The 69,932-nt window shown below is 40.1% G+C and overlaps 7 protein-coding genes and 1 long non-coding RNA gene across 9 annotated transcripts; 5 read left to right on the top strand and 3 right to left on the bottom strand.

Annotated features, from left to right (window-relative positions):
* Positions 1 to 2,160: 2,160 nt before the first annotated feature.
* Positions 2,161 to 9,239, bottom strand: LOC306705341 (sorting nexin-12). 2 transcript variants are annotated; one of them, XM_079172071.1, is made up of 5 exons: positions 8,888 to 9,239; positions 5,095 to 5,190; positions 4,625 to 4,749; positions 4,360 to 4,450; positions 2,161 to 2,997 (listed from the first exon to the last, which is right to left on the bottom strand). In XM_079172071.1, the coding sequence occupies exons 1-5, from the start codon at positions 9,050 to 9,052 to the stop codon at positions 2,719 to 2,721; spliced, it is 756 nt and encodes a 251-aa protein (XP_079028197.1). In that variant the 5' UTR covers positions 9,053 to 9,239; the 3' UTR covers positions 2,161 to 2,718. The 2 variants fall into 2 exon arrangements, with proteins under 2 accessions (XP_079028197.1, XP_079028198.1); XM_079172072.1 differs by having other exon boundaries at positions 2,832 to 3,812.
* A 150-nt stretch (positions 9,240 to 9,389) lies between these two features.
* Positions 9,390 to 15,239, bottom strand: LOC306704776 (cytokine receptor common subunit gamma-like). The gene is made up of 8 exons (XM_079171294.1): positions 15,139 to 15,239; positions 14,489 to 14,579; positions 13,736 to 13,902; positions 13,317 to 13,450; positions 13,036 to 13,201; positions 12,311 to 12,416; positions 11,857 to 11,917; positions 9,390 to 11,660 (listed from the first exon to the last, which is right to left on the bottom strand). Exons 1-8 carry the CDS (start codon positions 15,200 to 15,202, stop codon positions 11,457 to 11,459), a joined length of 993 nt encoding a protein of 330 aa, XP_079027420.1. The 5' UTR covers positions 15,203 to 15,239; the 3' UTR covers positions 9,390 to 11,456.
* A 2,833-nt stretch (positions 15,240 to 18,072) lies between these two features.
* LOC306705057 (sodium/hydrogen exchanger 6-like) lies at positions 18,073 to 28,355 on the top strand. Its single transcript, XM_079171719.1, has 16 exons — positions 18,073 to 18,383; positions 19,120 to 19,319; positions 19,567 to 19,644; positions 19,881 to 19,957; positions 20,098 to 20,210; positions 20,343 to 20,448; positions 22,416 to 22,557; positions 22,926 to 23,031; positions 23,247 to 23,335; positions 23,576 to 23,689; positions 24,092 to 24,203; positions 24,728 to 24,881; positions 24,973 to 25,003; positions 25,128 to 25,216; positions 25,469 to 25,574; positions 25,888 to 28,355. Exons 1-16 carry the CDS (start codon positions 18,107 to 18,109, stop codon positions 26,194 to 26,196), a joined length of 2,103 nt encoding a protein of 700 aa, XP_079027845.1. The 5' UTR covers positions 18,073 to 18,106; the 3' UTR covers positions 26,197 to 28,355.
* Positions 28,356 to 29,046: 691 nt separating this feature from the next.
* On the top strand, positions 29,047 to 40,855 carry LOC306705487 (four and a half LIM domains protein 1-like). Its single transcript, XM_079172258.1, has 6 exons — positions 29,047 to 29,162; positions 38,088 to 38,268; positions 38,357 to 38,531; positions 38,724 to 38,893; positions 39,009 to 39,195; positions 39,710 to 40,855. Exons 2-6 carry the CDS (start codon positions 38,113 to 38,115, stop codon positions 39,859 to 39,861), a joined length of 840 nt encoding a protein of 279 aa, XP_079028384.1. The 5' UTR covers positions 29,047 to 29,162; positions 38,088 to 38,112; the 3' UTR covers positions 39,862 to 40,855.
* Positions 40,856 to 51,211: 10,356 nt separating this feature from the next.
* On the top strand, positions 51,212 to 52,233 carry LOC306705172 (adhesion G-protein coupled receptor G4-like; the record flags this gene model as incomplete). The annotated part of the gene is made up of 4 exons (XM_079171874.1): positions 51,212 to 51,267; positions 51,505 to 51,709; positions 51,790 to 51,955; positions 52,072 to 52,233. Exons 2-4 carry the CDS (start codon positions 51,513 to 51,515, stop codon positions 52,231 to 52,233), a joined length of 525 nt encoding a protein of 174 aa, XP_079028000.1. The 5' UTR covers positions 51,212 to 51,267; positions 51,505 to 51,512.
* Positions 52,234 to 52,375: 142 nt separating this feature from the next.
* Positions 52,376 to 52,788, top strand: LOC306705616. The gene is made up of 3 exons (XR_013767345.1): positions 52,376 to 52,473; positions 52,606 to 52,651; positions 52,727 to 52,788. It is a non-coding gene; the product is annotated as an uncharacterized lncRNA (long non-coding RNA).
* A 32-nt stretch (positions 52,789 to 52,820) lies between these two features.
* LOC306704783 (adhesion G-protein coupled receptor G6-like) lies at positions 52,821 to 56,911 on the top strand. Its single transcript, XM_079171301.1, has 9 exons — positions 52,821 to 52,830; positions 53,432 to 53,553; positions 53,805 to 54,073; positions 54,212 to 54,326; positions 54,772 to 54,850; positions 55,079 to 55,280; positions 55,741 to 55,842; positions 56,027 to 56,191; positions 56,777 to 56,911. Exons 3-9 carry the CDS (start codon positions 53,941 to 53,943, stop codon positions 56,899 to 56,901), a joined length of 921 nt encoding a protein of 306 aa, XP_079027427.1. The 5' UTR covers positions 52,821 to 52,830; positions 53,432 to 53,553; positions 53,805 to 53,940; the 3' UTR covers positions 56,902 to 56,911.
* Positions 56,912 to 58,267: 1,356 nt separating this feature from the next.
* On the bottom strand, positions 58,268 to 64,154 carry adad2 (adenosine deaminase domain containing 2; the record flags this gene model as incomplete). Its single annotated transcript, XM_079171873.1, has 10 exons — positions 58,268 to 58,378; positions 58,527 to 58,659; positions 60,132 to 60,369; positions 61,168 to 61,382; positions 61,548 to 61,718; positions 61,925 to 62,075; positions 62,666 to 62,794; positions 63,368 to 63,497; positions 63,664 to 63,802; positions 64,003 to 64,154. 10 exons carry the CDS (start codon positions 64,152 to 64,154, stop codon positions 58,268 to 58,270), a joined length of 1,569 nt encoding a protein of 522 aa, XP_079027999.1.
* Between the last annotated feature and the right edge of the window lie 5,778 nt (positions 64,155 to 69,932).

Below are 69,932 nucleotides of genomic sequence, written 5' to 3'. Positions count from 1 at the left end.
TACTAACCTATAAATAACAACGCCTCCTAATGTTTCCCTTTCTGAACAACAAACAGACTGCTGTTTACTCAAACCTGTCAAAAATGTATTTATCTTCTCTGCTCTCACTTGTCTTTGCAAGTTCTTGTATTTTCCGCTATGATGAGTTTAGTGGCGCCGGATATTATATTCCTTGAAAACTGAAAGGTGAACACGCCAAGCACACTGCTATTTACCTCCACCGTTGGCTGCTGCATGAACAGTAATCTAAGCTTGACAGTGTTGTGTTACGTAGCCTGTACGTAAATAGGTGGTATATATAACAGCGTATAGGGCCTGACACTCTAATTAGGACAGTGTGACCCTTAGTGGATGTGTAGTTAAACCTGACTTTCCCCATTTTTTCTGTGTAGTTTAGTGCAACACAGGTAACTGAATAAACAGTTTAATGTTCCTTTTTTTTTAATTTTCATTGTGTGCAATGCCTACTTTTGACTACCTGCAGGTCAAGATCTACATTACAAGATCACTATTCTGGGACAACTTTAATCCACCTGTGGGCAGAATTCCTCTTCCCCTGTTAATCCCTTTATTTCCTGAAGGCGAGCTACAACGAGAAAAAGATTAGAGGACTTTACAATCCATGTTTGGTGAAACAAAAAGACCCAGTGTTGCAACTGAAGAGCCTCAATCTGTACTTATGAGGCTTCCTTCCTGCCACATATACTGTATTTCTTTAATTTACTGCACTGAGACTGTGCTCAGGTTATTGATATTTATTAGCCTTCCTTTGCCATATAGTAGGGTTATCTTTATTAGTGATTTATCTGTTGTTTTCAGTTTTGTCTATAAAATAGTAAAAAATGCTTTTTCCAGTCCCAAAGTGTCTTCAAATTAGTGTTACAAATAACTTCATATAGCACCTTATAAAACAGAGTTACACAGTGCTATACAATAGAAACAAAAAAATTAAAGTAAATAAAATCTGTAATATAAGATATAAAATTGTTGTTTTATCTGACCAACAGTCCAAAACCCAAAGTTATTCAGTTTACAATTATTATCAAAATAGTCGCCAATAAAAGTTAACCTATAGTTTCAGCTCTTTATTAGTTACATAAAACCAGTTTCCAGTTGTGTTATGGTGCATTAACAATACACGTTACCAAATGTAGAGTAAAACAGATCTGTCACATTACGGCTTTATTAATGTGAGCTTTGGAGCAGCACATGACAAGATCCATTGAGATATGGTTTAAAACCACTTTTATCGTTGAAAAAAAGTCTGAGGAGCGTATTCCAAAATAAATGAGAAAAACAAACATCACAAAAAAAGTAGATATAAATGGACTGTATGTGTTATGCAACTGTCAGCAATAATGATAAATATAAAATATTCTGCTCACTGCCAGTTATTATGAATCCACATGTAATGTATTCAGGGTCATGTCCTCACTTCAGTTTAGGAGCTTTTGGCGCATTTTGTCTATTTCTTTCTGAATTTAAGGGAACTTGGCTCGCTAACCCGATGGTCGTTGAAGTAATGCATTGTGAATTAAGAAATGGGACTTTTTATTTAAGTGAATTCTTGAGCAAATTTAGATATTGAAATAACCTGTTTTTAAATTACAAAAGAAAGTCTAACCATTTGGTAGAACCTCCGGTTCAGTGGTTGTGAATAGCTGGTTTTCAATACATGTTCAGTACATGTTTTGTAGTGTTGTTTTGTGTGTTGTAGTTTTGCTTTAAGTCAAAGGTAGTGTTTAAAATTAATGAACTAAATATGCTGGGAACGGCCGTGCATTTTTCCAAAGTGAAACATAACCAAATGTCACCACTCCAGTCATTTTCATACAGTCCCTTACTTACCACTCCAAAAGTAAACACTACGGTTTGACAGTTTCAAACAATGAATCTTTATGTACAGGTTGTAACATTTATGCAAGAAAAATCTTGCTCCAATATTTGTGCTCAAGCGTTCTCAACCTCATCATGTTCTTTTTCCATTTCATTGTTAAATGAGGTCATCTGCCAATCTGCGGCCATTCATCCAGCTCCCATGATGCTCTCTGATCCGTCTCACTGCTTCTCAGTTCGACACACTAATCACAAACTGGAAGGTGAGTTTTACTGATTCTATTTCTCCTCTTTCAAACTCAAAGGACACATGTAGACATGAAACAGCAGGCAGCAGGGAATTTAATTGGAGGACAGAATTAACAAGGAAGTTCCTCGTCACCAATGGTGGAACTGCAATGATAACATGTATTAATACACCTCACAATAAAAAAAAAAAAAAGCAGAATAAAGCCTAAATGAAGTAAATGCAGAATAAAGCCTTATTTCAGATCATTAAACCAGATGCTGATTACGCCTTTAAACAATGAAATATTGTTCATATAATGAACCTCTTGTCACAGTGCTTAGATATGGTTATTTACCCAACTTAACATTCCCAATAGCTGATTTGACAACACACAGCCAGAGTGTAGGCATGATGACGTAACAGCTGAGTTAAAACAATTAATCATGAAACAATCCTGTCTATAAGAGCCTGTTCAGAACATAAAACTCTAAATATCGACTGGAACGATGGTCACTGTCTTTCTCATGATGCTACATGTTGCTCGACTTTGGGAAGTTATCATCAAAATCACACCTCCGCTAGCAAAAGAAGACATTTATCAAAGCAGGAAATTACCCTCATTTTAAACTTAATCAAAGCAATTTAAAAGACATTCAGAAAACATAATAATCAACTGTAAAAAAAAAAAAAAATGGAAACATGTTTTGTTTTTCACTGATTACTGAATCAAAAAGAATGTACATACTGTATGTGGAATGACTGAATAAAGACACAACATCAAACAATTTATACATTGGATCTCTTAGTTTTGTCCAGGAGCAATAGCTTTTCCAACACCGTTGATACTTATCAGTTCTGACATTTCCACCAGCTATATAATGACGTGATGTCGAAATAAATGTACATGGGGCAGGTGCAGCAGTCTGTATTGTCTTTGCAATAAGAGAGAGAAAGAGACAGACATGAGAAATAATAATAGAGACATGTTCAAGCTTCTATGGACTTGGTCATTGCTGTGAATCTCAGAATCTACTGATGCACCGACTTAATGTAATGGCACGACATTATAATACTATTCACAGAAAAATAATATCACACTTGTCCGTGTCTGTAGAAACTGAATTAAGAGAATTAAAGATCTGAGTAAACAGACTCAACAATAAGATGGCGATCACAAGCACATAAAAAAATAATAAATTGCGGGTGACACTGAGACAAATATATTGCAAAGAAAGCGTGCAACTTTTGCCATGCAGTCAATGATTAGTGCGGTTGACGATGACATCGTATCAGGATTAGTTTGAGAAATGTTTCCCAAAGAGCTCTAGTCAATGGTGATGTACAGTACTTATAAACAATAGTTCACATAACTCAAAACACTAGTAGTGGCCCGATACTGGTGGAGCAGGAAACTTCTGAAAGCCAGTTTTGAAGAAACAGCTGAATAACTCATTAGTACACTCATTACCAATTAAAAACGTTCAACTGCAAATGAGATTTTACGTTCATTTTCTTGCATGCTTGATAATGAGTGATGCAAAACTGGCTTGCAGAACATTCTCCCCTTTGCAGCACAGAGTGACAGTTTGCAGCCAGACCTCTGTGATCGTTGATATATGGTATTAGAATTCTACTTAAGTATCTGTGAACTATCGCCTTTGGTCTTTACGGTGCCCATGCAGCCACCTTTAACCTCCAGAAAGCTCTTGAGACCGGATCAAATAAAGCAAACTTACTTCATTCATACCTAAAACAAAACAAAACAAAGAACAAAACAGGATCAGAAACTTTCATTTACAGGCTGCATGTATGTTGTACATTAGTATACAATCGTGAACATATGACGCTCATCAGGGAAAGACTGAATGTATCCAACATCACTTTTTAAGCTTGAAAATTGTGATGAAGCGCCAAGTCTTCACAATACAATCCCTAATACTAGGGGGGGGGGGGGGGGGGGGGGGGGCTTTCCTTATGGTGCGCTTATAAAACAAATGCACAGCAGAGACTGTTTGAATCACTATCAACCTGATGTATAGAAGAACATACTCCAACTCCAAGATAAAGTTAATATGACTTATACAATGCAATACGCAGGGTGAGAGAGAGAGAGAGAGAGAGAGAGAGAGAGAGAGAGAGAGAGAGAGAGAGAGAGAGAGAGAGAGAGAGAGAGAGAGAGAGAGAGAGAGAGAGAGAGAGAGAGAGAGAGAGAGACAGATAAAGCAGAAAGACAGAAAGGAGAGATTATAAGATCTTTAACCCCCACCTCCCCCTTAGTAACCCTAGTGTCATACTTTTCCAGGAATGTAGTGACGGTCAATGCCTTCATCTTGCAGAAACATGTGAAGACAGCGCTCGTTCTGGGCCAAGGGATGACCGGCAATTCTACAGAAATATACACACAAAATGTACTTGTTTTAAGTGCTTTTCATGGAGACTGGTGAGATACAATGGTGGATTAGTTTGTTGACGCCCGAACACGGATTAGGTTAAATCTTGTGTTGGGCAATGACTGACTCTACTAATAATGACATGTGGCTTTCAGTTGAACTCACTGACCTGTTGATGAACTGCTCCAGGCCCGATCGCCGCTCCTCAACGAAGGACTCGTCGAAAAGGCCCCCATCGCCGCGGAATGGCAACTGTCTCTTCAGGGCTTTGCCCGGCAGAGATGGTACTACAATCTGAAGGTGTCGGGGATCAGCACAAATAATAGGAACGATGACAAATGTGCACCGAAAAAATACGAAATTCAAAGTCCACACTCGCTGTAATGTAAAGTCACAATTGCAGACAGTTACGTCGATATATTTCCAGCTAAGTGATAAACTTATTTGGGATGGCAATGCCGAGGCATGCAAACAAATATAAACTACATCCTAATCCTACTCTTTACTTTAATCTATATAGGGAGTCTATTTTCCCACCTGCAACATCAACATTGTCAGTTATTACATCATTGTAACCATCAGTTTGCAACAGCCAGCCTGCTTAAATGATTAGACTGCAACACATAATTGCTCACTCACCTTACTGTCTCTTTCCAGCTCAATCTTTAACCACTCAAAGTCACTGTATCTTCTTCTCACACAGGATTCCTTCAGTTTGAAAATGGGAAGGTTTGTCTGCACAGAGAAGTAGAATTAGAAAAAAACAACAACCTTTGATTTATTAACTTAAATTATTTGGACAATGTCTGCAACTATCATGAGTGCTGGGAGGCATTAACACCATCATTTGACTTAATCAATGGCTTGAAAGCAAACGAGACTAGTTCGCTAGTTTGACGTGACAAAGCAGTTCATCCTCTATGTATACCACAGTTATATCTGGTGCTGCAACATACGTTTATTATCATTATAGAGTACTTTATGGGCTATTGATAAAACATTTAGTTAACCAAATGTGAGCAAATAGGGAGAAATGTCAAATTCAGAGCGCAAACTGTTACTTTTACCCCAAAGTCGGTTGTGGTTTCCATGTTATTGTTTTCCCGAGAAACTGTTCCTGTTTCAAACTACCCTTCTGAGAAACAGAGTATCATGAACTTGTCTTCATAGGGAAAACAGGTCTTCATCTGCTGACATCTGTGTCTTGCAGGTCCTGTTTTTACTTCTCTATTATACTAAGATGTCACACTATGTTCTTTAAAAACTTTCCATGATGCTAATACATGGGTCATTGACAAATAAGGCTTCTAAAAAGGTCATTATTAAATTACAGTTCAATATCTATCTATACACCGTAGGCACAGCTATGGGAGCAATTTGGGGTTAAGGGTCTTGCTCAAGGACACATTGACATGTGACTAGCGGAGCCAGAGCCGGGGCCGCCGATCCTCTGGTTGAAGTACGGCCCTGCTCTCCACTTAGTCACGGTCACCCCCAATGTGGTGAAACAAGTCTAAGTTGTGAACCAACTTTTCAGTGTTTTAAATAGTTTTTTAAAGTATTTTTTTACTTCACAGGCTAAAAGATGTCAGGTGGCGCAACCACATATTTATAAACAATATATATATTTTCCTAATATTTATTCAAACTGAAATTGTTGACAAGTGTCCCTTAGAGTGTCTACTGTGTCTAACACATCATATGTTGTGGTTGTATTTTATATATATACACAATAATTTATCATAATTGCGTTCTCTTGGTCAGGTATTTAGTATATTTAACATTTGATTTTACATTTAAACATAATAATACAAATATACAAATGAATACATTCAATACAATAGTTCTTCACATCATATTAAGCAAAACAATTTTTCACTTTAACCTATTATTTATTGCTTTAAATTAATATTGTACCTGGTTGCACCACCATGACATTTATCAGTTGTACCACCTGACAATATTAGTAATCACAGGAAATATGCAGAAAATTTGCATTTTTATTTTAAATACAACAACATTTTTTAGTCAACCGTCTCTTTTTAAGTAAAAGTAGTAAATATTTCATAGTAATCATGTTTAGCACATAACTTGTATAAGCAAAATCACAGTCGCTTCCGCCCGAGCTTCTACCTCATTGTAGCAGCGTTTTGCACACACTCCACACACGACTTGTTGTCTGCTCCCTGTGTCGTGCTGATTTTGCTTTACTTGACAGTGGCATCCTTAATAGTTAAAAAATATTCATTCATATCATGAAAATAGTTTGTAAGTGTATAATGTCGTTAACTTAACACTGTTAAACCTTTGACATGTTTTTATATAATGTTAGAGCTTTAAATATAATATCATAAAGTGACATTCTTTGCAGTTATTTCAAATTAAACAGGCATCTACTAGGACACTAGTATTAGCTTGTGTTCTTGCTAACAACTTCATACATATACATTTTAAATAGAATAAAGACATTTATGATAAAATAACATTTTTCTAGTTTTACATTGGTTGTACCACCCATGGGAAGTGAACCACTCTACCTATAAGTTGAAAGTAGCTGTTTTTATCAATATTCAAAAGAGATATAAAAACATTTTCACTCTGCTATAAAGGTCAGTTGAGGTCCTCTTGATGATGCAATATCCTGTTTACTGTTTTGCACTTTAATTCCATAGTAAAAGTCCCATATTTACAGTTGTGCCACCCTGACATTTGAGAGCATTGAAATTGCTGGACAAAAGTTTTTAAATTATTGCAACAGCTTAAAACTATTGGTAAATTTGGTTTATTTGAATCGTTTCAACAATAAAAGCATGCCATACTATTTTATTTTGAATTTATTATCATTTAAATACCTTTTTTAATAGTTTTCTTAGTCCGTTCATCTGCTAGGACAGGTGCACCGCCTGACATTTTCAGGGTTTGAGGTGCCAAAACATAAAATAATATATATTATTTGATTGTACTGAAAATGTATCAAAACTGGGTAGGTTTTATAGAATGAAATGATATATGTCATGAATTGATACAATTATTTTAAAAGGAAATAGTGGACTCGGACACAAAAATATGCACGTCATGTCATTGACCCACATATTTTTACCATTACAGTACTCAGTGGGAATTTCAAATGAATGGCTTGTGCACAAAAAGTTAAGGTGAATTTTAACCTTGTTTCATGTGTTTATTTGAAATATAATTAAAGATGCCCGCCAAGCAAACCTGTTTCACTAAAACGCGGAAAGGTTTACAGTTCGATTGAAAAGGCAGATTGTGTGTGCAATTCATCCATTTACAGTATGTCTCAATACTTCCGTGGTAATAGAATAAGTAAATATGTTGCATGACTCACATGATTCACTGCTGTAGACAGTCCGTTGTCTGAGTGGAGTTTGATTAAACAATGCTTTGTCTGTTGTATTTGAACAGACTGGTCTGTTTTGTTTAAGTTTGTTTAAGTTTGTCTGTTGTATTTGGATATGCGAGTTAATAAAAGATTACGTTGAACTAGTTAACCCCACCTCTGTCACATGGGGCAATAAACCTGCTTACATACTGTATATGAATTAAAAAAACATTCAAATGAAGAATTACAAGAGACAAATTCTACTAAGAGTCAGCAACATTTGAAATTGTAGTAAAGACAAGTAAGTCACAATGATGGCACGTTAAGCATCTGCTTCTTGAAAAGGTTTTCTTTTCAATTTAGCAGTGTCAGCGATTTTGTACAAATCTCAACTGCCAATCTCAACTGCCTGTTTACTTTGGGAAGGAGTTCAATTTACTATCATTACTCCTCTTACTATAACTAATAACTACTGTTAGTATTCGCATAATAATAATAATAATAACGCCCAATAAATTCAACGTGTTTTGAGAAACAAACTTCACCGCATGTCATTTCTCCCGTTTCCATTACACTGCCGACATTTTCCAGCATTAGTAACGTTTTCTTACGTGTCAACGGTTAACGTCAACGGTTAACGTTACCCTTATCATACTTTCAGACAGTAGTAACGTCTGTTTAAAGTATGCTTGTTAATGTTGTCGTCGACAAACATACTTGGCGTAAGACACCTAACCTTCTTATATACCGCCTATGCGTCTCACGTTAGGCAGGCAGACGGTATTATAATAGTCCTGGGTGTGTTCACGAAACTTCTACAACCCAGCCTTGCTAACTTAAGTTACACCTCAAACGGCTCTCGCAGGCCACTGACAATCCCCGGTCCTTGATTTTTTTACTGGAGCGCCATCTTGACCTACTCCAGGAGCCCACCGTCAACGTCACAGCCCAGTCGCTGTGTTGACTCCAGAGCACAGCGGCTAAACATGCTAACTAGCTCACAACAGCACTGTAATTACCAGTTAGCTTAGCAAATAAAGGCTAACGCCTCAACAATGTGTTTATGGCTCGTGATTTTGGACCACCTACCCGCATGCGAACTTCGTAATTTGTGTAACGGTTCCGTCCAACTCCGACGGTTTGTGGATCACTAACGTCTATTTCCAGGTAGTTGCTGGGGGGGCCGTACGCATCCGTCAGGTCCTGGGGCTTTGAATTCAACCGGCGAGTGTCGGCCACCGCAGGATCTGTCATTTTGTCGGGTTGTAATTTTTGGACGACCAACGGCGAATCAAACCAACTAAATGCACGGTGATGTCTTAAATCTCATCTGAAGACATCAATTGATTGCGATAGCTGATGGGTTCAGCTAGGGAAGTAGCGTTAGCTGACTTGTATCGCTCTCTTCTTGCGGGGGCCAGCTGCCCTGCGCCCTAACCGTCATGAATCTGAAAAATGCGTAGACTCGGTTCCTTACTCTGGGACACTCTCCTCACTCCCTCTAATGGACAGCGAGGTAACTGTACAGGGCCGACTAGGTGGCTCTAACATCAGTCATTGCAGCAGTGCAACATACATTTACACGTAAATAGACAATAGTAACGTTTTATTTATTAAACAAAGACAGGTCATGAGCCTACTGGATGTAGGACACAAACTCTAAAATACAAACGTTAGGTTACAAAAAAATGTCCAATCACACTCAAAAAGTACATTCAAAGATATGTAACATACACATGTATAGGAATATAAAAAAGATGATGCTAGATTGAAACTATTGTTATCCAAGCCCACTATGCGACCATACCATCTTGTTATTGTAATGTCGTGGTGCCACTTTCTATTGAGCCATCGTTTATTACAGGGTTTAACTACTGTAGTGACTTTACTATTGCATAATGAATGATTTACTTATGTTGTATAGACCAATTTCAAGGCCTTAATAACAACACATTTTGTGAAGACTCACTTTGGCTGGCATTTATCCTTCAATTTGGTAATAATGTGGTTATAAATATATGTATCCATTAATAGATGCTAAAGGGTTCTCACTTTCTAACAACCCATCAAGTCTGCATTTATAAATGTTAATCAGTCATTAAAAAGGGGTATTTACGATATAACATCCAGTATTTAAATTGTAAACAGATTTTCTGTTGTATTTTAGGAATTCTAAGATTCCAAACATGACAACCCCAATTTACAGAAAGCATTAGTAAGAGATGATTTATAACCATTAATAAAGCCAATAGTTCATAAGCTACAGCTTATAAACCCTTTATAAAGGATACCTTATTAGAAAGTGGCCGAATGAGTGAACAATGAATGCTGCCTTCTTGGCCTTTTACATCTTGTGTTTTTGTGTCAGTACGTAAATAAATTGTGAATATTGGGATAGATGTTATTAATGTAAAACACCTCTGAAACCAACACCCAGTTTACTATTACTTTTATAAATGTTACTAAACACACAATACATATTGAGCAAGCTATTTGAGTTATAAGTTGAAATTAACTGTCAATATGCTATTGAGATATTTTGCTGTAATAGTCAAACAGAAGAGAGTCAAGGTCACATGAGAGTAACAATATTTAAAACTTGGTCAGTTCCAGAGTCTATAACGCTGGTATCACATTCCTAGTGAAGTACCCTGTATAAACTAATCTATTTTGTGATTTAGGCATATGGATTTGTTTCATTACATAACATCTCATTAAAGGTTGGATATATGATAAAATATACACATATCAATGCACGTCAAACTCATATTGCTAAGCTCAATTTAGGCAAAATATAAAAACTTAAAAATGGCAGATAAAGAAAAAATACCAGACTGAAGCAAAATGTGGATTGAAGTCAGTGATTTTACTATTTTATCATCCTGTAAGTGTCGCCAGGAATGAAGTCCTGCTTTGCTGATACAGACGCTCATTTAATGATTTTTAGTGTGGCTTTCCCTCCTCCTCCGCTGAAGTTACATTCATGTTATCGTCAGTGTAGCTGGGCTTTTGGATTGATAACAGTTTTTAAGAAACATGGTACAAAAATGACTAAATTACGAAGTGAAATATTTATCTCTAATAATAAAGCTTATGTTTTAGGAATAACTGTGACTTTTTATCGACTTTTACTGATGTTAACTGACAGTTATGCTTAAATCAGGGATCATAAGGGATTAGAGGAAGTGGAAGTTCAAAATGCCCTTTTTTCTTCTGTGTGAGGGGAACTTCAGTTTGTTCCCCTCTGAGGTGAAATATACAGACCACTAATGAAGAAAGAGAAAGCTCTGCTGTAAATGTTGCCGCCTCAAAGTGGTTGACAAGTACTTGATATATTTATACCCTGAAGCATGTTTTCAAGAGGAACTTTTGAACTACGTGTCACTAATGAAAAGTGATATATAAATGAAATGGTTCAGAGTTTTTTTATTTGTGGTAAAATAAACTAATAGGATTAGGCATTTTAAGGATTTGTTTAACCTACAACTGCTGCATTAGGTTGTTGGTATTCAGAAACATTAATAGCTTTAATTTAATCACTTGCTTAAGTTCCTCAAACAAATATCTGGTTTCTTCTCATAAGGGGAACAAAACCGTTCTGATCTTTGCAGTCATGCAGGAGATCTGCATTGTAATTTCTTTTTGCCTGAGATGCCTCCTAAACAGAAACCATCTCCTCCTCAGTTGAGACTGTGGAGGTGGAAGAGGAGCAGGAGGTGGACAGGTCCGATTCGTTCCCAGGGATGAAGACAGAGCCGGCCTCGCTGTCGGACTGGGAGACATGGCAGTACTCACGGACAAGACAGGGATGCTCGTTGTAGTTAAAACTCTCTTTCAGGCCTTTGGGGAATTGAAACCAATCCTTCAAAAAAAGAGAAACATCTATGACTTGTTTTGCTGTCGCCTCACATTAAGGTACATGTCTGTCTTGCACATGTCTTTCAATGACCGCAGTGTTTTGGTCTATAGTTATATTAACTTCTGAATAAAAAAAAAAGATTAGGTTTGAAAACAGATCTTTGGTGTGATGGCAGCACAGAGCTCTGGATGCTACTAACCTCGATGTTGTGAAGGTCCGAGGATGGCTTGGGGACCACAGGGATGAAGATGATTCTGATTCTGTACGGGAGGGAGGCACATTTTCACTCTCACATGTTCAGAGATCATTACATTACTTTTGTTTCCCCCGGCTCTTCGCCACTGTTGAGCGAGATTAAAGGAATACTCTGGACTGTGAAGACACTGAATACAAATGCTCCTACGTGTCAAATGATTGAAAGTGCATTACCAAATGTGAATCTGATTCCCGTTATCACTTTATATGTACTGCTATTTTAAACAAGTAACCTTTTTACGGCACAATAACAATTGATAACCGGTTGATTCGGTAAACATTGTAGATACTAACAAAAAAAGATGAAAAACTGAGGAAATAAGTATGCACACTGCTGGTACTCTGTAGTACACTATAATCCTATAACTACCATCATTTATACATTACAAGTGACCCACCTTTCATGGTGCAGCAACATCATGACCAGTAGGATGAGGATGAAAGCGCCCACCACGTACAGCACTGTGGTCCACACAGACATCGACTTGTTCATTGGATTGGCGTCTGTGAAGGGCAGAGAGATGTGGATTGTTCTTGTTTCATAATCTTGTACCTTTGCTGTGTTGTGCACCAGCGTATGCTCACACAGCGGTTTGATATTGTGTGCTCATGCAGAGCAGCATCTAAAACCCATGTTTTATCATCTTTGCTTCGTCAAATGACCCTGTACTGATTTAAGGAGAAATAAGTCAGGTTTTTACTGTCACATTGGCCGTCATGTACTGAAAATCAGATGATTTTTATGGCCGTGCATAACGATTACTGGCTCCCCAATTACTATTCTGGCCTTGAAAACTCGTTTACCAACCTTGGACAAACAAATAAGAGAGCATACCTCTACAATCACTTACGCATCATTTTCAAAATGTCAATTCCTCATGTTGGAATTAAAGGGTAACTTTGTTATTTTTCACCCTAGACCTTATTTTTGTGTCTAAGTGACTAATGGGCACAACAATTGTTGGAATTGGTCTCGTAGTAACGCTGTAGACGGCAGTCCACTAAACAAGCTGCACTTAACTATCCTGATGGCTTTTTTGATTACGTCATTCCTTCAGCTACAAACTACTGTGAGCTACTTTATATTGACCTTTTCCACAGCAGACACTTTTTGCATTTTTACCTGTGCTGTTGTTGGATCCCCAGAATACAGGCTGACTCCAGTCACTCCAGAAATCAGAATCTCCACAGCCGTACCCCACTTTGCTCCTCACTTGCAGCTCATATAGGGAACTGCTGGAGGGCAAGTTGACGCAGTAATGCTGCACCTCAGTAGGGACTTGATTATGCTGTGGACAGTAAGATGGAGTGGAGAAAGGAGATGGGTGCAAACTACAGACTATATCACGACACAAAGAATGAAAAAGAAGGATGAGAGACTTTTTGATCCTTCAAATTGCCTACCTCCCACTTCCTGTCGTTGACCCTGTAGCGAACCGCACTCTCCACACACTTAAAATCAATCTGGGTCCATTTGAGCCACAAGTTGGAGTCGGATTCTCTCTGGACAGTCACGTTAGTTGGTGGATTTAACTTGACTGGAGACGACACAGACCATTGAAAGATACAGAATACATAATGTGATGACAAGGTGCTATAGGGCAGCCAATATATTTTCACCCTTTTAATTGCCTTAATTTCCTTCTTATTTTTAATTGTTTCTAAATAACAGCATTGTTTTCCTTTTCTAAAAGAAGATTATACATGTATGTTACAGTAGTGCTGCATCCCTCCCATCAAATATAACTTTCTCTTCTTCATTGATTGATTTACTATTTTGAATACCTCACAATGTTGTGTTGCACCCGAGTGAATAAGCATACCTTTTGTTTTAAGGTTAAGCTCCTTCTCAGAAATCTGTTTGCCATGTACCAGTTTGGTGTGAAATGAGCTGAACCTCTGTTGTCGCTGGTAGGGCTGTTTACATCCAGTGTTTGTATTGTTCTCTCGTAGATAGTCGGTGCATTCTTTGCTAGGGTCATTGTAAAACCTGTGGAGAAATCACAATTTAGAAATTGACATACAAAGCAAAGTGTAGTGGTTGTGTTTCTTGAAGTCATTTTCTACTTTTGGATACCACAAATTGTATTTATCAAACTTTCAAAATTGTGCTATATGTGTGATTTTGATTAAAAAAAATATATATATAATAATAATTTGTTTGACATCTCTAATGTCACCAATATTAACATCAATGTAATGGATACATAATTTATTAACAGGGATAAATAATAGGAAACTGGCTGAAATGGAAACAAATACAAATACTAAACTGTAGCAGTTGTTGGCAGTTATCAGAGAACTGATATTAGGAGAATTGAGTTCCACACTTCAGAATATAGACCATGATCGTGTATGGAAAGTGATCGCACCCCAGATAAATGCACAAAAGGAACAAGTGGTATAACATCCTTTCAGAAGTTCATATCACGTGAAAAAAACACTCTATTTTGAAGAATTACTTTTACTTTTATCTTTCACGTAAGTCCAACATTTCACTCTTTGCAGTTTGATCAATTCAGATGACGTAACAAAATGTTTGGGTTTTTTTAGGGTTGATGTGAGTAATTACGAACCGGCTGTAGAAGGTGTAATTGACTTCTGGAGTCCCCTGCTTATTCCAGGAACAGTGAATATATTTCAGATGCACCACCAAACAGTCTACATCTGTCAGAGACACAAGAAGGTTGAGACAGAATAGTTAATGATGAACAGAAACCCAAAATCATAGGGATACACACTTATAACTTACGCAAACAGTAATAGACTAATGGCAGTCCAATCACAATGAGAAAATGGCAGCACAATGACGTCAAAGGGAATTTACACAAAATGTGCTTCACCAAGGAAGTAAGGCTTTACCATAAACTGACATTTTAATTCAACAATAGAAGTTGATTATTTACTAAATTGATGCCAAATCATAATCCCTATTCATATTGTGCTGTTCCCACCGTTCTTGTTTACATTTTATTTTTAGTAATGCTATAAAAAATATATATATTTTTTATTATCATTGATTATTAATAAATACTAGATATACATTTTAAACAAGAAAAGCAGCTTCACATTATGTTTGTTAGATGTTAAACAATTTGATTATGCCAGAAGCCCTTAAGCAAATTCAATAACTGCTCAGATCCATCCAAATAGGCTAAAAACAGTCATTATTAATATCACAATTCACCTATAGTTACAATTTTTTCATTTTAAGAAATGTTCTTACCAGGTGGTTCTCTGGCAAACACAAGTCCTGTCAGACAGAAAAGCAGAAGCAGTCGAGTAGGCATCGTGACACACAGAAACAGGATGTTCTCTGCGTCCGTCTGCTTCTACATCTCAGTATCGATGTGTTTGCTGCTCTTGACTTCCGTGTGTTGTCGTTTTTGTCAGCGGAAAAGCTGTGTACTGTTGTGGAACCATCTGTAGGGAAAGAGCTCTATCCATTCAGCTGAATTGTTATTAGTGTCTGTTAAATAAATATGTTTTTATATTTTAAGGGTTTTCTCATCTCGATGATTTCTCACCGGGAGGTTAAAAAGATTATTTTCCACCACATTTACTTATTTGGTTATAGATCAAGATGACACTCTTGCAGCTATAGGCCTTCTGCTGTATGGCTGTAATGTAAAGTAACACAGAGGCAATTAAAATAAATGTAATATCGGGCAACTACAGACTACAATATTCCCAATAAAAGTTGTTTCAACAGTTGTAAAAGCAGTTTTTAAATTTAAAAAAAAAGTGTTTAGTTAAGTGGTAAGAAGACAGATTCATACAAAGAACATTTATAACTTAATTTCACATCATTTTTAGTTTATTACCAGTAATACAATTTTTCAAAAGCAGCTAAAAAAGTGTCTCCAATACACATTAGACACACAATACATTAAATAAACTGTTCTGTGTAACTGGCCAAACATTATTTTCTGAGTTTCTGATCTTCAGTTACTAAATGTGCTAAATATGTGTTAAAAAGGAAACCTGCTGCTTCAGACTGGAAGAAGGGGAGCAGGTGGTAGAAAGATGGTGGAGGCAGAAACCTTAGAGATTAATATCTCAAAATGATGATGTGGTAGTAGGGCAGCAATTACTGGCATTAAACCAGTGGAACTACAATAATGATTTAAAACTATGGCAAATATGTGGTAGGCCAATTATAAATGATTATATATAATCTATTATTGAAAATAATAAAGGGAGAATATGCTACTGCCACACTTTTATAAGGTTACAAGGTTTTTGTCACCTGTCAAAAAGTAAATGCACTTTTTAGGTCAATTTCATTTTAAACCATTAACCATCTTAACTTCTCAGCAAAAGAAAGACAAAGTAGAGAGAAAGTCAAATCCACATCATGCTTTTCTTATGTTTGTGATAATATACTGAGTTTCTGATGACATTTTTCTGTTTTGTATCATGTGTATGTTGTTTATGACAGAATTAAAATCAAAATGTGCACAAAAAAGTCTATAATTCATGTCTGCCTTTTTAACAAGAGCGATTAGGAACTAAAACGCACTTTGTGCATGACAAAGTCATGTGATACCAGATGATGGGTTTTTTTGTGTGTGCTGTTCCAAAGTTGAGTTGTGTGGGTTTCGTTTCCTGTCAGAGGAAACTGTTAGATAAAATAAAGATTGAGAAGTTAAACCTACATCTGAAGTGTGTACAACAACACTCATACAAACTGCTAAATCACCTTTATTTATTTAATAATTAAAGCCATGTGGACTTCCTTTATTTGAGATACAAACACATTTACAAATTGGTATATTTTGGATGTATTATGTGTATGCATGAAGCACTCAACCCCCACATCTGTGATTCACTTTTTGGAAAGAAGATTTTCTCAGCTAATTTCCAACGAATTGAACAGGGGTTTTTTCTGCGTGGCTGTGGTTTTCTTGGTCTTTTCTTCATTTTCTTTACAAAGAAAATGTAAAGGTCATATCTTCAAGTTGTACTCTCGGTGCAGTCATTCATCAGTTGTAAAGAATTACATGGTCAAATGAAATACTGGAAATAAAAACGTATATATTATTGACATTATATCAAAGGTCATGAAAAGAATATACTGTATATACTGTACTTCTGCAGCATAATCAAGACCATCCCAGCTGCATCCAAGTTATAAATATGAGAAATTACGCTAAAATGAATGCAATGACCATGTGGGTGGGCAAGTATTAAAGGAGTAGTAGACAAATATTAATATATTTGAGTAAGAGTTGGCAGTATAGTTCTCTAGTCCTCGTCAATGCAAATTTCTTTTGATTTTTTCTTGTTATATACAGTACACTGAAAGCAAAGGAGTCACTATTCCTGAAATGTGTCCTGTGGTCTCATTTACTTGCCAGTTGAGTAAAAGCATCAACTTTCGAAAGCAGGAAATTCGGAACAAAACAAAAAATTAGACCTAGGAAGATACTAAGCAGCTTTGCAATCTTTTTTGTGCTTTACTGTGAATGTGATTCTTTCTGTGTGTGTATGAAGGAGTGCGTGTGTGATGATTAGGCGATTAGACCGATAAGCAAGCTTCCTTCCGTGAATTAATTTCATTACTTTTTCCTGCAGATGTTACGTGCATGGAAACTTTAATGATCAATTGTGGAAGCTTGTTGATGCAGACTTTAAACACGTGAAAATGAAATGTTTCATTTAAGGTTGTCATGATGGACAACCGCCTTGTATTATACACACCATAAAGTTCACCACTGCACTCAGTATGAGTAACAATTACATAGTGTATATTAAAGATACACAAGATATAGGTCTATTATAAATAATTTCACCAAAATCAATTTCAGTTTGTCTTTAATTGTCATTATACTGGTCACATTATTTATTTATTTAATTTGTACCTATTTTGATGCAGTTTAATTATTATTAGTTGTATTGTTTGTCAGTTTGTTTGAGTTCATTTTTTTTATTAATTGTTTCTACTGCATTTCATTGTGCAACGTTAGTCTACCGTGTAATGATAACCAACGTCAAACTGTAAAGAGTGGAAGAGGTCACTGTTTTGTGTCATTAGCTGACTTTTATTTTGAAGAACCGGATGTTACAATGTTTTGATAACGGCTGCGGAAGAAGCTGTCAGTTGGCCGTTTCTCGTCTAAGCAGTAGCTAGTTTCCCATCAACACCCGATACTAATTCAACGGCAAATGTAACCGTTTCACAGAAAGCCACAATGGGATTCACACCGAGAAGCTTTCTTGGTGTCAAACCGTCGAAAGCGCTTCTGTTGTTGCCTTTTCTGTTGACATTAATGCTCGTCGGGAGTCAAGGCGAGAGCAATGCGATGGACAACGTCGCAACAGAGAGGCTGGCTGAGGAGAGCCACCGACAGGACAGTGCCAACCTACTCATATTCATAATGCTCTTAACCCTCACCATCTTAACTATATGGTTGTTCAAACACCGGCGATTTAGGTTCCTGCACGAGACAGGACTCGCCATGATCTATGGTAAGACCTCTGACGTTTATTTCTATCTATCCATAAACGTTAGGTTAGCTAAGTCAGTGTAGCGTCGATGCTAGCTGGCTTTGGTGCCGTTAGCTCCTCAAACTTAACCAGTAAGCTCATTTGACAGCATATTGTTATATTACAAGATACATGGGAGAAGATACCTGGTAAATATGATGTATAAGCACACTGTTGGTGTCGGTTAGCATTTAAGAGGAATATTTTTTGTCCAGTATGTACAGTCCACAACAGTTACACAACTTAAACCATATGAGGATTGTGGAATTGACATTTTGTTGTCTTTTTGTTCGACTTGGTGGTCTGTCACCTCTCTAATTAACTAATTGCTAACGACTACAATTGTTGGGTAATATAAGAGAAGATCCATCCCTTTGCCCAATTAGACATCTGTCATTTTCATCAGGCAGTGAAAAGCTGACTTGGCTGAATAGATACCCTCTTCTTTTCGCAATTAACCAATAATAACCAATAATTACCTTGTGTTATTGTTTGTTTATTGTAAGACCCCGATTCTAATTCAAGTGTTTGGCACAGCCAAATAATTAAAACCTTGTGTTTTTAAATATAACAAGGAATCACACAAGCAACCCCAGTGTCCTCCTGCAAGCAACATTGTAAATACTCCTGTATATAAATAAAGGACATTATTGCTATTGTCATCCTTGGCTAACTGCTTTGCTTCCACTCCCTCTCTCTCTCCTCTTCCTCCCTGAAGGTGTGTTGGTGGGTGTGATCCTGCGTTTTGGCGTCCATGTGCCCCAGAGCATGAGTGACGTGGTCCTCAGTTGTGCTGTCAACGCCAGTCCCGCTACTCTGCTGGTCAACGTCAGCGGGCGATTTTACGAGTACAATCTGAGGGGGGAAGTCAGCCGTGGCAAAGGTCACCAAGTGCAGGACGATGAGATGCTTAGAAAGGCAAGGGGGTGAACAGATGGGAGATTTAGCGGAGGGTGCAAGTGCGAGTTTTTTGTGTGCCCCTCTGGTATGAAAGTACCAGCTGGCAGGTGCCAAATGGGAAAAAAATATGTCTCATAGTGTGTTAAAACAGCCTCTGCAAACTTTGACGTATATCTAAACATAATCTCTGTCTATGAAAATCTTAATTTACTAGTTTGCATACACAAACAGATGAGATTGATTGACAACTTACTCCTGTCTTCAGGTGACTTTTGACCCCGAAGTGTTTTTCAACATTTTGCTGCCTCCCATCATCTTCCACGCCGGTTACAGTCTGAAAAGGGTAAGAGGGTTTGGACTTATGACGCACTAATTATGTAATTTAAAGATTCAGGTTTTTCACAAATTAGATCTTTAGAAGATAAGGTTCATTTTTAATTAATAGGCCTTAATGCACGCTTGCAAACATATTGAGATCCTTTTTTATGATCATTGTGATATTTGTCTGTATGGCCCCAGCCTAACTACTGGTACTGGACAGCCTCTGTTTTAATAAATCGGTGACCTTGTCTGTCCCAGAGACATTTCTTCAGAAACATCGGCTCCATCCTGGCCTATGCTTTCATGGGAACAGTTATCTCCTGCTTTGTTATTGGGTAATGCATTTGTTTATCTCTGAAATACATACATTCAGAGTGACAGATTGAAGATTTTGTCTAATTCTTCTTGAATCGGTTTGTTGAATGGGCAAGCGGAGCCAGTGTCTTGACTTGTACACTTTCTTCTCTCCTCCTAGGCTGATCATGTATGGCGTTGTGTCCTTCATGAAAGTCGTGGGCCAGCTTGGGGGCGATTTTTTCTTTACTGACTGCCTCTTCTTTGGGGCCATCGTTTCAGCAACAGACCCAGGTAGGTAGGGCCGTGTTAGCTTTCGGCTGCGAGGTAGTCTTTCTGTTCGAGGCCTTTCTTGCGCTCCTGTCCTGCTGTACAGTATTTGCGTGTCTTATACTCTGAAGTGTATTTTTCTCCTTTGTGCCTCAGTGACGGTGCTGGCTATCTTCAATGAGCTACAAGTAGATGTGGACCTGTATGCTTTACTTTTTGGCGAGAGTGTCCTCAATGATGCTGTGGCCATCGTACTCTCTTCGTAAGCATTCATTAATTACACACTGCAGATATATATATATACACACACAGCCCACGCAGAAACAACAGAATTGTCCACTTCTATTTCATCAAAGCAACAGTGGTTTCACATGTAAAGATAGTTTGACATTTTTGTAAGTCTCTCTCAAAACGATATGTATATTTCAAGAGTTATTAGTCGCCTGTAAACAAAGTAAAAGACTGGAACTCTGGAGGATATTTATACAGTTTGTTTTGTCTGTCTAGCTTCAGATGAACTTTAAAATGAATTTTTACACAAAACAATGGCTGTAAAATTTGAATTGTGATTTAAAGAAATATTGTCATGGCGAGTATGGACAGGGTCAGTAAATTAGCATCAGCATGTAAGTATTGCTTTGAGATGGACTTAAATGTGAACCTATCCTTTCAATGTCTAGTTCTGTGTTAATGACCTGCACTGTGAGTCTAACTTAGAGGCGACTTCAGCTTTTTGTGTTGTACATTGCATATGAATGGACACTTATCATACTAACATCAGTCCCTGTCATTTCACTGCTTGCCTTCCTTCACCTGTCCGTGTCATTCTCCGCCTACCTGTACGTATGTATGCAGTGTTCTCCTCCGCTGGGAGAAGCAGAGTAGACGGGAGGCTGGAGCTGTGCGCTCCCCAGGTGACGATGGCCCAGTCTGGCCAGAGAGGGAGGAGGAATGGCTGGGAGAAAACCAGACATTCACTCCCCGGTGGGTGGGTGGGTGGGTGGGGGGCTGTTTGAGTGATTGAGTTATAGGGTTAGAACCTGATCATTTCAACTCAGTCGCTGTGATGCATATTTTTTACCTAGAATGTAGCCTTGAACCACCAACCATTAGAATGATCACTGTTCTCCCCTGCTACCCTTTCATATCCATTCTTTGTCTGATTTTTTTATTTTTCTCCTATGCTCTATAGACCCTGCAAATAACCAGACATTTCTTATTTTTTTAAATCAAAGGTTTGGTAAATCAGTGTATAACATGCTTATTACTGGTGAATATTAGTGCCAGTGAGTTACGTTGTTGGTCTTGATGTCATTTGTGCACCACTAGCACCTTAATACACTGTTTGCCAACCCTTTCTATGATGCCTGTGTCTGTTATGCATTAGGAAGATAGTTATAATGCTTTATAATCTGCTTATAGCACTGTATAATTATAGTTATAAGCACTCAAACATATTCATAATGCTTTATAACAATAATCATAACACATTAAAGAGCATTTTATAATGACTTATAAGGTCAGGTATCATAATACTTCTGACACATTTGTAATTGTTATTGTTGTAATACATTATTATCTTTTTATCATACATTGTGATCACTGTTATAATGTCTTCATAAGTTACTCTCAGTGGTCATTGTTTGCTTTATGTAATGTAAACGCTTTGTGTCGTTCTTGAATAGATTTAATGATTCATTTTTTAAAACTTTACTTCACACAAACAATGACCCCTTGAAATGACTTACAATCACATTATAATGCATTATAAGTATGATTATAATGTATTATAAAACGATTAAAGTGAATTCCAACAATAGCGTTTGTTATTAATACTCTTTTTGGATATCAATTGGATATTGGAATGGTCTCGAGAGATCCAAGATCCAGTTTTAATTTAAGCATGCAAGATCCTAACTTCCTCCCATTTTGTGACTGTAAAACCCAACTCCATATGTTTAAAGTCTTTTGTTACCTTTGTTTAAGGGGAAACCAAAATCTCCTAAATTTATGCAAAAATCAGATGAACACCATGCTGTTGATATCAGCCATTATTGGATTTGGGTTGCTGCAGGTTTGATTTAATGCCTGACTTAGTTTGTTTCCTTATGAGAGCATGTGATTAACATGGAACCTGCAGTTCCCCTTTCTGGATTCTTAGTAAGTGCCTATTTCCCTTTTCCACAAAAATGTTTTTATTTGCTTGCACTCTGTCTATCTGCACTCCAGCTCTATCGTGGCGTACCAGCCTGCAGGGGACAACAGCCACAGCTTTGAAGCCATGGCCATGTTGAAATCCTTCGGCGTCTTCCTTGGCGTCTTTAGTGGCTCCTTTGCTCTTGGGGTGGCCACTGGATTCATGACGGCTCTCATATCCTTTCACCTGTTGCTCACCATTACATAATTTATATACACTGGTATGCATGGGCAGATAGGCAGCAACAGAATAACACTAGAGGGTTTAAAACAGAGGTCCTCTTACTCATTTCAGTTGCTGCTGTTTAATCATTATTTGGGCATCTTCAAGTCTTTTTTGACCTGGAACCAGACAAGCTGTTGTGTTTGTCCCAAGAGGAGTAGCCTGAATTGTGTCCTTGCACAAAAAGAGAGAACAATGCTGTCTTACTGATACAGTTTACACGGCACCTTTCTTACCTCATTTCCATTTGTACACTGCAGGTCGACTGTGTAATATGTGCTACCTCTTGTTTTGCTCCTTGACGTTCAGTGTTGCGTCACGTGACCAAGTTCACTAAGCTGAGGGACTTCCCCTTGCTGGAGACGGCGCTCTTCTTCCTCATGTCCTGGAGCACCTTCCTATTGGCGGAAGCCTGCGGGTTCACAGGTACACCCGTGTACACGACACGCGTGCATGCAATTTTAAACTGTGCATTTTGGCATCTTGGAATACATCTCACCATAACCTTTGTTGCTCTGTAGATCCACATTTCATGAAAGTTATGCTGCTCTAAAATGCTTTTGCCTCCCTCCAGTGAAGTATAATTCAATGTCTTCTGAGTCATACTGAAGTGACACCTGTGTATGTTTGTTTTTATTCAGGCGTAGTGGCTGTGCTGTTCTGTGGCATCACTCAGGCTCACTACACCTTCAACAATCTCTCCCCGGACTCTCAGGACAGAACCAAACAGGTGATGTACAATCGCATATCTCTGGTCGCTTTTAATCAATTTATTTAGATGCAAGTCTTCCCTCAATTCTGCTTCCTTCTCGGTTTTTAGTCCTATCATTAAGGATGCTTTCATGCTGCTATTTTTGAGTTTCCCATCTAAAGTAGTAACTCCAAAGTGACGTGAAAGCAATGTGAACGTCTCAGTTTCAGGTATCCGGCAGTTTGTTTGAAATGATCGTTTTTCTCTTCCCCCCATCAGTTGTTTGAGCTGCTGAACTTCCTGGCAGAGAACTTCATCTTCTCCTACATGGGTCTGACTCTCTTCTCCTTCCAGTCACACGTCTTCAACCCTATGTTCATCGTCGGAGCCTTTGTATCCTTTTCTCTGATTGGTGTTAATGCTCCAGAGGCGATTGGTTATCTGGAGATGACTGTTGTTGCACATAACCACTCCCGTAAATGTTTTGACGATGCCATAGTTCTTGTTGTTAAGGATCAGTCACAGAATGTTGTTTCTTACTTTTTTTTATCAAAAATAGACTATTGTAAGCTGGTCCTGTCTGCATCATAATAATAATAATAATAATAGAGTATTCATACAGTATATGTATTTTAAAGAATGATTCAGTGATTGGAGGAGCCCGAGAACAACAGCAACATTTAAAAGACTGATGAGTCAGTTGAAACTGCCATCGACCCACGATTATATTCCATCCCAGCTTGCCCCATCTCTATTACTTTGCAGTGTGTTGTGTCCTTGACCCTCCATGTGAAGGTGGCGGTGTTTCTGGGCAGGGCTGCAAACATCTACCCTTTGTCCTTCCTGCTCAACCTGGGCCGCAAGAACAAAATTGGATCCAACGTTCAGCATGTCATGATGTTTGCAGGTACGGAGCTGTGACAGTAACGTCTCTGATGTCAGCTAAGCAATCATTTTACGTTTCTCAGGCTTGGACCAACATTAATAAACTACTTCACAGCTGGGACCCTGGTTCCATTAAATCAGTGGAAAGGATGATTAAACCCTGTGTGCCTAGATATTGGTGTGTGAAGACAGTCTCGTTCTAGACCAACAACACTCCGACTAGAAGTCCCCTACATGTCTGTGCACATAATTGTTTCCAACACCTGCATCAACATAACTGCGTGGGTGGATCTTGCCAACTGATGTGCAGTAGTTAGGAAATAATGAACCAAAGAACAGCAACATTAAGTTAAATATATGTTGTGGCTTTTCTTGAGTTAATGATAAATGAAAATATTGCTCAACGTCTCTCCCACGCTGTCTTTTTAGTGACACACACACACACACACACACACACACACACACACACACACACACACACACACACACACACACACACAGAGAGTTTCTCGACCTCACACTGTCTTTGTCATCCGTCCCCTCCAGGACTGCGCGGGGCGATGACCTTTGCTCTTTCAATCAGAGACACGGCGACTTACGCCCGCCAGATGATGTTTTCAACTACCCTCCTAATTGTCTTCTTCACTGTCTGGATCTGTGGAGGAGGCACCACGCCCATGCTGTCCGTCATGAGCATACCGTAAGGCTGTGCAGCTGTTTGTATGCATCTGTCTCTCTGTGTGTTTCAACCCATCTATCGAACGTCATTGTGGCTATCTTTTCTCTTTCAGGGTGGGTGTGGACTCTGATCAAGACCACTCTGTAAGTAATTAGAACAGATTAAAGTCTCTTGTTTTTGAAAATATTTATTTTTTTGGTTGCTTTGTCAAGTTGATATCCCTAAATATAAGTCGAAATGTTTAAAACTAAATATTTTTCTGAACAGAATTCAGCGGTGTTGGATGGGTCCCAGCGGAGGAACACCAAACATGAGAGCGCCTGGCCCTTCAGGATCTGGTACAACTTTGACCACAAGTATCCTTTCAGCCATGGATCACCTGTGTAAGGTCCTCCCTTCAGAAATGTGGATGCTCGATTCAGCTTAGAACACCAGAGGGTGCTCTTTCCAAACTGTAAGAAATATACACCAGCAACTTCTTTCCGGACAGGAGGGGGTTCACAGATAAGGCGCTCATGATGGTTAGATTGTTGGCCAATTAAATAGTTTAATTGAAAGTAAGTGTTGTAAAAACTGTTAATAATCCTTGACAAAAGTTTGTTCTCCAGCTACCTGAAGCCCCTCCTGACCCATAGCGGCCCTCCTCTCACTGCTACGCTGCCTGCTTGTTGTGGACCGCTGGCACGATGCCTCACCAGCCCACAGGCCTATGAGGTGTGGACACACAGCATAATGTAGTACAGTTAAGGTGGCTCTAGTTCAAATACGTGGATATTTACTGATTTAATAGTGTCATTTGACTTTTGGTTTCTTCATTAATTGTAAAGAAAACACAAAAGAATGAACTTTGAAACACAGTTATTAGTCTGTCCGTGTATTTAAAGACGAGTGTATCGCTGTAGTTTGAAGTTGCAGTTTTTCAAGGTCTTCTCTCCTACTCCTGTGATTGTATTCATCCTCTTCTTTCTACTCCCTCGCTTTTCTCGCGTTACAAACATTTTTTCCATTCCCCTTTTACAATCTCCAGAACGAAGGCCAGCTCTTCGACGATGACTCCGACTTCATCCTGAATGATGCCAGCGTGAGCTCCATGTACGCCGACATCACCGTCAGCATGGACGCATCCGGCCGCACCATCAACCGCTCGTCCGGCGCAAGGGGCGGCCCGTCTGACGATGGTCTGGACCACGAGCTGGCCTTTGCGGAACACGAAGTGGCCATCAGGGGCACCCGCCTGGTCCTGCCCATGGATGACCCAGTGGAGCCCCCGACCACTGTCACCCTGCCCCCGCCTCCCTCCCCGCCACGCTCCGAAACTCGCAGGCACAGACTGTAAGACGGTTTACCCCATCAGGATGCAGCTTGTTGTTTTCAGCTTTGTGACTAACTTGAGGAGCGCTTGATTTCATTAATTTTGGCGGATTACTGTACCGGTAATCTTGAACGTGAATGCACTACATGTAAGATACTGTTTATCAAGTGCACCTCAAGTCTAAAGGTTACTTAAAAGAAATAGGGCTGTTGTATTTGCTCCTACGTTTGTACTACTTTGGTGATATGCCAGTGCTTTTATGCTCTATAAGAGCCCCAACTCCCTTTGACTTTATGGGGAGACCCCTAAATGTTACATATGCAGTTTACCCTTTTCTTTGTGGTGAAGTTGCTCCAGACAACAGGACCCGTGCGTGTCTCGCTTCCTACAAGTATTTGTAAGATGACCTAGAGTCTCATTTAGCACATTTTACCGGCACTCTAAAACTCTGCTCTAGTACCACTTACTAACATTCAGTGGTGTCGAAGAATATTTACACTACAGCCTCATTACTAATGCTTCTCATCTATCCACAGACTGATTAGTATCCGGTGAGTTTGTCTCCCTCTCAAAGTTCATATGTGGAGAAGGTTCAGAGGTGGAACTGGGGATTGTGGGTAGCCGAGGTGGGAGCTTCTAGACGACGACAATGACGTCTGTGATGGAAGCAGAATTAGCAGTTTTTAATTTTTTTACATTTTTTTTATATGTGCTACAAGATTGTAAGAAGATACCATTCGGCTCTTAAATCTTAAATTTGAGCACTGCCTGCGTCTTTTCTTTTTGATCAGTCTTTTCACTTATTCATTTATTTATTTAACAACCAATTATTTATTTATATAATGATTTATTTATTATTTATTTATTGTTTTGTGACATTAATGATTATCTTGCCCTGTTCGAAAATAGGGCTGCTCGTTGGGGAAAGGCTGTTTTTTTCCCCTTTTTCCTAACAAAGCACTACAACTCTTCCCACTCACGGTACATTGTTCAGTAGGGAAGTCATGAGGGAGGTGGAGATTCATCCCAGGAGTGTGTTCTTTACCATGTGTGTCCATGTTAAACCATCTCCTTCCTGTTCTGTAGCAGACCCTTCTACTTTATTTGAAACTAGAGCTTCCCTGCGTGTGTATTTTCATCAGTTTGTGTGTGGCTGATGTCAGAATGAAATCAAATCTACTAATGTGGTAATCAGGGCTAATGTCCGTTTCTGGGTTTTCTGTCTTCATCTGATTTCATCTTCTTTAAAAAAAAAACAAGGTAACTGACGTTTTCTTTGAGATGTCGTATAATCAAAGATGACTGAGTGCTGGATGAACTGTTTTAACTTAAAGTGCCTATTCAGAAATTCAATTACTTCATGTAAATTTGTACATATTTTGATTTGCTGATGTGCAGTAATATTATCTTTCTTGGTTTTTATATGACACAAACCCCTTTGACTGATGTTGAATATTGTGCTCCCAGTATAATTAGGCAATTAGGTGAAGAGTGCACACTAAAACATTGTACTTTTATTAATGGGAAATACGTATCACTAATATTTATTGAATAGAACAATTCTGTGAAATGTGTAGTAAATATCACATTTACTTAATCAAAAAGTGAAACTATTGGGGGATGTATTTGAATGCAACCAGAAGCCTCATGTTCTAAGGTCAGGGGAAAGACAGGAGGACACCGGTGACTTTTTCCCAATGCAGTATTGGTCTTTATATTCTGTTCCCACCTCAGTGAGGGATATTTTGCACTGAGGCATAGTTAACCCTTGTTTGTGCTGTTTTCTGCTGAGTGATTTTAATGACTGAAGTAGGAATTAATACCTGATAAAAATCCCATTTTCAATTGTTCAAATGTGCGTTTTACTGTGTCAGGCTGCACATGAGTTGTCTTTTTGATCTAAATGTTATTCTTAATAAGATTCTGCATAATTATCCAGAGGACGAGGGAATTTACATTATTTCTATTAGTAAGGTACCTTTTGATTTGTTGTTTTAAATGTTATTGAACCATAAAAACATACTATGTTTATATGGTAATTTTAAACCACACCTATAATTAAAAATCTGAAAATGTTTACGTTTCAACTGTCTGTAGAAATGGTTAAAGACAGTCGTATTTGTGAAAAGTACACCTGCAAAGTCTAAACGTGAATGTTTTTTTTAAATGTGAACCTTTGGGGGGGGGGGGGGGGGGGGGTTAATCTTTGATTGAAAAGATTGTTCCCTGTGTATTCCTGATTAAATAACAGTGTCTCAGTCTAACATCTGCAAGTGTAGCCTACCTGAAGATAATAAAAACGATTCTTGCAAATGTCAACTCTCTGCTCCTTCAGATTATGCAGTAGGTTGTACCCTGCAGGATGTTGTTCTATATCATGAGGCTATTAAGGCTTAAATTATCTCACTTTTTACATCTCTTCAATCATTCAGTCTTTAAAAAAAATACTTTTCGTATTGATACTCAAGTACAATGTTCTCCTTTGATTCATTAATGAAGAGCCGTAATGACAATTGAGCAAACGTCATCCGCTGATGAAGACTGAGATGCAATTAAAGCCCCGGAAAGAAAAGTTAGTAAGGGGACATTGAGTTAATTTTTTTTTTGCAGGCATATTTCCAAGGCCAAAGGCTTTACCTCAAATTATGCTGGCAACATATATTAACTAAATTGCTGGTAACCCTGACATTATTACACACTAATGTAACGAGGCTACTGCCTTTTCAGCGCGTTTGTTCGTTTTCTCAAAAAGCTGGTGTGTGAACGTCACATTGACTTTTATTTTGATGACTCGAGCAGATACTCTTAATTTGAAGGTACAACATACCATTTCCCGTCTTGGTTTGTTCTCCGTCCAGCTTGACGCAGCCGCAGATGGCAGTACTTATTCGCGTGAGGAGGGTCTTGGGTTAAAGCAGACACCCGCTGCCTCCACACGGGTCCGAGAGACGCCGCTCCTCCACGCCGCCGCAGACGTCACCCTGAACCCGGTAAGCTGACTGACGAGCAGCGCAGTTTATTTACTCTCTTCTGAAACTTGTTCTCAGATAAACCAGTTAGTCTGCTGCAGCGCTGCTTTGCATTTTGCACTTTCAGCATGTAGGTGATGGAGTTGTTGCCAACACGCGAGCCGCACTTCCACTGCCCTTTATTAGTACATTGTTAATATGTGACCGTTATGAAGTTATTGATGTTAATGTCTGATCACATTTACAGTATGTCCCGCTAACAAAAGTACAGTATTCTGGCGTGTAACTCTCTTCATCTCTCACACATTTCTATGATTTCGTACACATTTCAATTGCAGCATTTTTTATGTCCAGAGAGGAAACAAGACCCTGAAGTCTGTCTGGGGCGTTGGCTGTCTGTCTGTCTCTGTACATGTGTGTGCGCGCGTGTGTGTGTGTCTCTGTGTGAGGGAAAGACAGCTACGGTTACATGCTGACTTGTGAAAGCGTGGGCTGCTCCTGAAATCTGTTTCCAGTTAAGAAGTCTCCTTTTTTCGCTCAGTGTGATGGAACCGCTGAGGCTAAAAAAAATGCATCAAAGAGGTCAATTAAAATTCCTATAGGCTACTGCTATTTTTCATTGTCCTGTGTGTGTGTGTGTGTGTGTGTGTGTGTGTGTGTGTGTGTGTGTTTGTGTGCGTTTATATCCATGCAAGTGATGCATTTGGCTTCAGTGATGGCTCTACCAGATACTCTGCAAGTAAAGTAAATTCAGGATCCATACGTGAGACAGAACTATTTTCTCGTTCACGTACAGATCACTACAGCAGATTGTGTGACTGTACATTTATTGTAAAAAAAGGAAGATAATTTGTCTCTTAAATGACCCCAAACGAACAAGACTGAAAGAGGAAGGAGACGTTTTCCAGTAAGATTGCAGAAGGAAACTTCATGTCACAGATGTTGCAACTGGGGTAAACGTTTGGATATATAGGCTAAATGTTGCTGATTTTTACAGTCATATGGAAGTACTTGCAGTGTTACAGTAATTTCCAACAGCATGCACTGTCACGCATGCATAAACTCACAGACAGTAAGTAAACCAAGACCCATATGTGTGGCTGACCCTTCGCTGCCTGACACACGCACACACACACACACACACACACACACCGGAGTTTTTCTTCAGTGTGTCTTAAAGCCGGTGCCTGCATGTTTAAGAAATTACCATGAGCTCAGTCCCATAAAATACATCACAGGGCTCGTAAAGCTTTATGCAATATGTCTGACTTCATGTCATGGTAACTCCCTGTTGTGTTTTTCCTGTAGTGACTTAAGTAGGATAGAATGTAAATGGGATGCAGACGCTACGTCTTTCTTCACATTTATCCCCGATGGTAAACACCGTGTTTTTAATAGAGGCTTTTTAATGGAGTTCAGCGGTTTTAGTGCTCCGACAGCTTGAAGGTTAAATAGGTTTTCACTGGTTATCTTGACAGGGTGTTATCTTTTACCTGCGGCCACTAAAGCCCGTTGTCACGTGTTTGATATATATCAGTGTTTGCCAAACTGACAGGAAAAAAAGCTTTTTGTGCTATTTTGTGGAAGAAGGCAAAGCTTTCGATACCGAAGGCGCCAAGGACGACTACGAGAAAACGGGCAGCAGCTGCCCGACCAATTAAATGGGTCACGATATGTTAAGATATTTGGAAAATGGTTTGTTGTTTTGGGAGATAAAAACGATTATTTTAGTTATTTGAGAGGATTGATGCCACTCTTATATCTGCCCTAATACGTGAGATATCTTATAAATCTATTTCATCCGTACAGAAGTGTAGAAATGTCTTTTTCTTGGCCTGGAGCAGTGACTTCCTGTATCGTGCCAGGCAACCAGCGGCGACCGGTAAAACCACAACCTTTACACTTTAGTTTTTGTACGGATTGAGCAAACAAGATATAACATGTTTATGAGCTTTAGAGCTGGCACTGTAGGCACATGTTGTTACCTTTCGACTGTTCCGTTTCAATGCTAAGCTAAGCTAATGGCTTGAGGACGGTATCCATCTTGTCATCTTAACTCTCGACAAGAAACATATTTCCTGCCATAACACACTGTGTACTCGTATGAATAGCGACAGATGGGGGAGCATTTTAAAGGAGTGGAGAAGCTTAAACACAGATGTTTCCTAATCTTGAATGTTTTGGGGTTCAGTCACCAGATCTCAAGCTGAACATCTATGGGAGACTTTGGAGCTACACGTTAAGACACCACTCTCCTCCACCGTCATCGAAACACCGAATGAGTGAATATCTTCTGTGAGAAGGCAGTCTATAGTTGTAGAGTTGAGGCTTGTAAAAGCAGAAATATTGACGTTGTACTGAGACACTCGACTACGTTGGTCTTTCCTTTACTCTGGCACCCGTCTGTGAGTCCGTTCAGCCTCGTGGTTTAACGGTTAAATTGATGGTACATGATCTAATGCTGGGTCTCCCGAATGAACGTGTGTGTATATTATTTCTAAATCGTCGTGTTTGGCTTTCGTTGAGTTCAAGTAAGGGTTTCGTGTGGTCTCTGATTTTTAGGGTTAGAATCTGGGAGGATGGTTAGAAACTGAGATTTGCAGGGATTTTATTGGTTGGAGATTTATTGAAGGGAGACTTTGGAAGCATGAACAAGCCTTCAAGACAGCACCGAGGGCTCAAATGTCCCATTAGATCATTTTAGCATTAAATGTAGCATTCAATTTAGCTTTGGACCTTCAGTATTGCTCCAACAGGACTGATGAGGAGCCAATGTGGGGAGCGGTCCCTCACACACACACACACACACACACACACACACACACACACACACACACACACGTACACAGAAAATGTCATAGATATTATTGGAAATGGAAATTGGTCATACATTGCTGCTGCTGAGGGGTCCTGTTTTGTCAGCTGCTCTGTTCTGAAAGACGTCTCAGTTACTGAATCAAGGCAAGAGCAGAATGTGAGCGCAGAAACAGACGGAGTGTTTAACTCCGATGAAGAGAGATTGAAGTACAGACCAGCAGCTTCTGGTGAAACCATCCTGTGTCCGTCCCGTTCGTAGTGGGACATGCTGCTGCGTTTCTTCAGGTCCCAGATCTGTTGTATTGGCTGTATTCCACTGTCTGGAATGTGCCTCACCGGAGCCAAAGAAAACGATTATCTTCCTTTGTAGGCTGATGGGGAGTACAAATGTTTATCTGAACTCGCTGCTCAGTTTCAAATACTGATATTGTGTGTTTATTTTTGAGATGGCACGACTGGAACAGAGGGTGGGAATGCTCCTCGTGTGATGCCGGGCCATAATGGGAGATGCGGTGGTCTTTAAAGCTGCTCTTATCAATAAACTTGTTTTATTACTTATTGAATTATTACTCCACCTGTGCATTTCCTTCACTTTGATCTCTTCCTGTTCTACAATCGATACATTTTTGTAAGATAGTTAAACATTGCTGCAGATTTCTGACTCATTCTGAAAGACAAACAAGTAAAATGTGTATTTATAGCTGCAGCAATAATGCACTAAAGGTATAAAGTGGCCCCAATTCAGTTTTTATTTGGCTTGCTTTGTGAGACAAAAACAAATAGCCTAATAGTGCGTTCACTGTTCACTGCTAATGTTTTGGTTCTCTTTAAGTGTAAGCTCTTAAAGCAACAGGATTTCTCAAGGTAATAATTTAAGACAGTGTTAAGTTACAACCACAAACAAATGTATAATTTCTTTCACAACAGGACATTTAAAAATGAGTGACCCTTTTTGAACCAACGTGTTTTATTTATTCCTAATTTAGAATCTACATTACAGTTATAATATAAGGAAATGTAAATAAAGAGAAGACAAGTTGACGAGACAAGAGATTTTCTACCGACTGCCACACAAGTCAGAGATCACCTGCAGCACACAATGAATGTAACATAAGTTCAGACGGATGTGAATCTGTAGGCATTAATGAGATGTTAATGTGAACAGCCAGTACATTAGAGACGTGTGTGTGTGTGTGTGTGTGTGTGGGGCTGGATTGTGCCAACTTCACCGTTCTGTTGGAGACTTCCTGTTTCTCAGTTTTCCGCTACATTCTTCAGCGATAAGCTCATGCTAACACACACACACACACACACACATACACACTCCAAAAAATACACAGCATTTTATTTTAGTTTGTCTGGTCATGTTTGTCCTGTCTCTCTCTCTCTCTCTCTCTCTCTCTCTCTCTCTCTCTCTGTTACTTTATTTTGACTTCTTTTTGTCTTTGTCTTCCCCGTGTGTGTTATGAACTGCGTGCGAGATTTTCCTGCCGTCCACATGGCATGATGTCACCTCTCTGTGTTTTATTTTTACACCACAGACCTCCAACCGCAGCTCTAACTGAGAGCTTAACGGAGGTGTGACAGAGCGAGCAAAGATGGCAGGAAAAGGAGCAATAAGTGAAGAATTCAAAACTAGATCACTGGTGGTTTTAAAGACTTTTAAATCAAGTAGCGGCAGACTGCATGACTCTACACACACACACACACACACACACACACACATTTAAATTGTCAATCCCACACACACACGTAATATATTTATCCGTGACTGAAAATAGTGTCCAACAAATGCACATAATACTCTTTTTTGAGTTGATTTGACAAAAAGTTAATTATTATACATAACAGCAGTCTTACCCTTTAACCATAATCACTGGAGGCCTCACCTCAACCCTGAAGTGAACCAAAAGCCAAGTCTGAACTATATAAATTAATGTTTAACCTTATGGGATCCAGGTTTCGAGTCCCCATTATGCCACTTTATGTCCCACGATATGATTAATGCAAACACGTGGTCGTCCTTGGCCTTCCACTGCGTGACACGGCTTGGTTTCCCGTGTTTCTTTTGGCGATTAAACAGAGAGTTTTGTATTGGCAGCTCGGATACTAGAAAATGATGTATACGTTCCTTCATGCCATGACACAGCGAGAACATTTATTGCAGGAAAAACAAAGCAAAGACATGCAGAGACACCGTCCTCGGAGGCGTCTGACGTCAGTGAAACCTGAGTTCTTTTAGTGTGTGTGGATACTGGCTCGCTTCCTGTCGGCCATTGTTCGCCTCCCATCAGATAACATTTTCATGATGCTGGTAGCCAAGTGGTATTATTGCCTTCTCCACAGCCTCTGAGAGCCACGTAGTACGGCATAGCTGTGGGCTACTCACGCTGTGTCACACACCAAGTTTTCCAGTGCATTTTGGAGGAAGAATAAGAAGGCGAGGGAGAGAAAATGACACATTAATTCATTGTTATCAGTTTAAGGTGAGGCAGGAAGTGAAGATAACAGGTGAGTACTACACCTTAGCTGTGGCTGGCTGGACTTGCTGTGGAGATGGATGAGTAGCCTCTCCCAGTCAACAAATAAAGCAGCCGCTGGTTTTCTATTAATAAGTAATGAAGTAACAGCTCACTGAAAGGAAGATTTATGTCCACTCAGCATGATGTCCGTGTCAGTTTGTAGCTTTATTGTCTGTTGAGGAGACAAGACCACAAAAGAAGTTATTTAATCAACTTCTTTAACGGGAGCACCTTTGACCTCACATAGCTCTGTCAGACAGTGTCTGGGTCACACAATCACGTATGTTGTGCCATCTGTCACTGGGAGGAAGTTGTTACCTCCCTGACCGCATGCATGCGTATACGTTTTTTGTTTTTTCTTTGCATATTTCTTTGATTCAGTCATTTGATTGGGCTGGAGAATTTAAGTCTCATGTGATGCTGTAAGTTATCTTTTAGAGGATTTTACAACACCAACCCGTAGAAACCCACATGTTCTTTTTTTTTGGGGGGGGGGGGGGTCCTAACAGTATATGCTTATAAGTTTATATCATCTGAAAGTTTGGAACCGGAAAATTAATTTGAGATGCAGCTCCGCAGCGTGTGTCAAGGTGTTGTAGTCATAAACATAAACTGTAAGAAGGTCATAAATCAGAATACCACATTAAGATGAGGAATGCTGTTAGACATTTGGAGATTTCTGCAAGAATTACATTTATCGACGATTCAAACCCTCTTATTGTCAATACATGTAGTCCAGCCGTACACCCTCTAGATGTCCCAGGTCTCTAGTTTGTGGTTGTGAAGTTTCATGTGGCTGAGATTTTCCTTGAGGTCACAACAGGTCGTTTTATACAGCGATGTCATCGGTAAAGTCATCTGATGAGGAAGGGTCAGCATGTGCCAGGCCTAATAGTCAGTGAAGAGAAAAATGGGAAGAAAACCTTGTGAGTCTCAGCACTAACTAATTAAAAAAACACATAGTTTAACTACAGAAATTCTATTTTTAGCCACGCTAGCTGCGTGGCTCTAGAAATGACAATGTCTGCCGGTCCTACACTTCCAGACTCAAATATCTCAACTATTGATTGCCATGAAATGTTGCTCCATTTACTGGTTGTACTGCCATGAAGTCTGGTAGACACATCAACGTCCTCCTCAGGATGAATTGTAACAGCTTTAACTGATCCACTGACTTTTCATTTATCATCTGGTCAACATTTAAACGTGTCCAGTACTTTCAGTACTTTGATTAATATTCACAGAGCTGCAAAACCGACGACGTTTCTTACCCTCAGCGAAAGCTAACAGGCTCAACGTGATCATGCTCAGTTTCAGCATGTTAGTATTGTTTTCCTTTGTTGACGTTAGCGTTCTGCTAAAAGCAACGCCAAGTGCCGCCACACAGAGCCAGCATGGACTGGCTTGGTCTTGTTGTAAATAAGATTGATGTTTCTCATCTGGGTTTATTGCAAAACCAATTTGCAGTATTTCTTCTTGATTTAAAAACTACAGGAAAACAGCCCTTAAGACATTGGATATTGGCTGAGCAGACAGTGTGTTGGATAACAGCTGTTCAGAGTCCAAAAAAAGGAGAGACTGCTGGGACAAATATAAAAAGGTCATGACTCTAATTTCAGTAACCCGCCATCATCATCTTTACTCAGACTTCTCCTCAAAAAACAAAGCTATTTTTAACCTAAAACCTTTACATAACAAATTATAGTTTTTAAAATAAGACGTTTCAGTGGTGGGATGTTAAAACACGAGCAACTTGTAGGACAAGTCCTTGACCTATAGATCATGTTGGACTCTATCCACCCGTGACTGATCAAGACCACCAGAATGAGCATCGCCATCAACTCGCCCATATCTGTCGGCCCTCAGCTACAGAAAGGAATCGTGCATCTGTGACTTTCTGCTGAGAGTTTAAGTGAAGTCACAGGAAAAGGGAGGATTTGAGTGGATGTGTACGCAGCCTATAAACTCGTGGTAACATCGGTCTTGTGCCAAAACCAGAACTTCCTCATGAATCTGTGCTGACATGCCGCTCCAACCGGGAGGGTGAACGTTATAGTTTGTGGTTTTGTTGGTCTACAAGGGAGTGGTCCGCGAAAAAAGTGTGTGTGTGTGTGTAAATTGTCAAAGAGTTGTCAACGTTCCACATCTTGCCACATTAGTCATACCAGGCATTCCTTCATGTGTTCACCTCTCTCACACACACACACACACACACACAGTTTTTTGCAGCAGTTTAGGAGAATTCCTCGCGGTCAGCCAGCATGAACTTGATGTGGGAAATAATTGAGTGAACCGTCTTCAGCCATCTCTTCCTCCACATTCTGTGCGTTTGTGTTGCTGTGATTTTGCCGTCGTGTTACCATCAGAAATCCAGACCCTGTAATCAGAGCGCTTTTGGTGATCAACGTGGTGATTTTGGTTCTATGTTTAGGAAGTTTATGAGTGTTTTATTTTAGGGAGAGTGGCTTTTGGAATATATCGTGTGAGACAAATCAGTTGGACAACGATGCTGAAGACGTGCTGTAGTTAGAATGTAGTAATCAGGTGCAGTTCAGTTTTGGAACTTAATTTGATTTGAAGGTGGAAAACAATGAGCATTCAGAGCCTTTGCTTCAGTAAAACTACCAACAACACAGTAGAAATATGCTCCATTACAAGTTACAAGTCATATAAGCAACATGTACCAAAGGTACCGTACTCATTATACAGAAAAATGTCCAATGTGATATTATTGTCTATTATATTGTTGAAACAATATTGATACATTTATTTGTAAGCAGTATTTTAATGTGGTAGTTTGTTGAGGTGAAGGTAATTACAGAAACTTTATACACTGTTAGGTAGTTTAATTTAGAACAACGCAACATATTGAATGAGTTTATCATTTGTTTTTATAAAAAACTTAAATCTGAAACTGAATAAAGTAAAATGTGCAATTTATGTAAATGTGCAGGTTATGGGAAATAGCGTACAATAAAAGTAGTAGTTGTATGTGATAGTTGTCATTTTTTTTTAAATGCAAAACATAACGCTCATAATCAGACATTCAGGACTTTCACTTGCAGACGTGAGGTTTGGTAACTCGGCCCTTTAACGAGTCAACTTGCAGCACTGAGAGCAAACGAGTTACTTTGAGTTTGTGAAATGACAGAATCTGAAGTAAGATTTGAAATGACATCATCAGATTACAGGATTCAAACTTGTGTTGTTTGCCCGCTTCTCAAATCCGCCATTGAGCTTTGTTGTCCAAGTTATCAGTTATGATTAGTTTTTTTTCAAATCATTGATGAGATGTATGAGTGAGGAGGATCACATCACACAAACACACACAGGTGGACACACAGAAACACAGATATGTACGCCTGGTTGCTTTGCTTTTACACAAAACAAATATTTCAATGGCACAGTTCAGTGTGTCAGAATGGGGAATGAAAAGCATCTAATCAGCAAAATGCAGCAGTAAATATCAAGCGTTAATGGATCAACAGCGCCTCTCTGTGGTGGTGTTAAGTAGCCTTCTTAAAATGCTTTGTTGTGGGAAAGATGTGAAACTTTTTGGATTTGGTTGGACAATCTAATAAAGATTGCCTTGCTTTATTTGTTATAGCTGCGAGTCTCCCTTCAGAGTGACGATGGCTGAGAGCCCGCAGTGTTTCTACTGCCGAGAGGACCTCGGGGGGAAGAGGTTCGTCCGCAACGAAGGCAGACCAGTGTGCGTCCGCTGCCACACCAAGTTCTGCGCCAACTCCTGCGCCGAGTGCCATCGACCCATCCCTGTGGAGTCAAAGGTGTGTGTGTGTGTGTGTGTGTGTGTGTGTTATCAGCTTTATTTCCCCCTTTATTTCTCCCTCTCATTAAACTTCCTTCCTCCATCAGGAGCTCAGTCATAAGGGCCGGTACTGGCATGAGGAGTGTTTCCGTTGCACAAAGTGTTACAAGCCTCTGGCCAAGGAGCCCTTCAGCACCAAAGACGACCGTATCATGTGTGGGAAGTGCTGCTCCAGGGAGGATGCTCCACGCTGCCACGGCTGCTACAAAGCCATACCGGCTGGTAAGACCGATGCTCTGCAAACCTTGATTTTTGTACCGTTAGCAGAACAAGCACTGTGCTGGAGGAGTTTTGAGGAAGCTGGCCAATTGGAAAAGTAACTTTTTCTTCCAACAAACAACAAAGACGCAGATTGTACTCGCTCACTGCCTGTTTGTCTGCAGTAGCATCAACTCCTTCTCTCATGTTCTGCAGGTACAGAGAGTGTGGAGTACAAAGGGAACTCGTGGCACGACGAATGCTTCACCTGTTTCAACTGTAAACGACCAATAGGATCGCTGAGTTTCCTCTCCAAAGGAAGTGACGTTTACTGCAGCCCCTGCCATGACAAGAAGTTCGCCAAACACTGCGTCTGCTGCAAAAAGGTCATTCTTCTCAAACAGGAAACAGACCTTCATGGTTCTTCCTAAAAGCAACAGGAACAACAACAATATTAATCACTATTCATACGTTTAGCTCCTCTCTTCCATCTGTCTCCAGGCTATAACCTCTGGAGGAGTGAACTACCAGGACGAGCCGTGGCACAGCCACTGTTTTGTGTGCAGCTCCTGCTCGAAACCTCTGGCAGGGTCCAGTTTCACCAAGCACGAGGACCAGGTCTTCTGTGTCGACTGCTACAAGACCTCCGTGGCAAAGAAATGCAGCGGCTGCCAAAACCCCATCACAGGTCAATTTCAAATTTAAATTTAACTGAAGATTCTGTTCACAAAAAAAGTGCAGATGAAAGCCGTCATGAGGCAAAATACAGCGGCTTTGATCTGCAGATTTTGTGAACTTTTTGTGATCTTTATTTACTGAGGCAGGTCAGAGACTTTTTTCATGAATTTATCTGTGCACTGTCTCTAAATTGTAGCCCATAAAAAATGTGTGAGACTACAATTCCAATAGATTTTTAGTTTAGGGTCATATGTTCACGTGGCTTAAGTGTTTTGCACAAAGACTTAATGATATGATGTGAGACAGTCCAGCCTCACAGAGTCTGGAACGAATTTGGAAAGTCTTTGTCATGGTGAATACATTCGTTTAACTTCCATTAACAAGTAAGGCACAATCAGAGATGGACATGTTCATATCAGGATAGGTGCACCTGAATAAAAAGACCCATCCCTCAAATATTATATCGGATAGAATCAAATTAAATGGGTGGAATACGTTCAAACTGTCCTCTTCTCTCCTCTCAGGGTTTGGTAAAGGAGTGAACGTGGTGAAATACGAGGGCAGCTCCTGGCATGAATACTGCTTCAACTGTAAGAAATGCTCCCTCAGTCTGTCCAACAAGCGTTTCGTAGCCAAGGGAAAAGACATCCTCTGCTCCGACTGTGGCAACAAGTAGAGCTGGAGAGCTTGGTCATTTTTTAAACAGTGGTTTATATCATCATTATGTTTTTTGTTTCTTTTTTTTTACATCAAGGTCAGAGTCTTCATTTCAATGTTATCTTAATTACTAAAGGGACTTTTTTGGGGAGATTACCCACAAAGTGATAAAAACATTGTGTCCAAAATGTTATTTGTGTCCACAGTTGATCATTTGCTTTGATGCTAACACTAAAACATACACGGTGATGGTAATGACCAGCTTTGTCCTAATAGTACTCAAAGGATAAAAAGTATGTAGCTAAGTGTGGTGTCCTGTTGGATGCTTGTATTACATACAATATAATACTAAAAAACACATATAAAAACAAAGCATAAACAAGATGTTTTGAACTGCTAGGAACACATTTTCTTCTTTAGAGGGGAAGTGAACAAGATCAGCCACCTACAGCTAAAATGAATGAGCAGCAGATGAATGCATTGCATACCTGAAATACTAAACGTATGTAATGATGCTGCATATGAGTCTGAAAGTCAAATGAAACATTTTTATTTTGAAAAGGTCACGTTTTCCTTCGCAACACAGATTTATTTTATGAGCTGACCGTTGTGAGAGTCAACGCTGTCATTCCACACAGTGTATGCTAATGTGTTAGCATAAAGCAAGAATCATGTGTTTTTAAAAGTCATTCAATTGTATTTGTTCATCTTTTAGCTATAAAACAGCTTATGTTAATGGCCTGATGTCTACTTGTTTTTTTCTGTTTGAAGGGTGATACTTTCTTATGACCAAATACGATAAATGGTGTTTGCTTTTTTAGTAATCAAAATAATATTATATTTTTAATTGCTCAGTCATTTCGCTTAATGTATGTTTTGAGTAAATAAAGTTGTTTGCACTTTTTTAAACCATTCTCCCTTCAAGAAAAGGGGAAATTTAAATATGAGATTGGAATATATTCAATATACACCTTGATGTGTTGCCAAAATGAAATAAACATTATAGAAACTGAGTATTGCATTTGTTTTTATTGATTTAAAATGTACTTTAAGGGTATGTGTTGACATGCAACACATTGCTAAATGCTTTGCGCATTATTTGTTAGTTAGAATTATATAAGATATAATTCTAAAACCATTATATAAGATATATTATATTATATAAGATATCATTCTAAATGGGACAAGACCATTTATATGAAGCTGTATATATGAAATGGGAACTGGCAACTCGGTCTGTGTATGTTTTGATAGTTTGTTTTATCGTTAGGGTTTTATAAATAAACTGCATTAAATACATCTGTATCAATAGCCGAGATAATTGACAAAGACAAATGTAAATATAACTAAATCTATGGTTTAACCACTGCCTCTCCTTATAGTCTGTGCTCTGCATTCACTCAAGCAACAGTAAGCAATACGGTGAGAAAATACACATCAGTGCTAACAGCAACAACTCTACGCACACACAAATGACATTAAACTAGGCTTATTTTCTTGCTGTGTAAATGGATAAATAAATATTAAACCGCCTCAACTACTGCACTAACATACTCCCATCAGCCCAGGTTTATTTATTTATATTCATTAATGTATTGTCTTCTAATGTTACCCTGGTATGTACGTATGCACGTGCTTGGATCAGACTGTATATTAGAATTTCTTGATTTCGCTCATTCTACTGCCTTGACATTTATTTTGAAATAATCTTACTTCCGGGTTACCTGTATTACTTTACGTCTATCTTCAAAAGAAAAAAACAAAAGAGAGATTTACAAGAACTCCAATGTGCTCGTTATTTGAGTTTGGTTCTCTCGTTTTTGGATTCCAGACAACAACGTGTGTGGTTTAAAACTGGAAATGAAAGAAGGATGGACTTCGTTGGGTCGGAGTACGGGCACATCTTCATCTGCAACGCACGTTTCACTGAACACTGTTTCACAAAAAATGCAACGTCAGTGGAAACGGTGAGTTGAGCTCTGTGACATTTGCTCTAAATTATTTAAGGCTCGAGACTCTGTTGGACTTGTCACACAGGTTCTGACTAGATATGTGTGATTCCAGTGATTATCAAATAATACAAATATAGGCAATTCTTTATTGCAAAGGCTTAATTCTTAAAAAATAAACTTCTGTGTTTAAAACAACATTTTCTTATCAACAATATGCATCCAGTGTGTAACTCCCTGGGTGTAATCAAAATGTCCTATTTTCATTTAATTGTGTGCTCATTGAGTGTCATGTGAGACTGAACCTCAACCCCCATTTGTACTACTCCACAGATGATTCCAGCTTTAGTGCTGCAGCACTTTGATTTTACTTTTGTCTTAAACATTTTTATTATTATCCTAAGTTTGATTTCATCAGGCTGGGGTTGATCGCCCATGCCTCGCATGTCAGTGTGTTTAGAGGAGCACAGCTGAAAGTAATACTGAGTGAGCCTACCCTGGGTAAATAATCCTGTACAAAAATAGTGTTGTGATCTTGGATGTTCCACTTCTCCACAATAAAGTGAGCTACAGGATAGATTGATTTAATGTTCCCATCTCCTGTAAATAAAGTTTATGTGACTGTCCTCTGTTGCAGCTCATGAATGCATTGAAGGTCCTCTTCCTTTTGGAGTCAGACCTTTCTTATCCACCAGAATGCTCGTCTTCTGCCCACCAGCTGCTAGAAATGCAGTGGATTTGAGTGAAGACATGAGAGCCGGCAGTCCAGGTAGGTCTTGTTTCAATTACAATCCAACCACAATAGCAAATTACAAACATTTATGTGGTGAATATCTACTTTACAGGCCACTATTGCACACTGATGGATCTTCAGTGGCAACAGCAGCTGCACAATAACTTGTATGCTGTATCAAAAACATTTATTAAATGTACAGTGTCTTCTCTTATAACTTCTCTGCTTGTGTTTTTCAGCTTGCAGCTCATTAATACTTTTGACATTTCAGCTAAGAGGCCAAACCAATGGCGCCCCCCCCTGGTAGTGGATAGGAACAACATATGGATGCATTTAACAAATGGGTCAATGCTGATTTGAAAATTGCATTGAGACTATTATTGAGTTAACTGAAACCAAGCTACAGACTGCACATCTGCAAGTCTGCACGCACACCTACAAATCTCTGCACTCAAATATTCAGTTACATTTGCAAAACTCAATACACGCAAACAACTGGTAACACATTTGTAAATCTCAGGAAACATGTAAAGATAAGGTATTTATTTTTGTGATGTACAGTTATAGATTATTACTTTGATTTTATGAAGCTAAATCCTTGTAATATGATACCAGGACATGGACCTCTAGTTGGCCACGAGGCAACAGTGCTGTGCTGTGACAGTGGCATGCATTGCGTACCTAGAATGCTTAAAGTAGATCTAATGATCCTCGTATAGAGCAACACCGTGCATGTTCATGTGTTAGCATTAAGCGGTTGTTATGTGAGCTTTATAAAGTGATTTAGCTTGACATGTGCAGGAGTGTTTCCAGGAAGCAGTTTGTGTTTGTCAAAGCTATGATGTCTTTATGAGAGTCAATTACTTTTTTTTTAATCTTTAACTGACTGTTAAGATGATATTCAACATGTACATACCCCCCCCCCCCTCCCTCTCTCACTCTCACCAATCACAGCAAGAAAACACCTTTCTCTGCTCAACGCTCGGTTCTACCCTCCATGTTTGCAGAGACAGGTTTGTGGTTCATCTCATGCTCTGTCCACTTTGAAGTTGTTTGCAGTATTGCTGGTATTGAAAGTCTGCTCCAGGTTTGACCTCTTTAGAGATCTCCTTTTGGAATATTTCATTCATGCAGGTAAGCACTTACTCGAGTCTTTCAAGGCATTAACAGAACTTGGACTTTAAGATCAGCGTTAGCAAATTCTCAGGGGATTAAAACTTGAAATCATCATTCTTAAAGAATCAATTCATTTATTAATGAGAATGTTGTATTACATGTCTATAGTTTATTTTACATAATATTTACTGTAGAACTTGCTTTATTCAGTTAACGCCCCAAAAATAAAATGAATTAAACTTACTCCGTTTCAGAGTTGTGATGATTTGTCTTCAAAATATCCTGCACGTGTTGATCCCTCTGTCTCTGTTGAGCAGTCCAACCACCATGGAGCGAGGTACGTAAAGTCACAATGAATTCCATAATTCATAGTCATGGTTAGACAAGAATAAGACAATAATGATGGAAGCCGATTTCTCATCCTCCGCTCAGGGTTTATCTTTTAGACTACAACACGTGCATCTGTGAGAAAGTCACTGTTCAGTGTAAATATGTCAGGAATACCTAAAACAAACACAGTTTACAATAGTTAAACACTACACGGCTATGCACTTACATATATGATCTCTCTTAGTTATAGATGATCGGTCTAAAGCTTGAAGCCCATAGAAGTTCAAGCAAATATCAAACATTTGTTGTTTACTGTTTGATAATTGTATATTAAATATCTGTGCATGATGTATATAGTTTATATGATCAGACAAAACAAGCAATTGGAAGATGTCAGTGGGCTCTGTAAAATGTGGGTTTTCTGATACAAGCTAAATGAGAATAACTGGTTATTAAAATAATCGTTAGTTGCAGCCCTATTTTGATTAAAGTTTTTTTTACATGCAGCTGTTACGGACTTTAAACTTCAGGGTTTTCTATCCAAGTCAGCTGTGTACATATCAACAGTAACGTAAGAAGAAACGATCTTCCTCATTCGACACGTTCTCCCGTATTAAAATCTGGCTCCAACTGCCAACAGTTGAGTTGGAGATATGCAAAAAGCAGAGACTCCCGTGTGCTGTGCCGTATGTTAATGATTGCCTGTATGTTGTCTGTGTCTGTCAGCCCCTGGGCTCAGTCTGTGGGGGGAGGTCGCCGACTTCACCTTCTCCAGTTGCAACCAGTGGAGGCTCAAGCCTCAGGTGTCCATCCCCGCCCTGCAGGAGCTCACGGTCTGCTTCAGCATGAAGTTCAAGGTATCGATGATAAACCGCACAAGTCATTCCCACAAGGACTGCGAGTCTTTCTGAATCATGTATAATATTTCATCAACCATATCTAGACCATGGAGGACCCCGCGCCGTGGACCGCCTTCATGTACACTCATCCTGAGGTTCAGTGTACTGAGCTGGGCTTGGGCGGAGAGAGGGATCGTTTCGTGGTCTGGCTGTTCGGGACAGAGTGGACCACGGCCAAGATCGACCTCCGTCTGTCACAGTGGTACTCGCTGTGCCTGACCTGGACACATACGAACGACCGACCGGCCCTGTACCTCGATGGCAACCTGGTGGACATCATGGCAGGTGGGTTAAGTAATGGGCAACCGAGTTACAAGTTTCTGAACTCTCCAAACTCAGCAATTAAAAACGCAACAACACACAAATGAAGAAGCAAAAAAAGAGCTGCAAGTCCCACAACACACAGTATCTTATTTTGTGTTTGAACATGTCGAGGGCTGTTTTTATTTCTCCCAATGTTTTCTATTCTGGTAATAGTCTGTTACCTCACTTGTTTTATACGTGATATGTTCTTGTGCTGCTTTTGTGTTTTAGTCTTATAAAGACACATTTCCTCTTTTAGAGGCATCAGACTCATGTCAGGTTAGTATTTGTATTGGATCTTGATTTTGAGACAATCTGCATACAAATAAAGCGGGAGCATCAGAACGGGTACATTCATAATGACCCTGAGAGAGACACTGTATTTGTGGTGGACTGGTCAGGTGGTGACCAAATCCCTTATCAGCTTAATAAGGTTCGTATCCGAACTGTAAAGCTATCTGGCGTATTTGGATCCATGCAACCCGTCCTGGATGCAGGCTAGATTCACAGTTTAGCAAAGGATACGGTAACATGTACCATTTGTAACCATTCTCAAAATGTCTTGCCATTTCAGTGGCAGTTACGTATGAATGGTGAGTGGAGAGTCGTCTGTTTCTACGTTGTGCTCTTTTGGCTCTGATGATGATGATTTTATTTTTTTGCTGTTTTCTCCTCTCTCAACTCACGATGTAGCTACGACTCCCTCCGTTCCCCACTCGAGCTGCGAACTGGCCCCCAATGGAACGCTGACTCTGGGTGCATCGCACCGCCCGGTCAACGGGACCAGCATCCCACATCCCGCTCCGGTGGGCATATTATCTCTATTTCGGCTCTGGGGGCGAGAACGGAGCAGACAGGAAGTGACATCACTGAATTGTACAGAGGGGGACCTGGTGAAGTGGGAGAGAGACAACTGGGACACTCAGATCTGTGCTCCGATCCCCGACTCCAGCCTGCAGTGTGGTGAGCCGATGGGAAAACGTCATTCACGTGAACTGGAATAAGTTTCCTCTGATCATTTCGACTAAAACACAACCCTACATTTAAAATGTGATCAACCCTACATTTAACCTCAGCACCTGCAAGTCGCAACAAGTTAAATATTGTCTCCCTCTCCCACGGTGTTTATGCATCAGTGATTCACTTTTAAGCAGTAAATGGTCTGTCGGTTTCATCAAGTGTTTTACAGCTTTTTCCAACCTTAATGGCTGCCTCCGCGGCTGCCTTTGGTTTCCTGTGTGTCCACGGCCACCAGATTAAATATTGACCCCCCTGCCTCTTTGTCAGTTGAGTAAATATCGAAGCCATTCTGTGATCGATAACATGACGATCAGGAGCATTAATCATTCAGCTGTCAGGGGTCGTTATTCTCTTTCTGCGAACCTGCTGAAATGGTCACCATAAAACTTTGTGTTAACCTTTTTTTTACAACGCCGGGTCAACATGTCACTGATTCTGATTGCTTGGCTAGGTATAAGGAAATAAGCGGCCTAGTTTTTATTTTCACGTTGTGAGAGTATTAAGCTCTGTAAGAGCGATTAACATCATAATCATGTACGCCACAGTAAGTGAATCTACTTAAATCAGAGCATGAAAGAATCACTTTTCTTTATATAAAACATATTTTGAATATATTTGAATAATGGACGGAAGAAGTGGTTCTACAACACAATTGTTTCAGTATCAACATTCATGCACTCGAGTTCTACTTTTACAATTGTGCCCCAGTTTTGGTTTGTCACACTCAGTTTAGTTTATAAACAAGAATAAGTTGATCAAAATGTTAATTTAACAATAAAACAAAGACGAAACCGGTGTAAGAATAAATAAAAATGCCTCAGATAGATAGAAGACAAAATGATCAAGACTACTTAACCATACTTGAAATGTATGTTTTTTTATTTACATGTTGCAATTGTTACTGTGTTTTGATGTCCTTTTTCTTTACCTACATTAACATGTCCTTAATAGTCTTTTATATTTCCTTTTGGCTGTTTGGCAGAATGGTCCGTTTACGAAGTGAGGCTGATGTTTGCCATCATCCGGTTTGATGGGAACGACACAGAGCTCTACATGGCGAGAGACATCGCGCATAAATGGGTAAAAGAAGCAAACAACAAAAGCACAGATATTACCTATTTAATAGTAAAAACCGACCTAGACATATTCTACATGTTACACTCTGAACACTGACATTTTGTTATTTTTCGTGGTGCTGTATCTGTAAAATTGATGGGACTGTTCTAGTGCGCGGGTGTTGTTTTGATGCCGTTGACCCACACTAAATCACATTGACTTTAACTGCTCTCTGCTGTTTGTTGTTCCTCCTGCAGCTCAGACAGATTCTGCCGTCCAGCATCTATTTAAACAGAGTGTCTGTGTTTGAAGTAACCAGGTAAGAGAAGATTGGGGTTTACAACATTGACGTTGACTCAATGTATTTTGTAATAAAATACCTGCGAATGTCACATAAATCAAACCTTATTTTATATTATTTGACGGAGAGGAGGGAGAACCAATGGGCCATATACTGAGTTTCTGTGATCTCGTACGCAGATCCAGTAAAGAAGACAGCCTTGTAAAAACATCACAGAAAGACAGGCTGGTAAGTACATTAGAGCCTGACCGAGTCACTGCTAGCAGTTGTAGTCGTGTACAATACATGCTGACAGATAAGTGATAAGAAATAGTCTGTGCTCTCTGGTGGACATACTAGTTTGTTGGCCAATATATTGTTATCAGATGTGTTTAACTCAAACATTGATAATCCAGTATTTCTCCGGCTCTGTGTCTTTTATTCTTCAGGTGTGGTGGACTCCCACTAATAAGAGGTAACATGGTTCAGGTTCACTGTTATTCTTTTTCAGTTTTTCTAAATACAATAAAATCTGATTTTGGCCGGGCAATGAGATGGTCAACTCTAGGGTACAGGATCAGTGTCTATAGCTCAAATGACATTCCTTTCATTATAAAATGTATCTACATGCAAAGGTTAATTGGTAAATATGTAGTTTTTTTGGCATTAATCTAAACTGCCGAAGCGTCTTAAGATTTTAAATTCATCACATTTGTGTTTCCATAACTCTTCTGAGCTGAATTCTGTAAACTAATCACATACACAGATTGTACAGTAATTCAAAAAGAAAAAAAAAGAAAAGAAGGGCTGATCACAGAAATGATGTATTTAAATGTGAAGTAGGAAATGACAACTAAGAAACACCAGATTTCTTCCTTACTGGTAAAAACAAATCCTTAAAATTAAAAAAGAAAAAAAACTCTCCTTGGATGAACTGGACATGCATCATGTCCACACTAAGGCCTCAACAAATAGAATGATTTTAAGTCAAAACATGAATAAACCACTGCAGCAGAGGCCGGTAAAAACACGAGTTTCCCCACCAGGTTTGACTGCCTGGTTCATGTCAGCGTTATTCCCAGCTTGGATGTGGCAGCTGTGCAAAACATGATGTGCACGAGCCTTAGCAACGACTACCGTGACCCCAGCGGTCAGCTTCAGCTGCTGGCTGATACGGAGAGAATACACACCACACCCGTTGGTAGGAAACAGTCCTCACTTCTCGCTATGCATCTGTGTGCTTGTTTGCAGAAAAACTAATTCTGGTTCACAATGTTTTTTTTTCTTTTTTTTTCTCTTGTTTCTAGAAAGTTTCTCCGCTGTCACCATCAGTCCAACGGATGTGGTGGCAGTCACAACCAGCACATTTAAACCCACAACATCCATCACCACCGCTAGCACCATCACAAGTGCCTCTACCGCCTTCACGACAAACCCTGCAACTATCTCCGGTCAGTCTGATACAGTCACAGAAATGCTCTCCATCACAGCTTTGTGTTGATTATTAGAGGATTTTATTCGAGCTGTACCCTACTGGATGCCTGAGTGTTTGTTCTGTCCGGATGCCCTCTGCAGAGCTGTTTTTTGAGGTGAAGGTGAATGTTTCCATAACGGGAGACTGCGACCCAGGGCAGATTATTTCCACCTGGGTATGTCTGACAGAACAAAAATAGCTCTTTACGTTTTAGGAATATAACAAAGATTTGTCTTAAATGTGACCTCTGATCCTCCGCAGCTCAACTCCAGTCTACCCGACGACATGATGATGGTGCTTAACCTCCAGCTGCTGCCCAAAGCTCAGAGGTACAGTATGCGATGTAGCTGCCACACTGACTCAACTCACCATCCTTTTTCCAGAAATAGCACACAGTCTGATTTCAACGTGAACAATTTCATTTAGTGACTGATCTCACTTCCAGACACCGTCCTAAACCGCGGTCAATCCTCTCTACATCTGACGGAGTAAGTAAACAGAAAAAAAGAAGCTCTGATGTCACAAATAAAACTCGCAGTAAATGCAATTTTTACAACTTCAGCATGATTTTGAGACTCTTAACACTGTGAAATGGTGCTGGTAGGCAAACTTTACAACATTGGAGTTAGCAGGCCAGCAGTTTCACCTGCTTCCAGTCTTTATGCTAAGCTAAGCTAAGCTAATCATCTTCTCGGGTCTAGCTCCACAGTAAATGTAGAGACATGAGAGTGGTTTCAATGTTGTCATCCAACTGTCTGCAAGGAAACAAATAAGCAGGTTTAGTTTTTTTGCAAAAAATGTCAAACTATCCCTTTTAACATTGAACATTTTCATGAAAAAGCTATTCAGTGTTTTGCTGCAGAATTTAAGTCTTTTATTCTGCGTAAAGGTGTAAAAACAGTCCCAGTAAAATATTGTTCAGGTCAGCAAATGTTGAGAAGTTAAATTGTTGAATACAATCTTCAAAATAAGTATCAACTGACAACAAAATGTGGCAAGCTGCATATATTGCACTGGATTAATAGGCAGATTTTACATTTGGTAGTACTCGGGCTGGAATTTATGCAAATCCTTATAAAGTTTGAACTATTGTATGTTCTGTCTTGAATTGAATTATTATTTTCCTCCTTCTTTAAAGCTGTGTTAATATCTGTATTTTTTTTCCAGGTGCTTGTTCCCAGAGTTTCAAGGTATGGATCATGTAGCTCTACACAATTTCACTTACCAACAAATTAAACTGAAGGGAAATGAAGGCATGTAGTGGAAGACGCACAATAAGGCAAATAATGAAACAGTACCAGGGTTGCTTAACAGACATATTTACTTTTTCACACTGCACCCTCATTTGTGACGTTAAATTTAGCTTTTCTATTCATGAACCAAATATATCCATTTAAAAAAAAACTTTTTATTGCCTGAAAAGTTGTATTATGAGCAACTCGTATGAAGCTTTTTGTAACCCATGACTAACTCTTTTACTGCAGAGAGAGCTGTATTTTCCAGGTTCGGGTCATGATGTCGCTGTCAGACGCACAGGAAATGGAAGAGCAGATACGACACCTTCTGCTGGCGCCTTACAACAACGGATCCATCTACATAGCAACGGAGGACATACAGATCAGTCGAATATGTGAGTTAAGGTTCAGATTCAATACAAGATTTCACAGTATAAAAATGTAAAACTGAATAAATATTACGTTTCACAACTGATATTAAGTTCTGTTGAGTGAAGACTAGATTTTAGTTTTAAACAAATCAGGTTGTCCTTCTCTGTTTCTACATCCTCTCACCCTGTTTTAGTGATATTTAAGTGCAACGCAGAAACCCACCTGACGAGGAAAGGACTGTTTGAGTGGCCCGACACCTCAGGAGGAAAAAATGCAACTTGGCCGTGCCCGAAAAACCCTCACCGCTACGCCACTCGGCTCTGGTGAGCGCACGGGCAGTTTATTTCTTCAGTTTTGATACTTGCCCGATTCCCCGGATCAAACGCCTCCCAGATGTCTGAGCTCTGTCTTTGGGATGCATTTTCTGCTAAAGCAAGACTTGGAGAATCATAGAAATTAAAATGAATATTACCAACTACAAAAAAGTAGATTATAAGATGAATAAGAAAGACCCTCTCTCTCTCTCTCTGTCCTCTCTCTACCTGCCTGCCTGACAGTAAACTGTGCCTCAGTACCCACTGGATGGATCCAGACCTGGAGGACTGTCACCTGGTGGTGGAAACCATCCCTGATCTGGATCATGTCGTAGTCACTGCTGGTCTGTTACACACCTTTTTATTTCACTTGTCTTATGTTGGTTTAAAGTTTAATGATACAAATCCACAATGACATCACTGATGCATGCCAGCCAGGGAAGAGATATTACAGTGTTGCCTAGTTTTTGTTTTGTACATTTAAATTGCCATAACAACAAATCAGTGAACAGGTCAGGACTTATTCCATGATGGTGCTCTTAAAAAAAAAAAACGCAACCAGTTGTATCATTTATCTGCAGACAATGCAATGGACGTGGTGGAGATGATTATGGGTTTACTGAGAAACCACTCCACACTCAACTACCAGGAGCTGCTCACAGTCCTCAACAAGCTGGAGGACGTTGTCATCCTAAGTCGGGTCACACTAATCCTGGGCCAAGCTCTAATCAACACCATCTCTGACATACTGGAATCTGACAGCAACCTGATACCTTTTACTAACACGTAAGGATGGGAAACTGGGGAGATCTTATTAATCGTTCTGCTTATCATCCGTTTCACCCTCCTCTTGTCTTCCCTTCCAGTATCTTAAATATAACAGATGCGGTAGGAGACATGATGGTGGGCTACCCGGGCTCCTGCACCCTGGTTGCTCCCGCCATTGCTATGTCAGTGGTGGATGTAGTTCCTGGACAGTTTAACAGTTTGACATTCGGAGTGTCATCTGACCGCGAGGGCACAAAGCCTGAGGTTAGTGAAGTAACAGTAACAACAACAGCCAACGATGTCCTCTATCACATTGACTGTTGTTGTTAATTAATGTCTGAGCTTAAGAGGGAATTAAGAGATGTCTCTTTATGTGGTAGATATTCATCAACAGGTATCCCTTCAACGGCACGGTGGCGTTCATCTCGCTGCCGTCTGCCCTGCAGCACAGCTTCCCACAGAACGGCTCCACCCAGAGGGTGAAGTTTCAGTTCTTCGGCATCTCAATGCTCTTCAAGGTGCTGCTTTGTGTGCATCTGTGAAAGAAAACATGCAATTCAATCAGAATATTTATTTGAAAAACATCACTGTTTTACCTATATATGGTTATATTTAGAGAAGCCAACTTGCACATTGCGTTGTGTTATTGTTTTCAGAGCGGCCAAAAGGAGCAGAGCCTCAACACCTTTGTGGTGTCGGCCAGTGTGACCAACGCCAGCTCTCCAATCAAAGACCTGGATGAAGATGTCATAGTCACGCTCCACCATCTTGTACCCAATATAGTAGGATCAACTCTCCTTTTTAAAACATGACATAGAACTGTTACAGCGTTACTGCTGCTTTACACTGCTGCTAATATGATGAATGAATGAGTTTTGATTAACAAAAGCTTCTCGTTTCCATCTCTGTTGAAGCTCGATAAGGAAGTGCAGTGTGTGTACTGGAACTTCAATAAAAACAGTAGGTCCGGCCCTAAATGATCACTTCTATTGCTGGATGAACTGTGTGATACTAAATGTCTGTGTCATCGCCCAGACGGACAGGGAGGCTGGGATGATTACGGCTGCAGGAAACACAACGGCAGCGCTGATTACACAACGTGCCTGTGTGATCATCTCACGCACTTCGGAGTTCTTCTGGTATGCATTGTTGTTGTTCTTGTTTTTGACCCTTAGAGCGACTGCAGTACAGAGCTCTATGACGTGGGGGGAGTGGCTCCACTCCAATTTACCAGCAGAGGGAGATCAAAGCACAATATATATAAATGAACTACTTTCCAGCTCAGTCTGACCCAAATTCATTATTTTTGATTAGACCAAGTCTTTGTAAGATGTGCTTCCTTTTCTCTGGTGTGTTTTTTCTTTTCTTTTACAAATGGCAAAGACACATTGCTTTGAAATTAAGCACAACCTTGAGTATAGTGATATAACATATTCAAATACGGTATATCTAATAAATAATGACCTCTAACGGTGGTGCAAGCTATAGCATTTTTGACAGATTTGCATTGAGCATGTTCCAAAATTGCAAATATATCAGGGTCATGACTCCTATTGTTACTGAAATTGGCACTTTAATTGAGCAACTAATTTACACACACTAGTGCTAGAGTAAGCTAGATATTTGAGTAGTCGTCATGCTGGTTTGTCCTTGGTAGTACTGTTAGACAGCAGCAGTTATTTGTGGCACATTGGGAAATAAATACAGCCATTCTTACAAATCTGTGTTGTTTGTGTCTAGGATGTCTCCAGGACTCCGGTGGACGCGGCTAATGAGCAGATCCTGACCATTATCACCTACGCTGGTTGTGGAGTCTCATCGGTGTTCTTGGGAATCACTGTTCTCACTTACACAGCCTTCGAGTGAGACTCCAACCACTGAGTCGTTATTTCGCAAATGTTTCCTCCTTGTTATACGCCGACTGTGTTTACATGCAGACTGTTAACCTGTTGATAGGTCTTTAAAGGTCATGTCAACACTAATGCAGATACATTTGGTCCATACTGAAACACCCAACACTCTGTCCTTAATTGGATAACAGCAACAATTGAAGTATAACCACATGAACACTTGAATTTTCCTCCCCTGTGCTTCATCCCCGTCTCCTTCTCAGAAAGCTTCGTCGGGACTACCCCTCTCAGATCCTCATCAACCTCTCCCTGGCACTGCTGGGCTTGAACCTCGTGTTTCTGGTCAACTCCTGGCTGTCCTCCTGGGGCGTATACGGCCTCTGTGTGGCTGTCGCTTCCATGCTGCACTACTTCCTCCTGGCGTCGTTCACCTGGATGGGACTAGAGGCCGTTAACATGTACTTCGCACTCGTCAAAGTCTTCAACGTCTACGTGCCCTCTTACATCCTCAAGTTCTGTGCTCTGGGATGGGGTTAGTCACGTGTTCAACGGACACTTTTAAGTTCGACGCCGGCCAAAAAACGGTGTCCCACTCATTATTGGTCAATAATTAGAACCCTGTCAGAATAACAATGTGCTATGAAAGTGTTTAATTAAACTGTTCCTCCAGGGCTTCCTCTGGTGATCTGCACCATAGTGCTCATCGTGGACAGAGAGGCCTACGGCGGTCACCTCTACACAGATGCTCAGCAGAGCTTGGAGCCATTGGACAACTCTGACAACTTGTGAGATTTGCTTCATCTTATATTCATTTGTCTTGAGGCTTATTTGAAAACACAGGTTTCAATCAGCAGTAAAAATATCGTGTCTCCGGCGGCTAAACTTGTATAATATTATATTATTTTGTCACTACCTGTTAAAAGTAAATACCAACCAACATAATAAACAGGAATTATTCAAACTACCAGAAATACTGCATGTTTTTTTATAATTTTGTTTCTTATTTGATTAGATTTAATTTCACATTTTGCTTCACAGTATTGTTAATGTTTTCAGCAAACAGATCAAGCCAGTCTTGCATGTAGAAGTGCCACACTGTAAGTCATGTGACATGAAATCAACATTTTGATTAAATTGCTTTTTTTTTTTTTCAAACGTGGTTGTGAAAAGGTTTGAAGTCCTTCCTGCTGGTTACGGTCCCTTTAATCATTCAAACCATTGTTCCCTCAGCTGTTGGCTTCAGGACGACGTGACGTTTTACGTGTCTGTCGTTGCGTATGCTGTGCTGGTCTTTATCTTCAACATTGCGGTAAATCATTTTAATTAAATTTCATACAGTTCAAAGTACTTAAACACTGGGCTATGTTCACATTTTAGTGGTAAATATATCTATTCTCTAGAATATCAGATCAGGCCTTGCAGCCCATGTAGCCTGGCATGACTCACTATTAACAATCCTCCATCAAATCTCTCATTCAAGGGCACTTGCATCTTTAATTATATTATTGTTTCCATGTACTTGAACTGCTTCTTTCAGGTTTTTGTGGTGGTGCTGATCCAGATTCGCCACATGCAAGTCAATAGCCCGGCTGGGACCCGCAGCGGACTCCTGCATGACCTGAAGGGAGTTGCCAGTCTGACCTTGTTACTCGGACTAACATGGACCGTTGGCTTCTTTACCTGGGGACCAGCCAGAGTAGCTATGCTGTACCTTTTCGCTGGACTCAACACCCTCCAAGGTTGTCGTTTCTTTTCTTGCTCAGAGACACCATGCTGGATAATATATGTATCTAAATACAAACGGATTTGTTCTTAAGTGGCACGTATGAGTGATATACCGGTAATTAAATTGAGTGAAGTGTTTGCTATCCACAAATGCAGTTTTCCTCAACATTCCACTTCATGTTCACAGTTCAAAAGAAATCAGATTTAAAAAAAGAAGAAAGAAAAGGGAATCAGGCTGAGTGATGCAACTATTTCTCAACAGCCTTTACCTCGACTGGTCTTTGTTATATTGCTTTCTTTTTCATCTGAGAGTGACGCAACCAAAGCCCGCCAGTTTTCACTACTGGGACGGAAATGCCTTGCTCAAGTGGACTTTAGAAATAACTGCTGAGGGGCAAAAAAACAGAACAAATCAAGGTCCAATCTTGTTCTTCAAAGCTCATCAGCGTATGTCCCTTCTGTTTTGTATTCCAGGACTTTTCATCTTCCTCTTCCACTGTCTGATGAAGGAGAATGTCCGGAAACAGTGGAGGATTCACCTCTGCTTTGGACGCTTTCGACTCGAAGAGTATTCTGGTATGGCAGCCACACATGGTGTGATGGGATTTGATCACTTTAAGTCACTTTGATGGTCACTTGAAGATATATCATATAATCACTGAAAAGCAGAATTACCCTCAAGAGGTTAATCAATTTGCAATACAGGCAACTCTTGGCTTGATTTCGGTTGTCTGTGTTTGGTGTTGTTGTTGTCGTCCAGAGTGGAGCAACTCTGCATCAGTTGGAGTCGCAGCCAAACCCAAATCAAATCCTCCAAGAGCGCTAGTACCCTCGGTCTGCTCAGTCAAGTCCAGCTCCACCGAGAGCACATCGGCTTCCTCCGACTCCAGCCAGAGAAACTCGTCCTGCAAGAGACCAGACCTGGGTAAGGAAGCAAAGCCTCATTCCGAAGCAACACACATCCTCACTTTATTCATCACTATCAGTCTGTCAACACTGACATCATTTTAGCACACTTCAAAGCTAAAAAGACACACAGTTCCACAGTGACACAACATTGAATACATAAATAAAAGCTCATTTGTAAAAATGTGTTTTTGAGAGATGAACAGCCACAGGTTATTTTTTTTTGTTTATTTTAAGATTAAATGTAATTCTACTCTATTATAAGACATTTAAGGTTTCAACCAATTGTTATAATTCATCTTAAGATTCATATGAAATAATGATGATCACAGATTTAGTCTGACATCACAGTCCCTCGGCTGCCAGAATCAGTGTGAAGGTCACTGCATTCATTAATGAGACTGCGCTGACGTTAAATAATTACACGAACGCCCTGCTAATCGAGCCTAAAAGGACATAATCGTTATTTCTTAAAGGTTTCCGTCACCATCCGACAGCTCAATTTTAAGTTTTAACGCCCAACTCCCAGGCGTGCATTCTCAAACCTCACATGTCTCTTTTTTCCACACCTAAAGTTGTTTGCGGATGTTTAATTATCTTTTAGGCCTTTTTGTGAATTCCCTGGCTCTCCCTCGGGCCCAGAGAAGCACGTCCGGTCCAGAAGCTCTGCCTTCCCAGAGGGGGGTGAACCCGACACCTGGCTGGAAGAACCACTTGCTTGGCCAGTAATAACGAAGATAAAACTCACAGGAGCAGACATAAGCATTTTGCATACAGACACATGCAGACATGCAAATCCCAGAAACTATCATGAAATCTTAAAACTGAGACGGCGGCATCAACGTATATTGTGCTCCAATAAAGACCAGAGATGTGACATTAATTCTATTGTGTTGCAGCTTCATTAGAAAATGTTACCGTGCGATTCTATTGTTTTCGCTAAATATTGTAAAAGAGCCTGTAATTATTTAGACATGAGTAGTTGCATCCGTTCCAAGGAGGAGTTGGTTGCCAAGCAACTGGTGAGTGGAGCCATGGTGACAATGGACTGTGGTATCAGTGTGTGTGTGTATGAGGGAATAATTTAAATTTAAGATGATGCAAGGCTCGCTGTGTTCCCTTTTCATCTCGATTTGTGACCGTAAATGTGTAAACCAAGAGAAATTATGATGCGGTCATTCTTTACTCGCTTCAGTGAGATGATGATTACGACGACATCGTTTAATTGTTCATGTAAATTCTGACACCTTTATGATAAACATGTGATGCTCCGAAATAGTCAATATATTTAAAATACTGCATGAGTTTCTCTATAAAGTTCGACGGTTATTAATTATTTGGATAGCCTTTGCTAGTGTTTTATATATCGACTGTGTGACCCGACACCTGCTCAATGTAATGCTAACCAGGAGGCTGACAACAGCAGAGCTTGCCCGGTGGCAGAGACGAGTGCAAAGTGAACGGCTTATAGGGGACCGATCCAAATACTGATGGTGTCATTTGCCTATAGCCATCACACTGTGCAGTCGACAATTACTTTATAATAAGTTTAAACTAAATAACTACCTAAACTTTTGGCAAAATGTGTAAAACCCTGCTTATAATATGAATACAAAGTACTGTCAATGATCAGATAAATAAAGGAAAAAGATACGAAATTTGAGAATAAAGAAAAAAACATTGCATTTCACTTATTTGGGAACAGGATTCATTACCTTTTTAAAAACAATCTCAAAGTGCAATAAAAACTAGAGAACATTCGGTCATCTGTGGTTATTCAGCTCCTGATTGGTTGAAGTATTGGTTGGCACATTGACACAAATGGGTGATAACGCAGCTCAATTCTACTTGACAGAGAGAGAAATGCAAGTTTTTCCACCCACAACCCATTCAAACAGACTACTTCACTGTGGTGCACAACAATAGGTTTCTCGTTTTATTTTTCTCAAACACCTACACAAACCGAAAGGAGAAACATTATACATGAACTAAACTTACTGTTAAAAGGTTATAAATGAAGTATACAGTAAACAGCAGCAAAGAAACTCTCAAGACGAACTTAAACTTCTTCATGCAATGTTACCGAAGAGCACATTCAAGGGCTAAAGCAGTCCACCAGCTTTTTTGAATTCCAGGGACCTGCGTGGTTGCTCAGAAACCGTTGCTTGACCAGATCTTTGACTGTCTGGTAGACGGTGGCCTCCACCTATAAAGCAAACAACCTCATGCGTCACATTTGTTTAAGAACTGCAATGTTGTAAAAGAATTTAAGAAAATCATAACCACACTTCTAGTTTCTCAGTTCTCTCATGGAGCACTGAGCATTCGCGTGATCGTCTATAGCGGACACGCACCTTGACGCTGTGGTAGGTGGGGAGATCGCTCAGGTAGCTCGGCCCGCCCAGCCGTGCGACTTTGAGGAAATAACTGTAGAGGGCTCTCTTGCAAAGTCTGCTGGAGAAGCCCGGCCCACTCGCAGTCGGAGAGCTGGGAAACAAGAAAGTCCGGTGAATGCTTCCGTGCACTTCAATTGCCTTTCATACACCGTATTATATATGATCCAGCCTCACAACAAAGCCTGTTTTTAGAGATTCTTCAATCCTGCACTATTTACATCCCATGTTTAATTTTGTTGTGGTTTTTATCTGTGCTAGAAGCACGTCCAGCCTCCGTGCTTTGTAGTAAGTGTAACACACACTCCCTCACCGATGATTCATAAAGAAGCCAGCCAGTTCATTAGCAGCACTGAGGCTGGTTCCCCTTCCAAGTATCCACTCGTAAGACTAAACACTGTCAATGTAAAATGTGGGTTCTGCAGTTAGTGCCTTGCTCATAACACTGTCCACCTCTCAACACTGATTTGGAGGATGCAGTCCCTGCTTCCGCTGGGCTAAATATGAAGTGTTTGGCAAGACAATTCTTTTGTGCTGTTACAGGAAACATGTAAAGTGTGGTCTGGCTGAGAGACGTCAGGGTTTCCCACAGGCAGCACTTACCGCCACCGCTGCTGCTGAGCAATGTCCTGAGGGAAACCCTGGAGTGGATCCCTGAAGAGCAGACCAGTAGTGAGATCCCACTGTTTTGAAGTGGTATTTAGTATGACAGCATTGATAGTAAATGATTAGCAGATTGCTGGGTGACTGATGTCAAATCACTAGTGCCCCATGAATACTACAATGTCTGCAGCCCGTTATACCACACGTTCCACATAAACTGTATTCTTCTACGCAGAATTCAAGAGATTGGGCACGCTACTTTTACGTCACTAAATGACAGAAGTCTCAACGACAGACGCAGCCTCTCCTTTGGTTTTCTCACTAGAATTTGTAGGTGTTCTTACCATCCTTTCAATTCCTCTTCACCTCCCCCTACACACTTCATGTCCTGTATTCTTGCCCTTAAATTTATTCTCTTCTTTTTCCAGGGAGCCTCTTTTTTTCATTGCCTATTTATAGGTTATTGTGTGAAACGTCCCGCAGAGCTCGTCCTGACAGTTTAAAAAAAAAAAAAAACACGGTGTCGCCCATAAAGCTAATAGTTCGGGCTGCAGGACAGGAGCCGAAATACGGAGCAACACTTGCGAGCGCCAAGCAGGATCTCAAATCTATTTTTGGGCTGTAATCTCTGCTCAAGGACAACACAGCCTCTGGTGAGAGCCACGTCGGTGTCACACTCCAGCTTCTGGACATCAGCAGTTGTCTGCAGCTTCAAAACCGAAGAGATGGCAGGAGCCCCAGGCGTCACCGAGACTGTCGAACAAGCACACTGCATCCGGCACTGCCAGCAGTTCTCTACTCCATCCCCGGAACTGGCTGCACGAGTGTGAATGAGGTAAGCCCGAGTCAGGTCTAGACTCTCTGCGAGACCAGCACGGGACGTCATGCAGGTCCCACATTTCTGTGGCAGGGACAAGTTAAGTGTTTTCTTTTGATTTATTGTACATGCGTTTTGTATCGTACCCATCAACAACGAAGCCCTTGCCACTGTCCAGAACTTCAACGTCCTTGTCTCCGAGGCACCAGTTGACGCTGAGCTCGTCGTGCCGCCGCTGGGACGTCGCAACAGGCCCCACGTACTCGCCACAGAGAAAGAAGATGTTGTGTTTTTGGTAGGACGGCGGCAGAATGTCTTCCCATCCGTCCCCTAGTCGCATGTTGGTGATATCGGACACTTCCTCGTTTAAGAGCTGCTGGCCTCCTAAATAAACAACAGTTAAATGTCAGCATTTGCACAGTAATTTACAAACTAATGATTAAATAATGAATCCATGTCAAATAACATAATGAAAATAACTTTCCTAGTACAGCTTCAAAAACAACTCACTTCCTGTGTGACAGCATTGGAAATATAACACCTGGATGTTAAATAGCAGACTTTATTGTTTACCTGGAATTGAAGTTTAAAATGACATTTTGGAAAATATGCTTATTTCCTTTCCTGTCGAGAGTGAGAGGAATTCTGCTCTCGTGTCTGCATGCTAAACATGAAGCTACAGCCAGAAGCCAATTCACTTAGCATAGAGACCAAAGGTAATAAAATCTGTCTACCGGCACCTCCAAAGCTCACTAACACCTCCGTTATATTGTAAAAAAAGACGCAAGTTTCTTTCTGAACGATTCCTGAGCTGAGAGCAGAAAGCTGCTGCCTGTAACTTCACATTTAGCCTTTGAGAGTCTTCTTATATAACTCTCGCCAAAATAATAAAATGAGTGCATTACCTAAAATCTCTAATAATTGCTTTGAAGGCTCTCTATATAATATTCAGAGCATCAAAGAACTATCTGTAACGTAAAGATGTAGTGGAGCTAAATGAAATCACTCTGTGTGATTCGAGCTTCTCTGTGCTTTGTTGACAAAGCCACGCCGGCCTTGCATGTTTTTTTGTTTTATGTGAGAGTGCCCCTCAGAACCTCAGCACCCGTTCCTCCGGTTCCCCCTCAGGTAAACGCCATGTTGAGAGCCGTGCGGAGACACTCGCTACGCTCTGAACTTTACCTAGCACCATGCTGCTGATGTAGAGTGGCTGGATATAGTGGCTCAGCAATGCGCCCTGCACCCCAGTGATAGTCCAGCGGCACAGTTTGTCACTACCAGACATGCAGCAGACCTTGGCACCCCACACACTTGGGTCAAGGTAGGCTACAGGGACCAGCAGGCCCTTGGCATGATACTGCAGCTTCATAGCGCTCCAGATATCATTCACAGGGCCCCTAAAAGAGGACAGAACGGAAAATTATTTACAGGCTAATAATAGCGTGTTTCACAACATCTGTAGGATGCTACTATTCTCAGAAGTCAAATCCTTAATTTCTATCGTCCCATGGCATCTCAGAAATACCGCTATCAGCTAAGCACAAAGAGGGGAATAACAGTACTTGAAGTAGAAGTTCTTAGCCGCTCCTTCAGGATACTGATTGGTGTAGAGATGCAGACTGGTCTTGGGTTTGAGCTGGAGCTGGTGGCTGTCTGCACTACTCTCAAAAACACAGTTCTCCTTGGCCTCTGGATCGGCATCAAAGAACAGCAGAAGCTGTTTGTACAGAAACCTGAACAAAAGAGAGAAAAATACCTTTTACATCGGCACTTTTCACCAGAAGCACCATCGATGGCACAAGACAGACAGCGTGCTGATGCAGGCGGCCTGCTCTAGCAAGAGCGGAAAATAATATTCTCTATATATTATATTAGTATTAAATATAATTTCTTTGTAAATTAGGAACCCTTGTTGAAAGTCATAATAGCAGTTTTGTACCTTTTGAGAGCCCGCCTGGCGATGATGACGGCATGGCAGTCGTGGACCATTGTTCCATTGTAGCAAAGCCACTTGCTGCAGCATGAGCGGCCAGCTCCCAAAGCCACCACCATGTAATGCTCACATGGACCCCCCGCTGTATCCAGCACTTCTGTAGGAAAATGGTGCGTGAAGGGCATTTAACTATGGAGGTGAATAAGCGACGACACGTGTATAACACTCAATTTTAAAAGCGTTGATTGAATATGAAAAGAAGCAAGCAGGAGTGAAATGCCTCCTGAAGGACTCGTTGGTCATAGTCGCTCAGGCGCTGAATAAAGAAAGGAAAGAAGTAACAGCTCTCCGGCATTACAAATGTCAAAATCGTGGTTGGCACTGGCAAGCACGGGGATAAACGCAGTGATGTTGCTATTCTGAGCATGAAGCAACAGAAGTGTCTCGTCTAAGTCAATGTCTTTCTATATATATATATATATTATGTGTGTGCTCTATAAATCGAACCTGTCTTGTGTCTCCTACGAGAAAAAAATCTGAAACCGATTTAAACGTCCAGTTTTGCATCAGTTATACAAAATACCATTTAATATTCTTCTATGTAGATGGAGTCTTTGTTTTTATTCAGCCAATCAGTAATGTCTGTCTGCTCCACCGTACGCAGACATTTTGAAAAGTCAAAAAATAAAGATATTCACATAATAACGATCCAGAAATGTATTCCACTGACACACCTGAGGTGCTCACCTCTTATCAGGACAAATGCTGCCATGTGGCTCTTGCAGCCGTAGAAATCCGGATACATCATCAGCAGGCTGTCGAACTTCTCACTACTCATCGCTGCCATGTGACTCTTGTGCCAGTCAGATCTCCAAACTAGAAGACAAAGATTAAACCAAAAGACAGCTACGTATGAGGGATAGAATGGATTTTGGACATCACTACGTTAGTGCTGTTCTTAGTACTGCTCGCCTTGAACACGTTTATGAGAGACTACTGCACTCAGTGTACCGGCTGGTTGATTGATTGTGATTTTTTAAAAAGGGTCACAAACCAAACAAGTTAATTACTTCTATCTCTACGGCTTCACTCTGTGAAATGACAGTAAAGTGGTACAGATAAGAATGTGATGCATTATAGACTGTTGCTTTGCAGTGCTACAATATATTGTATACTCTAGTACAAAAAGATATACCGCCATAAATGCAATAACAGAATTGTATTTTTTTTTTTTATCTGCCTGATGCTACAAACAAGCCGCCACTGGGTCTTTGGGGGGACCAGACAGCCAATAGTAAAGAGGAAGAGGATGCTTCTTCTTCTTCTTCACTGCCCTGTAGGCTACACTAGCACCAGAGACAACAACTTGGATGTTAGCGGCAACAGGGAGCCGGGTTATGATTAGATAATGAATGCTGGCATCACACAGCGGGACTGCTGCTACTGAACCTTCAGTCTTCGTGCTCTCGTCTGGATTCTTCAGGTCCATGACGTGGTCCAGGGTGAGCTCTTTATCCGAGAGTATGCTCGCAGCGGGCGACATACCGTGGAGAGACAGGGCATCGTCAGAGTCTTCATCCTGGAAAAAAAACAAAATCATTCTGGTAAAAAAACACTACTTGGAGGCTGAGTGTGACAGCTGATGATCTAATAACTAGAAGAAAGCCCAACACATTTCATGGTCTTTGTCATGCAACATCACCAAAAAAGTGGGAAACCCTGACATTGCCTCTTTCTTCATCTACCTCATCTCCCAACTGGGTGTCTCCAGAATGAAGTTTATCTTTGAGTTTAACGATAAAAGCACTCTCAATTCTGGGGCCGTCTGCTCCTTCGGAGAGGAGGAGCTTGTGGTCTCCGGAAGCAGGGAGATCTTTCCTAAGACTGTAACGTAAAAGAAAAAAGATTTAACATTAAATTAAGCAGCTAAAGCTTCAAAATGTCTTTATGATTGTAGACGAACATTTGCACATCCCAAAATATACACAACAAAACAAAAGCTGAATTGCAACGTGCAGTACATAAAGCTTGCCTTATCTAGTATTACTCTAACCACAGTACAACACTGCCAACTGTTTCATTACCTGAGTCCAGTAGCACCACTACAGACGGACACGTCGTCTGTCGGCTGTACCCGAGGAAGGTGAAGCTGCAAGCTTGGGTTAAAGTCTGGAAGAGACCGAAAACTAGCAGCACCCTGTTTTGGACTGTACTTCAATGCTTCCTGATCCGCCATGACTTTCATAAAGCCTGTAGAGAAAAAAAAGTTGATGTGAGGGTTACAGCTGTGAGGGTTACAGCTGTGCCAAAAGGCCAGCTGGGACACAATCAATAGGATACTTAAAATAATCTACACACCTGACAATGTTTACAGACATAAATTACATGATGCATTTTCATGCGGCAACAGGAAGAACATGTGACTTAAAATCAATAATTCTTTACAAATCTGAAATAGATAAAACTCCACAATTGGCAAATAATTTGATCCTTTTTGGACAAACTGATTCCACACTCAAACCAGGTGAACTGATCTTGGTAAAAGAGCTTTTTAATTTTCTGCAATTTCACAGTTATAGGGAGTTCAACCCAATTAAAACAATTTCAGTTTTTAAAAAAAAAATAGGTTTTCACTGTAATGCTATTTAAAGAAACATGTGTCTAGCCTTATTTTAGTGTCCAGCTTCTCAATCATGATGATTTGTTGATTTTGTGTTTTGTAGTCGGTAAGAAAATAACCTATTACGAGCCCAATATTAGCGTAACGTTATTTAACGTTAGGTTAATTAACTTACTGCGGTTTGCAAAGGAGGACGACATTCAATGTGACACCCAGTTAACTAGCGACGGAGCTAACGGTCGCTTTTCAAACGGACCAAGTTGGCTGACTTTTGTCGACGCCAGTAACGAACAGTTGCACATTTTAAAGACACATCTAATAAACTAAAAGTTAAACTAAACGTCAGCGTACGTTGTTTTTGGAGTCACGTTAATATTTTCTTACGTTTCACATTTTAGTTAGCTAGTTAAAGGAATATGTTTGGTCTCTGCTTCAACAATTAACGCCTCCAGTCCAAGAAAAACAAACGTTTTACGTCGAGAGTTTGCTTAAGGTTGAACAAGTTTAACTTCCAAATAAATTGTGGCCACATATCACTCCCAAGTTTACCTTCAGGCGATCCTCAACACTGATAGAGACGAGGTAACGTCCACCTGGGCAGACGGGAGTAGGCGGAGAGATGGCGGCGACATCAGCAGGACGTGAGGGGAGAAATTGTAGTCGGCAAAATGCGCGAAATTTAAAATGTGCAACTGCTTCTGGAGGTGGTTGAGCAGGACTTCTCCGTGAATTATTGTCAAGGGAGTGAAGAAGAGAATGAGGGGGGATTGAGGCAATCGTGGGAATAGGAATAAACGAACAAGAGCTGACTAATGAGAGAGTGAGAAGGATGTGAGCGAGGGCAGAGAGAAAGACCTGCTACATGTATTGTCATAGTAAAGTTCAATGAAAAGGCTCAAGAGAACAGGAAGATGAACTTGAGAAAGCACTCAATCTAAAAGAAATAGGAAAACTTAGGGTGGGAGCACAACATGGTGGTGGATGTAAAGGAGTAAATTAGTAAATGGCCAAAGACTAAAAATTACAAGAGAAGGAGTAAAAAGACATCGAATCAGTACTGATGGAGTTTGAAGAAGAGAATGTGCCAAAGAAGGTGTCCCTGGGTTATTTAAGTTACCCAGTGAGAGTGCATGTGTGCCAAAGCCATTGAGGTGCTTTAGTTGCCAGAGGTTTGGGCACACAGTCAAAAACTGTAAAGAGAAGAGGCGACGTGCAAGGTGTGGTGGGCGGCCGTGAGTATGGAAAGTGTGGAACAGGGACCCAAGGAAAATGTTGGAACTGTGGAGGAGCCCATGGCGTGGCATATGGAGGGTGTGAGGTGATGAGGCCGGAGAATGAAATCCAAATAGTAAGAGTGGAAAGAAGGATCAGTTATGTAGAAGCTGTCAGAGAGACAAAAGTAAGGAACAATGTTTCCAGGATTCAGGGAGCAATGGGGGATCAAGAGCTACAACAAACAAATGACAGGATATATGTGGACATATATCTAATAATGGTTTACTTCTGACTTTACAGCAGAAATAAAATTTAAAAAATGATCAAATCCAGCTGGTTGTCAAAGCAGCAGTAAACCATTTAGGATTAGTTTGACTGACATGGGAAGAAGTGAGGGAGAACCTCACTAATCAGTCAAGCAGGACGCACCATGGGTTTGTTTAATACTAGTAATGGTAATACTTTTACAATGGAATGCCAGGAGCGTGCAGGAATTCAAGCAATGCATCAAAGAAATAGTTGTAAACCCGGATGTACAGGAGACTTTGTTGAAACCTACTTTAGATTTTGTGATACATGGATATTCAGTGATGAGGAAAGACAGAGCATGGGGTAGGAGGAGGTTGTGCCACATTCATCAAACAAGATATTCCATAGAGGGTAAAACATGGAGGATGAAATATAGGTTAATGTGGTATGGGTGGTACTTTTTTTGATTTACTTTTAATTTACTTATTATTATTTAGTGTGTTTGTTTAGGTTTGGGGGAAAGATTGTGTGTCTTTTGGCTGATCCACAGTCCGCAGCAGAAGGTGGCGGTAATGCACCAATAAGCTGCATGCCAACCACCGTAAAACCAGAAGCAGAAGAAGAACACAACATGAATAGCTCTGACCTCAACCCTACCTGTCCAGGCCGTGGGGAGGTGAAACTGGTTACCTTGGAGGTAAGTGAAGGAGGGAATAGAAATGATGTTTCTATTCATGTTGTGCTTCTGCAATTAAAGCTGCATGTTTATAAGATAATATACAGGAACTTGCAAGCCTAATATTTCTATTTTGACTCTTAAAACATGTACACTATATTGACAAAAGTATATGGACGCCTGTCACCTTACCTGTACCACAGTGTCCAATCAATCCTAAACTATGGGCATTAACATTCTGTTAGAATAACCTCCAGACTTTGGACCGTGGTCGGGCAATGTTGTTTGTTTCTCCAGTTCATCTCCATTGTGTCGGGGTTGAGGTCAGGGCTATGTGCAGGCCAAGGCATGTTCTTTCACACCAAAACTGTGAGAATCATGTCTGTCCTGATCTTGCTTTGTGCGCAGGTGTTTTGTCATGTTGGAACTGCTGCCACAGTTAAGATATCACAAAATGTCACTGTGTGCTGTGGCATTTAGATTTGCCTGAATTGGAACTAAAGGGTTGGTTAAAGCCATGAAAACAGCTCAGACCAACGTGTCTACACTCTTTTGAACGTGGAGTGCATAATGCACATGCATAATATTTGTAAATGGTTGTCAATTAGTGGATGGGCGTATGAAATGAGACGGATATTTGGATGCAACTGAGGCATCAACTCAAAATACACATGAGGAAATCTGGGGGATGTCGGTTGAGTAAATATAATAGTTTCAAATCTCTATTTGCTCAGTGAGATCTGTGTGGATGTCACCTTTTTGGTTGGAATTTAGATTGAATGTGGGAAACGGGAGGAAATGAAAGAGCGGGTCAGTCATGTTTTATGTATAGACGGCATAAATAAGCAAATGGGTACAGAATGGTTTGGTGATTTCTATGAATTTTAAATCTGTAGCGCTTGCCCACACATACACACTCATAGCAATATAAACACCAAAAGCAAGCGCTGGAAAGCTCCCACGTTGAAATGAGTTTGCGGTTGTAAAAATTAAATCACACACACACACACACACACACACACACACACACACACACACTTTACTAAGCTGCCGATAAGTGTGTGGCGTTATTTGCAGTAGAGTAATGTTCCCCTGATCATTGTGCAGCTCAAGACTGAACTCTATTTCCATTCTCTTCACCTCAAGAGAAAGCCTTCATATCGGTCTCTCCTGAGCCAAATGAAGCTTTCAAATGAGCGTATGTGTGTGTGCATATGTCTCAGCGGGTCTGTGTTTCATATGAGACTCTGAAATGTTAAGTCTCTACAGTCTCAAGAGAGCCTGCAAAGGTGCAATGGAAAACTATCCCATGTATCATCTTCATTTTAAATAACACCTATTCCCTCCCTGTCTCCCCTCTCTTTGTCTCTTTCTATTCCCTGTTCTATGTCGTTCTTTCTTTCACTTTCTTGCTTGCTTTCACACCCACATGCTTTCTCACAGGCTGAGAGATTTCCCTGTTTATTTTATTTTTTTAGTGGAGAGAAAATCAGCTCTTTTTTTCTGCTCAGGGACAGTGTTTCCCAAATACACTGTCACAGTTTGGGTGTTGGAATATGAACAGGCAAAACTGTGAAATATTGAGCCTGTTGACAATTTTTCTCAACATATGTCATTGTGTGCATGTGTGTGAAAGTGTGATTGTGTTGGTGTGCTTGCATTTTTTTGTGTCTATCTGTGGGGAAAAAAAAACACTCGGCACAGTTGTTGAGCGTTGTTATTGATGCTCGACGGTCAGGGATAACACTGTGATGTATTCATTTGGGCTAATTAGCACTGAAAATGAAAACCTGAAGTTCGACCAACTCGATTTTCCCTCTGAGGTATGCTCCATATGCGTGTGTGTGTGTGTGTGTGTGTGTTTACTGTGGTTATATTGTACCGACAAGACTGTCATTATACCACAAAATACCCAATGCAACAGCTTTTACAGTGTTCATTTAGCAGGATTTGCATATATTGTTTGCTACTATAAGATGTTTTCTTTATTTTACAGAGTAAATATCTGGTAAAATAGATATCCGCTCACTTAAATCTATGCAGAAAACCCTTTATTTTTAGCTTTCGGTCTAGAGTAAATAACTTAAATTAATTTTAGTCAGGGTTTATTTCAAGGATGGTAAAAAATATCTTTAACAAGTTTATATGCAACTACAAACAGGCATTGACAAGGAATCCAATGCAATGAATTATTATGAATATTGTACCATTGTACCCGTCAGTCTTGTTCTTTGACTTTTGGCCTGTGAATATAGGCATATTTTACATTATTTACCCTATTTGTAGTGTGATATTTTATGGATTTATTTTAGGAGACAGAATGGCTTCTTTACTGAATTTCCTGGATGTGTGTTTTCTTAAGGTGGTCACTCACCAGTTGACCTTTGTGACCTACACATGGTGGTTTACCAAGCATCATGTATGTTTATGGATTTTAATAAAGATTAATTATTAATACTGAAATGTAAATAATGTAAATATATACGCAGTAAGCGAGACCGTATGCAGGATTATTTGTAAATTAAATCCAAATGTATATGTTTTATCATTCATGGCACAAGTAAGTGTGTTAAAACGCCTTATAGAGCTCTTTAATGTATTGCTGTTTAAGGTAAAATGTCTACTTCACTAACATCTTTGTAATGCATTATGTGCGGCTGCATCCGATTCTGTCTGCTCCTTTCATTCTGAAGGAGTTGCACGGTGGAAGAGTGACATCGGACTTTGACATACTTGTACAGCATAAGCCTCTCATTCTCGAGTGACTGTATCAGACTTTCTGGTGAATAAAATATGAAATTTGGAAATCTAAAACTGATTTCCAACTGGGTCACTGCCTCCATGCACAACTGAACAGGGATAATTGGACATTCATATTTTTTCCCTAAATGCATTTGACAGCCCTTTCCCCAGGCTCACCACTAGAGGGTAAAAGTCCTTCGCTCGCTCTCTCTCACAGTTTATTTCTAAAACTCACACATGACCTACAAATCAGCAGCATCAGGCAGAAGAGAGGGAACAGAGAGAAGAACTGCTTTCTGAAACTGTTCATTTCTCCTTAAACTATCCTTCCATTCTTTTTATTCATAGTGTAGCACTTGTACTGGATAATATTGCTAATCAAAGAATATAATTACCAAGGGTAGGAAAGGTTTGGCCAGTTATCTAAAAACAATAAATGTATCAATATGTATGACTTTTATCAGACATTAGAGGACAACAAGAGGCAATTCCACATATTGAAAGAATCTAGA

The sequence above is a fragment of the Pholis gunnellus genome (genome assembly GCF_910591455.1).
Source record: "Pholis gunnellus genome assembly, chromosome: 13".
In the NCBI taxonomy this organism is placed as follows: Eukaryota; Metazoa; Chordata; class Actinopteri; order Perciformes; family Pholidae; genus Pholis; species Pholis gunnellus.
This window is presented reverse-complemented; position numbering and strand designations above follow the sequence as displayed.

Excerpts from the sequence above, each read along its gene's own strand:
- LOC306705487 (XM_079172258.1), top strand. The coding sequence starts at position 38,113 with ATGGCTGAGAGCCCGCAGTGTTTCTACTGCCGAGAGGACCTCGGGGGG. Across the intron at positions 38,269-38,356 it reads CCATCCCTGTGGAGTCAAAG|GAGCTCAGTCATAAGGGCCG; the intron begins GTGTGTGTGTGT and ends TTCCTCCATCAG. Across the intron at positions 38,532-38,723 it reads CTACAAAGCCATACCGGCTG|GTACAGAGAGTGTGGAGTAC; the intron begins GTAAGACCGATG and ends CATGTTCTGCAG.
- LOC306705057 (XM_079171719.1), top strand. The coding sequence starts at position 18,107 with ATGGGATTCACACCGAGAAGCTTTCTTGGTGTCAAACCGTCGAAAGCG. Across the intron at positions 20,211-20,342 it reads CGTTTCAGCAACAGACCCAG|TGACGGTGCTGGCTATCTTC; the intron begins GTAGGTAGGGCC and ends TTTGTGCCTCAG. Across the intron at positions 25,217-25,468 it reads TGGTACAACTTTGACCACAA|CTACCTGAAGCCCCTCCTGA; the intron begins GTATCCTTTCAG and ends TTTGTTCTCCAG.
- LOC306704783 (XM_079171301.1), top strand. The coding sequence starts at position 53,941 with ATGCTGCACTACTTCCTCCTGGCGTCGTTCACCTGGATGGGACTAGAG. Across the intron at positions 54,327-54,771 it reads TTGGACAACTCTGACAACTT|CTGTTGGCTTCAGGACGACG; the intron begins GTGAGATTTGCT and ends TTGTTCCCTCAG. Across the intron at positions 56,192-56,776 it reads CTGCAAGAGACCAGACCTGG|GCCTTTTTGTGAATTCCCTG; the intron begins GTAAGGAAGCAA and ends ATTATCTTTTAG.
- LOC306704776 (XM_079171294.1), bottom strand. The coding sequence starts at position 15,202 with ATGCCTACTCGACTGCTTCTGCTTTTCTGTCTGACAGGACTTGTGTTT. Across the intron at positions 14,580-15,138 it reads GTTTGCCAGAGAACCACCTG|ATGTAGACTGTTTGGTGGTG; the intron begins GTAAGAACATTT and ends TGTCTCTGACAG. Across the intron at positions 13,202-13,316 it reads TCAACGACAGGAAGTGGGAG|CATAATCAAGTCCCTACTGA; the intron begins GTAGGCAATTTG and ends TACTGTCCACAG.
- LOC306705341 (XM_079172071.1), bottom strand. The coding sequence starts at position 9,052 with ATGACAGATCCTGCGGTGGCCGACACTCGCCGGTTGAATTCAAAGCCC. Across the intron at positions 5,191-8,887 it reads ATTACGAAGTTCGCATGCGG|ACAAACCTTCCCATTTTCAA; the intron begins GTAGGTGGTCCA and ends TTCTCTGTGCAG. Across the intron at positions 4,451-4,624 it reads CTGGAGCAGTTCATCAACAG|AATTGCCGGTCATCCCTTGG; the intron begins GTCAGTGAGTTC and ends ATATTTCTGTAG.